The following is a 68,550-nucleotide window of genomic DNA, read 5'->3' on the forward strand; positions in this document are numbered from 1 at the left end:
TCCCGCAAGATCCCATTCCTATAGTATTCAAAAAGTACATTTACTCAAATACTGGACTTAAAATCCAGGCTTACTTGCACTTAAAGTGAGTATTTCCATTTTCTGCATACTTTATACTACTTTATACTACACTACATTTCTTGGCTCCGTTTTGCTGACAGCTTTGGTTACTTTTCCAACCGTTTTTTTCATCCCACACCTGTCCAATGAAAACAAAGTATCTCCAATAAATTACTAATAAACTAAAATGTTACTTTATTAGTTTTGACAGGACAAAATTCCTGAAAATATGCAACAAAGGTTCAATTTAATCTGGACAGGAAGTAGTTAAAAACACTGGTGTTTGGGATAAAAGTGTAACTTTATGTATTGAGAAAAATCTGTAACCTTTAAATAAAATAAACTACTTTAAACGCCCTTGGATTAGCAGGAAAATGCATCGTCACAAAGCTAGATTTTTCTAGTCTCACTCGACAGCGATGAATATGAAAGACGCTACCGAATGGATTCATAATTAGCACAATCACATCAGCAGTCAAATGCTTCACCGGTGTAGGAAAAATGCAAATCACAACGCTATAAACTCAGTGATGAGCTGATGCTGTAAAGGAGCCGTTGGATTTCAACGTGTTGCTTTGGTGCAGAACTGATTGACATTGATTTTCATTTCATGGATGTTTTCGAGCCATTTAAATACCTCCTGAGATCCATTCAATAGCTCAGCCGGAAATCCTTAAACCATCAGATTTTCTTTTAAAGCCGACACATAGCGGTGTCACCAAGGAAGTAAACAAGATTCCACAGAGAACTCACAGCCTTTTGAAGGAATATCAGAAGACTATTACGTGATCTATCTCTTCTGACACCTTAATGTCAAGGCAATTTTATCTGTTCAGGTTAAATGTCAATTTGAGGTCGAAAAAGTATATATTTTTTTCATTTTCTTCAGACATTCAACAGCTGAATAGAGGTGCCTTGGGAGTATTCACTATTAAAAGTCTGTGATTATTCTTCCAAAGGGTCAGATCTAATGAAACTAAGCCTAGCAGCCTCGTCCAAGTCCTGTCGTCCCCCCCCCCCAAACGCCCACGCGTCCATCCTCCTTAGTGGCTCCTCAAAGTGTGAATGAAAAGCATGTACTAAGAGCACAACATGGCCACAGCGAGCTGCGGTCAGCCTCGTTTCATTTCACACAACGGATCTTTGGAAATTGAAAACCTGTGTACTGTGCACACTCTGAAATAAAAAGTCAACGAGGGTTCAAGAGTGTGAGCCTTGGCGTTTGAGCACACACACACACACACACACACACAGTTTCGGATGCAGCTGTGTGTCTCATCCATTAATTGTCGGCGGCAGCGGCTTTCAAGGTCCTGCCAAAGGAGCCACAGAAGAACCGGTGTGCACACTGGAACCCGTGTAAACAATCAATAGTATGCTGTGTCTCCTTTTGGAAATCCATTACACTAATAATTAATGCCAGTTGACCCCAGACGCGTTCCTAACTGAGCCTTCGGAACAGCCGAACACCATCCAGCCATCAAAATCGCAGCCGTCAATGAGAAATCAATATTTTTTTTGCTCTGAATATACGATTATGCTGTTATTCTGGATGAATTCAGAGCCAGCCATTCCAACCGGACATCAGGAGTGTGTGTGTGGAATAACAAGGAGTCAAAGGATTGTTGCGTGTTATTGTGGGCATGTGTTTCCGCCCAGATCCCTTACGGCAATCCACCTCTCTGACCTTAAAACACAATGTTGTGATTGAATGGTTGTAATTAAAATGTTCTCCTGGTTTCAGGCCCACAGCTCCCCTCGGCTTTCGGAGGAACATAAACACACTAAATCGTGTTGATAGCCTGACAAATCTACGTCCAGGGAGTTACCAAATCTCATTATGAATATAAAACAGATCATGTCAGAAGCGCACGAAAAAACACTCGAGTGGCCAATATAACAATAAACTGCACACATGAGCGTCCAGGCAAGTCATTCAGACAACAGTGATAACAAACAATAGTCCTCATGCAGGATAGCATGACGGCCCCTGCTGTGTCAGATGAAAAGGTTTCAGTTTTTATAATCCTGCCGGGCTCCTAAGAGACAACCGTGGACTCAAGGACCTGTCCTTGAAGAGCCAGCACTCCATCCGGCCCGTCCTCGGGTCAGGAAACACATTACAGATCCACGGCTACTATCATAGGAAGGATGTGGAGCGTGCATGCGGCCCAGCTCGCCCTCTCCCTGATTTCGTGCCCATGGGCCCGGGCACGACGCCGCACTCTGCTGCCATGCTGCTTTGAAGTAGCCGTCACCGACCGAGAGGGTTTTATTTTTTGTTTTGATTGAGGCGGACAAAACTTCCCACCAGTTGTAGGTCATGATCACGATCAGGCGGCGTTTATTGAAGCTTCCTGAGAAGAAGGAGCAGTGCTTGAACTTTAATTATGTACCAACGAATTAGCCACGAAGCTAATGAGTGGAATTCACCTGGTCGACATAAATTCCTCTACGATGCTGAATTCTAATCATCTATTATCTAATCTTAATTTGAAGCTGTTTTGTTTTTTAGCCACTTGAGGGCAGCAAAATACACAACACTGACATATTATCTCCTTATAAAGACGACATAGCTAATGTCCATCAGATGGACGTAACTATTCACTCTCCTTTTTGTTCTGTTTTTGGTCTCCACCAACTTCAGATGGTTCTCTTTATGTTCACCAGATTTCTCTTCCTGCGTCAGCTGTTTGGGTCAAGGCCGGAACCATACGATGGCTTTATAAAGAGAATACTTCAACCATGAAAATATAATTTGTATTTCAACTACTCACCCCACGTTACCTTGAAAAATGAATCCTAATGAAAAAATGTTTTCTCGCATGCCTCCACAGGAAATGGGAGAAATGCTCACTACTTCCCAAACATCTTCCCTAAAACCTTATGATTTAAAACAATTCAAACTGCGGAAGTGTATTATCAAATATTACGGTTTTAACAAAGATGCAGTTGGTGAACTATAGTTTTGCACTTGTTACTTTGTTGCCCTGATTTACTTTACAACGTTTCCCTGTTTTGTATTCTTCATTCGTCTTGGAGGCATTTGAGAAAATCAAGGTTTTCTTCCAAGAGTTCAAGGTAAAGTGGGGGAGAGTAATTGATATACTTATGGGTAAAGTATTCCTTTAAGAGCCCTGTTGCTGTTGGAAACAATGTTGACGAGAGCAGTGATACTGAACCTGAACCATAAAAGACCGTAATGTACTCTGTAGAGCCGAGGGGAATTGATAAATCCCTTTGTGACCCATTTCACATGATACTTTTTCCTTTTCCCCACTTTTAATATAAAACTATTGAGTGCAGCTTTAATTTCCGATGACTGATAAGTAAATTGCCAGAATGTAATGTAACATTATAATATATAGTTGCATATCACATAGTGTCCGAAAAAAGTCTCCTCATAATCTCTTTAGATTTCAGAATAAAAGATCTATTTAATTCAGGAGATTTGAGTTGACTTCAATCTGCATTTAGAGGTTAAAGAGTGTGACTAGTGTGTTGCAAGCGTGTCGTAAACGCACCCACTCCATGGAGCCGCCGAGCAGGAAGAGCAAGGGTCCCCCTCTGGTGCATTTCATTGTGCCACTTTTCCAGCGTGAAGAGGAGGCAGCAGCATCCTGCTTCAGCTCGCCCCGAGGCCCAGCGAGCGGCCGGGAGGCATCCCCACTGTCACTCTGTTTACGCGACCTTTCACCTGGCGGGAGGAAACAGGACGTCAGTGCTCGCATGCGTGTTTGTGAAGATAACCCCCGAGTGCCCGCCTATTCCTGCCGTTTAAGTGTCGGAGACGGCTCATGTATTCATAAGCTGCGCGTCGTGCTTTGATGATGCTTAATAGCATCCTTGATTATTTCAAGTGAGGTCATGGATGAGTGCAGCTGCATAAAAAGAATCAAAGACGATGTTTATTTAGGAAAGAAAAAGTGATTTGGTTTATTACTTGCATCAGCAGGTTTTACAGTAATTGTCTGCCAGGAAATGAAGATGTAAATGACATGCAATAACATCCTAAATATACTGCATAGACTGAACCCTGCAAAAAAATCAACTCCATAAGGAATATGTATATATTATATCACATGTACAAGATCAGGCACATACAGTATAATGTATATTTATGAATGTACAAATAATGATAAATCAAGGAGCTACTTGAAGTGACCTGAATAACTCATAAAATGCTGTGAATTTACATTTAGGTGTTAACTTTACCAGAAAACACATCTCAAGTAAAAATGCATAAAAATTCATTTCAGACCATTGAATAAAACATTACAAACCATTCAGTTGAATCTAAAATCTCACAGTAAAGTGAACAAGTCCTTCATGCTCATTGAACACAACGGTGATTAAAAAAAACCCTTTTGATTTGATTAGAGATAATTATTCAGATTACCATTTGGATGTCGGACATTTTCATCTATTTAAGATATTTGATTGTGAATAACCATCGTCGTAAAATGTAATTTAATACAAGCTTCATTCAACCCCAGATGGTTGAATATAGAGTTTTAATGTGTTCTGCTGATTGACAAATCAACAAAGCATATTCATATGAGAGCACAGGAAATTTGACATTTCAAGGTTTTTAGGGTGAAAGAAAGAAAATGTATGCATCTGGTGATACAGACCAAAGTGCTTACAAGGGCAGGACTACATTTTAAAAGCTGAGTGAGAGGAGTTATTGGTCAATAAGTGACTGGAGCAGGACAGCGCTTGCATACTGAAAAGCCTTTATTGATTGTTCCCATGTTAGCCAGACAGAGTGACAGGAGGGTAGTGGAGGAGTTTGATAGGCGGAGATTTCTGAGTGCTGTCACTAATGCACGGGCTGAAAAAGGGGAACGCCTTGCCCCTTGGCCCGTTGGTGAACGTGTAGAGCAGACTCATGTCATCTGCGTTATAGAAGGACACCCTCCTCTCCTCACAGTCTAAGAAAACCCCGAGCCTCTGAGGCGAGGAGCCGAGCTGCAGCCTCGTCCAGGGCTGCGTGCCGGCCGAGTACTCGCCCCCGTTACGCAGCCGCAACGTCCAGTAGCCGCTTTCGGGGCTCAGCTTGATCCGGGTGTGCCTGTTTACGGCCTCGGAGGCCACGCCCAGGTCCCACTTGGGTTTTGAGCCCACTTCTACCTCCCAGTAGTGTCTGCCCGACTGGAAGCCCTGGGCAGCCAGAATGTTCACGCACTGGAGGAAGCGCTTGTTGTGGTCCGTGTGCGGGATCATGACGTCACATTCGACCGCCGCGGTTCTGTCCCTGGACACGTGAATGTTCGGGTGTGCCGTGTCGACGTCAAACGTTAATGGAGAAGGACCTTTGGGGTAAACAATTAATTACATTTTAATAAAATTCAGCAGTGTGTCACAATTTTAATTGAAAAAACATCCAACGGGAAAATGGTGTCATTACTGTGATTCTTCTGCCACTTTTATATAATACAGTACTTTTTTGTAATTACTGCCATTGTTGAGGCAGAACGAGGTTTGTTTCTAATAAAAGGCACATCGCAGAGAAAATTACCTGTCTTCAAAGACTTAAACATCCGTCTCCATGTGATGTACTGTAATGGGGCCATGTATTTGTTGCTGAAAGCATTTGTATCGAATTCTGGGGCAATATCCATCTGCACACATGGCCTGTCGGGGGGGAAAAAAGCAAACATGTATTCCGTGAGGGTCTTTCACTCTCAGCACAAAAGACGCCAAATTGAAGTTGAAATCAAATAAGCGGATGACAGGTGCAAAAATGGCACAAGCAATCAGACAGTCATAAACCCTGAAATGCACTTACGTTAGCGGTGGAAGCTAGAGACGGGGAAATGAAAGAAAAAATCACATTAGCGACTGTCAAACTGATGCAAATGTCAAATTACTTTCATAAAAGTTGAGATATTCCAACGTGACTGCTGTTTACATTTCAGAAACACTCACCTCAGTCAGTATGACGTTCTCATTGGCAGCACTAGCCTGCTGTAGCACCCTTATGTTGTTCTCCAGCTCCCTCACCGCCAGCTCCGTGGCCTCCAGGTGGCGCTGGACTTTCTCCAGCTCCTCCTCCTGCTCTCTCCTGAGCTGCTCCAGCGCGCAGGTCTCCTCATCATGCAGAATCTGATAGAGAGCTCTAAATTCCCCTTTGACACGAGCCTGCAGATCTGCGCCGACTCTCTGCGACGGGGAAAACGAATGATTTTACAGGAAAAGTAGTAATGTAGCATCTCACTCTCTTTGTCAAGTGGCTTGTTCCAGTACAGCTCTGAATAACTTCCGTCAAAGTGCACATCTCGAGAGGGGGTAATGAAGCTACACTCCGCATCACAGATCTAGGTGTCAAACACATACAGACTATTTAAGCAGGGAAGGATTTCCTGTCCATCATCTCAGCACAGCATGCAAAAGCAAGCACTTATCTCCCATCTGTCTCATACAAATTAGATGCGTTTTCAGTCGCCTATGCCTGTGCAGTTAGTCACATGGCGTTAAGTGTCTTGTCTATTGCTTTAACGCTTTATTCAAACTGCTTGCTTTGATGCAGAGGCGGGCTTTCTGCTGAAGCAAACAATTGTCACGTAAGAATAACGCTATATAATGCGGGTTAGACACAATTAAGTCAGGGGTTATTTGTGTACCTAAGCACAAGACCATTATGCTTTACATATCAAAGCACAGACCGTCACTTACCACCATCTGCAAACACGACTAAATATACACAGTGACATATTGCAAACAGCCATTAGAGAGGTTCATGTGCATTCTTATCTGTTAAGTGCTGCCACCCCTCGAGTTCTCCAGAGGAGTGTACCTTTATGGTGTCCATCTTGTCTTTGTCTCTGCGAATACTGTTGAAGAAGTCCTCCTTCCTCAGGCAATGCAGCTCCAAGGTCTCCTTCAGTTGTTTCTGTACAGCCGTATGCAAATCAAATTGGTGTAGAGACAGAAACAACAGCACATAGGGAGAGCCTGAGCAGAGCATCGAGGAACTCATAAACAACTGTTAACGTGCTGAATAATGAGCGACCACAGAAATAGCCCTGCAATAAATACTGCTACCTTCAAATGTTCGGTTTCTGTTGAGACGGATTATTTTGAGTCAACTCTATGGTATGTTCCGAGGATGGTATGTTCCGAGGATGGTATGTTCCGAGGATGTACTTTGTGTTGTTGTTGCATTAAACTGCCATTTTTTTTTTTAAATGTTCATCTCATATTTCGTCCACCTCATAGGGAGGAGCAAAACATGCCTATAGGGTCTATGAGAAATTGTTTAACATTGCAGTTATGACGCCTCTACGCTTTCCTCAAATATGAGTTGTCCAACGGAGATTACGGGAAGTGACTTTATTCAGCCAAGAAATAGTCTGACACGAAAGGTCTTTATTCTGCCACTCGTTGTTTTTCTATGGATAAAACAAACAGGATTCAACATGGTCATTAGTTAGCTTTTGAAAGTTATGGTAGGTGGATTTTATTACCTTCCAGGCGAATAGATGCCCCCTGTTTCTGGTCTTCATGCGAAGTTAAACTATGCTACCCAGCTTAGCTGCTGGCTTTAGCTTCATATTTACCGGAGAACTTTCAGCAAGATAGTGACTAAACATCCCCACCTCTTCTATAAAAACAGCCATAAATGTGAATAAATGCTTTTGAGTGTTTAGAAAAACACTAAAATTGAGTCAGGATTTATTACAGGAATTTTTGTGCGTGTGGTTTTATCATTCTGGCAGTGCATGTTGGTTTCCCCCGATGGTGTTAAGTCATATATCCTGTCATACAAAGTAATATAAAACAGGGAGTGGAGGGCGAACTTTGCCCTGCGAAACCCAAGCGAAATGTGTTCAGGGTGGAGCTACAATGACATAAACACGGATGTGGACTGGAACATGGAATACAATTGTATTTAACTTACAAAACACCCACTTTCTATCGATCGGTTTACTTTGGAGCATAAGCTTATTTGTATATGATTACCGAGCACTTAACGACACTTTCCAGATGACTGGGACTCGGGAGTGAAGCAATACTGGAAGGCAGCCAGGCAGGATCAGGGTTAAAACAGACAGCGGAGACCTGAACTCACCTCTAGGTTCTTGATGTAAGTGTCCGAGGTGGTGGCCCGGACCTTCTCCACCATGGCCGTCACAAGGTAGTTGGTTTGAAACTGCTTGGAGCTGAACTCCTTGCGGCACTGCGGGCAGGTGACCGGCCCCTGAGTTCCCCTCCAGTACCTGGAGATGCAGGGCTTGCAGAAGTGGTGCATGCAGGCCAACATGACGGGCTCCCGGAACAGGTCACAGCATATGGCACAGGTCAGGTCCTCTCTCAGGCTCCATTTGGGGGATTTGGCAACAGCGGCAGTGGCCATGGCGAAGATGTGCTTTCTGTTCTCCAACGTCTGTCCACACTATGGGGAAGTGAAAGCAAATGGACGGGATAAACACTCCCTTCCTGAGGACAGATTAAGGGTGACGCTTCTTTTTGTCAGCTGAAATTAAAAAAAACTTCCTGTTTTCGCCATTGTCTAATTATGGATCCAACACCTTCCCTGATAACAAAGCGAACGCAGATAACTCCCCACTTGCTCCTAAGGAAGTGCTAAACACACACTGTGACGTGTAAACAATGTTGTACACAACAGACAGTTCAAGTGTAATTGTTAGTGACGGTGACCAGGAGTAGGAATCGTGTGATTTATATCACGGGACTCTTTAAGCTAGCTTGCGACTGGTTTTTAGTCGGAACAACGTTCGCACGGATGTTTTGGTTTGGTTTTACAATGCCTGAAGTTTAGCTAGCGTTTAGCTTCGTGTAGCAGCCAGTTAACACCCTCTTTAAGCGACACACACGTAACACTTTGACACGGCGACTATAATCATCTTTCATTTAACACTTTTCACGAACTTACGTTGTGTATCGTTCGGAGAAATGTGTGGCCAAACACTTCAAAGTCCCTCCATTGCTCTTTGAGCCCTCGGTTTCGACTTGGCTGCTGTTTGGGAACAAAGCGTACGAGCGCACTGCGCATGTGCAAGATAGAGCGCGCCTGTGATTGGTCCATTTGTTCCACAGGCATAAGGCGCTTCAGACAGACCCACAAGGAAATGTCAAAAAGTCCACGACATTTTCAGGGTATTTTGTGATTTTGTCAGTTATTGTAACACTCTACATAAACCTTTTCCACAAATATATGATTAAAGGCTATGATTCTGGTGGAGAAATGCTAAATCAATTTATTATAATGTGATTTAAAGGAGCACGCCAGTGATTTATTACTGCATTTCCATAAAGTTCAAACAGGTTTTTTTTTTTTTTTTTTAAGAAAAAGAAAATGAAATCAAAGCAGCCCAGGCTGAAATATCATGACTTTTAGTTTAAAGAACTGGATCCTACATTTTGCATAATGCAAGAGTGTTTGACATCATAAAGGTCACATTATACAGCTGTTTTCATATGCAGAATAATACTCCATGTATGAAATCAGTGAAGTGCACCTGTTACTGAAAAACTACTATCTATAATTTGTACTCACAGAAAATGTGGAAAATAAACTCCCCCTGACGTTGTTAAAACCTTCATTTTGCTGTTGTTAAAAACTCCATAGAGGTTACAAATATATAGGATCAGGATCAGTTTTGTTTACCGAGACACACTGGCCGTGTCTGAGAATATCAGTTGGAGCTATAACTGGAGCATCCCACACAAATGTTTACCCCAGGAATCCAATTTGCAGACTTCACAGACAGTCCATCCTTATAAATCAATATTGAATCACTGAAGAATTAAAAAAAGACTGTTATCTGCATTAGGGCTACAGTCTCCACCTGTATGAGGCACACCAAGAGCCAAAGGGAAAAAAGGAGGAGGCTGGAATGGGATTTCTCATTTTGGCTGTCCTCCACTCCCACATCGATTAATTCCCCCAGCCTACACACAGATGGGCAGACGGACAGATAGAGACAACCCTAGCAGTGTGTGCACGGTGAGTTTTCTGGCTGTATAGGACTTATATAGGACTCCACAGTCTCTGATTTGAACAGAAACAGGGATGAGATGGAGAGAAGAAGGCCACATGAAGGGAATCCTACAGATTAAGTATGTAGATTTATACGAGCACAGATGACTGAAAATGTAAACTGACACAATATATCATCGTTTTCTAAGACTTACTTTCCAGAACTTGTTGGGAGATACAAGCCCATGGCACAGAGAGAAATACTTTACTAGCGTATTCAAGTCAGGCTGGGGGAACTGTCAACCTTGACTGGGGACTGACCCGGAGCACACGAAGGCTGGGGGGCAGCTCTCATAATTGAACAGATAAATTGAGGTGGAGAGGCATGCCTGCCCCAGTCAATAAGGGTAATCTTTGTTGCTGAGTCAATCAGTGCACCATTACCTCATCAATAAGACATAAATCTGAGCTGGGATGGTGACAGGCAACTCTCAACGGCTCCAGGGAAAAGCAAAAACAAGGCTCAAGGGAAAATTCTGTCGTCAAAATCGTAAACTGTTCATGTCTAACATGTTTAGGGCTCCCTAATCATCTGTTGACATTCCCACTACATGCTGTAGACAAGGGGGAGTCATAGCAGAGTCATCAGGAGCTGCCAATACGTTAATTGTTAATTTACATGTTTTTAACTTGTTCAGATTTTTTTCAGGACTCTAAATCCAATGTATTTCGAGGTTACCGCTAAGTGGCTACAGTTCTATTGTGCCTTCCTTGGAAATGTACTGTACTGTGCACAGTATCAGCCTTGAGAAATGTCCTGACGACTGCCTTTTCACAAACCTCCCCAAGCTTTGCTATGTTGAATGAGGGGGGGATGAAATGACACAGTATAACATCATTCATCAAACCCCACAGGGGTGGGAATCATTCAGGTGACACGACTGGACCAGAATACCAAAATGAGTGATTGAAATTCCCAAACAAACCCCAGATGTGCTGCACCTTAGTGATCTATTTCAGGGCGTCATGTGTCTTCCTATAGGGAACCAGCTAAATCTGACAGTGGTGGTGTCATGCAATTAACACCAAACGCACCAGCGGCAGGCAGGTGTTAATGCGATTGTGGTGCGATTGTTGAAATTCAGCAATTTGCTTTACGATCCTGAATTGCTCCAAAGTTCATTCAAAGTTGCACACGTGAATAAGATGAAGAAATATCAAGCTTTAAAGAGGAAATCCTCAAATCAAAAAGATGAAAATGCAAACGTGCTGCGTTGGCACTTTAAATGACATTCTGTGATATTTAATTCGACGTTTATGTGTAATGCAGTGGCAATGAAACACCATAGATGCCTTAAAATGTCCGGAGACGGTCACCGATTCTGTGGACCTGCCTCGGGAACGCACAGTCGAGGGACAAGATGCGCACTCGGCGCTACAGCTTGGGAGGAGCTTCGGCATTCTCCCCCCCCTTGTTTCACGCCACTCTCCACTGAAGACTCGTTCGCAAAAGGAGATATAGGGGGAAAGGTGAGTCCGTTCATGTGTGGGTAGCGTTCTTTTGGACCTAAAATGATTATTGCGAGGCTACTTTAATAACAAGATGTGTCCTTGGGGAGACACATATGCAATTATGTGTCCTTTTTGTGGTGAAAGTGTATGTGCGTAATTTGGATACGAGAAAAGGAACAAGTTTCCAAATTGCGATGTGAGTGTTTGTGTTGAAGGCAGACGGTTTGCACCTGTCTGGCTGGTTGAAGACGCTTTGTGTTGAGGAGCTCACTTGGAGGGATTTGATTGCGCGCTATTCAGTAAGTTAAACAAGTGGCGACAAATTACGCACGACCGAAGCATCAATGCATATTTGATTGGGAATTTGATTTCTCCTCATAATTTGATGGGAGTGCGTGCAGCTCACTAGAATCCGGTTACATTGTGTTTTGTTTGTTTGTTTTGGTGTTTTTCTTTGGGTTTTTTTGCTTTTTCCAGCAGGTGTAGTCGAACAGTTTCCCCGATGGATTACAGTCGATGATCAGAAAACGGTGCTTTGACATATTCCTGATGTAGTGGACGTGTCGCCTGCGGTCTGCCTGGTAAAGCTACTGTGTCACTGTCTGCTCCTGATGACAGAGGCAGGCTTGTGCATGCAGTTTATTGGCACTGCAACACTGTGGATGTCACAATATGTTCCATATGGATTCAGAGATATCCTGCGAGGGATTTCATCATGACTCACACTGTCAATTCATAACCTTTAGGCCGAATGTCTGACATTTTGTACTTAAAATCTTCAGGAGCCTGGAGGCTGTGTGATTGATTTGAATGTACAGCATCTTAGACACACACACACACACACACACACACACACACACACACACACACACACACACACACACACACACACACACACACACACACATTCACATTTGTTGTCTGGAGAGGACAATAACACGCATTTAGCATGATCAACCTAAAAAACACCAACATTTACTCAATATTTTCCACAATAAAATATTTATATGTTAATAAAATATAATAAATGTCAGTAAATTATAGTGTCTTTTATAGTCTTGCAAAAAAAAAAAAGGGAAAACAAGCTACAGGATCCTCAGAGCAACCAAAGAGTGTCTGTCACCATTGAGATAATCTCTCATTAAAGGGCGTCTTGCTTCTCTCAGTAGTTTCAGGATGAAAACTTGAGGGCAGATGTGAAAAGTTAATTCAGGCCTGCAGCACACACACACACACACACACACACACACACACACACACACACACACACAAACACCAAAAAATACAGTTTTAACACTCAAAACACACTATTGTGGATTTGCTGAAAGCCTCCAGCTGAGTTAAATGCCACTTAATGTAATTAGCGCTCATCCCCTTAACGAAGAAGCAGAGATTTTGCCGTTATTTACCATTCAATCGGTGAATGTAGTTCTATATGTGTCGTGACCAAAGTCTTCTCTCTGTCACAGGTGCATTGACAGAAATTGTCAAGGTAACCAACTCTAGAAAATACTGAAAAGAGAGACACCGACATGTGTATCATGGGCCAGCACTGATCTTTCTGTCGTCAATTAAGCACACAATATTCCCTTAATGAGAGTCTGCAGACTGTGAATGGGAGCAGACGGCGGCTCTGTAGCTTTGAACTGCCTGACACCTCCTGATCATATTGCTTCCTTCATCATGTTCCTTTTGCCTTTATAATGACACAGGTGTTTGTGTCCCCTGGAAAAATAAATAACCTGCATGCTGCAACCAAACAAATACTTGTACGTGGGCCGTGGGGGAAAACATTTTCAATATAAATAGATCTAGGTTGGAATAATGGTCTGTGTGAGATATGATTTTTTTCTTTTTGCTTATCATCTGCTACTGAGATGCATATTTCCTTTTCTTCGCTTTTCATATCATCCACTTCCTCAATGCATTGTCGGGCAATTGTTCTAATAATAAGGCTGTGTGCATAATAGAATTCTGTTATCTTCTAAATTGTTTTATTACTCCCGAGATAAAAAAAAAAAAAACCCAATGTGGCTTTAATAATTATGGCACCCCCAACTACCCCTTCCAGGATTATGAAGAAAGTAATTACATGTGTGTTTCCTTTCTGTTCAGCCAGATTTCATCCGAGGATGGATTCTGTCAACGCTCTTCTAGTTCTTTCTATGTTGTGAAGGAGACTCCAACAATAAATGGTGGACTTTATTTTAAGCAAGAAGAGAGGGAGATAATGGGAGTCAGGAGGTTTTCCGGGGGTCAAAATGAAAGTTCCCAGCAGGCTTTCTGTCTTTGTCAAGCATTCAAGTGAAAAGCAATGGGAAGCCAGTGAGGGACCATGTGGGGATCCATTAGGGGCCACATGGAACCCCCAAAGCCTTTGCACAATGACAACTTTTTGTCGTTTTTATTTTCATCGTTTTGCCCGTCTGTCAGAAAAATGATCTCTCTTTCTCTCCTCAGGTGTCGGCACAGCCGCGATCTGGCATCTACCGGTAAAAAAGATCATTTAAAAATGAGTCCACCGCACGCCTCCAACACCACGAGCGAAGGAGAGGCTGGTGAAAGCGGGCCCTGGTCTCTACTCAACGGCAGCACCGGTTTACACCCACCCGGTTTCCACACGGACATCACCAAGCACCTGGGAGTCCAGATCACCCTGATCTCGGCGTATTCCCTCATCATCCTGCTGGGGCTGCTGGGAAACACGCTCGTCATCTACATGATCATCCGCTACCGCAACATGCGAACGGTGACCAACTTCTTCATAGCTAACCTGGCCCTCGCCGACCTCCTGGTTAACACTCTCTGCCTGCCCTTCACCCTGGTGTACACTCTGCTGGACGAGTGGAAGTTCGGGGCCGTGCTGTGCCACATGGTGCCGTTCGCCCAGGCCCTGAGCGTGCACGTGTCCATCCTGACCTTGACCGTCATCGCTCTGGAGCGCTACCGCTGCATCGTCTTCCACCTCGGCCGGCGCCTCACGTGGCACTCCAGCTTCCTCATCATGGCGTTCACCTGGACCGTGTCCGCCGTCCTGGCGGCGCCCCTGGCCATCTTCAGGGAGTACCGCCACGAGGAGATCCTCTCCATCAACCTGCGCATCGCCGTCTGCTCCGAGAAGTGGCCCCACGGGACCAGCAGGGACGGGGTCATCTACAGCCTCTCCATGCTGCTCCTCCAGTACATCCTCCCTTTAGCCATCATCAGCTACACGTACATCTGCATCTGGGTCAAGCTGAAGAACCACATCAGCCCGTCCAGCCGCAACGACAGCATCAGCCGCCGCAAAAAGACCACCAAGATGTTGGCCCTGGTGGTGGTGGTGTTCGCCATCTGCTGGCTGCCGTTCCACATCTTCCAGCTGGCCAGTGACCTGGACCTGGTGCTCAGGTTCAAGGAGTACAAACTCATATACACAGTGTTCCACATCATAGCTATGGGTTCGACTTTTACCAACCCGGTCCTGTACGGGTGGATGAATAAAAACTACAGGAATGGCTTCCTCATGGTCTTCCGCTGCGAGGATAAGCCGGACTCCATCCGGCCCGAGGGCTCGTTCAGGACTCGCTCCACGAGAAGGCTGACTCTGAGCGGTCGTAATGGCGAACGCCGCCCTACCGCCGTGTGAGACGAACAACGTTATAAAATAAGCCCGTAGGATGTGACTGACTTTTTGGTGCAAAAGTAGCCTTTTGACTTGAACGGCCTGATCTTGAGTATCTACGGAAATGGAGAGGGCTCAAAGCTTTGCATGCAAATCGCTTTATGTAAGGCTCTTCTTTCCTTTGTGAATGGTACTAGTGAAAAATACATTCGATGGATCTATTTAAATATGTGTTTGAGATGTTAACTTGCCTGTTATTTAACTCAGTACAGTGTGGAATGTGTCTCCTTGTAATGTGCAATTAATGCACTCCATTGCATAAATCACCTGAGGCTATTAATGTCTTACCGACTTACTTCACACTTGCTTTTTCTGTTTGTCAGCTGTTGAAAGCATTTGGATGATCTTCTCTTAATTACTCCAAATGCCGTGTTTTGGATTAATCCCAATGATCTCGCAGAGAAACGTTCGGTCTTCATCCAAGGAATCCAGGGGAGGCAATTATCTGTCCAACCAGGACGGTCGTTTTGCTCACCAGGCAACCAGCTGTTCCTGATTAGACGGCCCAGCAGAGCTCTGCGTCCAAAGGAACGGGATCGAAACCCACTGGACTGTTTGAACTGAGATGTGGGCAGCTGCTTTGATAGAAAAAAAAAGGGATTTGGCAGAGACAAAAATCATAAGTCCACACTCAAACGTGTCCTTTGTTGGTGGTCTTTTAATAACGAACGCGTGAACATTAATCGACCACGTGGCATCTCGGCACACGTGTTTCCATGCAGTTGAATTGGGAGAAAGTATGTTTTGTGTGTGAAAATAAACAGATGTTTGCTTGGATAAGGTTTGGTTGAGTGGATTGTAATCAGGGAACGTGTGATGAAAATAATACAACACACAAACACTGATACCATACAGTCCATGCCATGGGGCGTGTACCCTCCATACTTAGGGTAATACAGGAAGATACATTTGAACTCCATGAACTTGACAGCTGTAAATGGGAAGTCTACATAGAGAGCAAATATCACCAATAAACATTCAGACTTCATTTTGAACAATAAAAAATGAACGAGTGGGTCAGAATGACATTCAATAAAGCATTTAATGAGCAACCAGACAAATGTGGCATATCCTATGTATGACCATTCATTTTTTTAGAGATCATTTGCATTGGCTTTGTATTGCTAGATCTTGACACCCACATTGCTGATTTCCTGGCTCAGCCTATGTTCCTTTATGTACTCTAGATTATTATAGAAACTCTAAGCCTTTATCAGGACTGCCAGCAGACAAACATTGAGCTCAGACCCATGATATTAAACCCTTTGGGCATTAGGAGCTAATGTCTGAACATTTTGCAGCAGACTGGAGATGTTTTAAGGGATGATTTTATGCATACAAGATTATCCATCTGTCCTCAGAGTGCGGTGCGCTGAAGGGGATATATCTCCAAAAATAGCAAGACACGGTCAGATTAACCTAAATAATTTAAGGGTTTTTTGGTTTTGTTTTATCTTTGAGTTAAATATGGATTGAAGGAGCATTGCAGATGCCACTTGCTGTAGTTCTGACAACATTACATGACATTTGACCCAAAACGCTTCATCAAAATCCATAAAAAACACACTTTGAAACTCCGAGGTGTATTTTTGCACGGCCCCCTGCCGCCCTCTAGTGTCCAAAGTAGGAATCGCATCTGCACCACCTACCGGATGTGTCGTCAATGTTTGACCTTCCTCTGTAGTCCGTCACATTTGACATGATTTATCGGTGGCTACGCGGCGAAGTTCACCCCGGCAGGAGTATAACATGCTAATACTTCTCTTTTGAATGTCGTCGCAAAACAGGTACACCGCCTTCGCCATGGAAATTTACCATTTTATTGAGCGTCAGTAAAAGTAACGTCTGAGCCGAACCGTGCCATTCATTCATACGGTTTTGGCTTCATGCTAGCTAGGCTAGCTCACGATGCTAACGAGGAAGCTAGGGAGTGCGGACGTGACAAATGTGATATCTGGTGTTGAAATGTTCGTCAGCCCGGGCTCGTAATGTTAGCCACATTGCTGGTTGTCAGCCACAGCGGTAGACTTTGCGTGGTATTTGTGAGATATTATTACATTTAAGTATTTGACTGACAGCTGTCAGCTAACGTTAGCTTCCAACTGGAAAGTTTGGTAAAAAATGTGCACTTGTTGACGACTATGATGTATTTAAAATGTACAACATAGTTAAACGAATGTAAATCATGTAGTTAATCCAATGTCTATATTTTTATGAATAAATGCTCTCGCAAATTTCGAGAAACTGACCCTCGACCCCTCCTCCGTGTGCTTTCATTGGCCTCGGGGTGGACCTGCACTGTTTGTTCAACAGTGAAGCAAACTAACACATTTGTTTGTTTTGCATTTCCACAGGGTTTTGCCTCAGTAAACCAAAGGGACAATGGTGAAGTATTTCTGCTGCGCAGGTTTGCTGAAAAGCACCTGGGACCAAGTTTGTGTTGCCTTCTGGCAACGATATCCCAACCCTTACAGGTGAGGCCCCGAGAGATAAATAAGCTTATTTATCCACATTTAATACATAGTGATGTCTCAATATTTATATACTGATGAGGGTAAAGTATTGAACACAACTAAGTATTTACTTTAGCTGTTTATATTTAGTTATAACGTACGTTTTGAGCTACATTACTTTTTATTTAATTGTGCTTTATAATTTATCTTCACTCACTGATGTGATATAACATAATTCAGCTACCTCACGAGGCATTTCATTTGAATACTTTTACTAAATTTTGATGCTATTGTACTTCTACTGAGGTATAATTATGAATTACAGGAGTTTAGCTGTAGTGAAGCACTTTTATGGTAAGATGTTGGTACATTTACTTAGGTTCAAATATCTCAATACTAGGGATGGGATGAAATAAGATTTCATTTAGATTTAAAAGAAAAAACACTCACAAGTTCATTGTGTTGAATTTTCATAACAGTTAATATTGTCACCTTTAAAAAGCGGTCTAGTTCCCTATAATGGTAGAGAAGTAAAAGCTACCGCCCTGTTTTTAAAAAATAGAGGAAGTATCATGAAATTAAAATAACAAACTCACTCCTGTTGCCATTTTTTAAATCCTTTATTTATGCAGGGAGATTTATTATTACCTTATTTAAAGTTGTTTGAAAATGTGTTTCTTATGAAGATCGATGTTAGAAATTAAGAGTTTTTGCTGGATATACTTCTTCCTGAAATGATTAAATTTAGCACTTTATGGATCAATAGAAAAAACATCTCTTAAGCCTCATCTTTTCCCCCACAGTAACCATGTTTTGACTGAGGACATCATTTTCCGAGAGGTTACTCCAACCAACTGCCTCAGATCCCGACGACTGTTGACCAAAACGAGCCGATCGCCTCGCTGGATGGAGCGCTACCTTCCAAAGCACATGGCCAGCTCAGCATACATCATAGAGGACTCTATTGTGGACCCTCAGAAAAGGACCATGACCACGCTCACGTGGAACATCAGCCACGCTCGCCTCATGGTACCACAATGTTCGCTTCCATCGGACACTCGGCGTTGCACGTAGTAGTGACATGGCCTCACGTCGCTTTTGTTTGTGCTTTTTTCCTCTTTGTCACAGTCTGTGGAGGAGCGGTGCGAGTACCAAATGAACTCTGACAATGGCAGCTGGACAGAGATAAAAAGAGAAGCCTGGATCTCTTCCAATGTCTACGGGCTCTCTAGAGCTATTCAGGTCGGTAGAGTGAAGTGTGCCACGCTACGTAACAGCTGAGGGAAAGGGGTGTGGTGTCTGAAAGGGAGACTGACACCCACCCACCCATCTTTCATTCTGTAATTGTAACATAATACACAGTGTTAAGACGTAACAGCTGAGCTGATGAAACTGTCTGCCAAGACTGAGGTCATCGAATGATTTATGACAGAATCAAGTTTATTTGTGTAGCACCATTCATACACAAGGCAATTCAAAGTGCTTTACAGATGATATGAGTTATAGGTTGCTAACTGGGAAGGCTTGTTTGTACATATGAAATTATATGAGGGTTGTTAACACGTTATTCTTATTCTATTCTCTGTCTAAGTGTTTGTTTTTGTCTTTGTTGACTTTGTGTCTTCTCTTTCCAGGAATTCGGTCTTGCAAGGTTCAAAACCAGTGTCACAAAGACAATGAAAGGCTTTGAATATGTGCTGGCCAAAATGCAAGGTAAATTGTAGATAAAAATAGGATCATTAATGAGTGCACCGCGTGAACTGCTAGAACGAAGGCATCGTTCATTTTAGTAGCAACACCTGTGCTATTCCTGCTATGACGGATAAACCTATCTAGGAACAATTGAGAAGCTGCTCTGAAGCTTGATAGGCTGTTAATATTCAGTTTAGCAGACTTAAAGTACAAGATGGACAAATATATGACAGGGTAAAAAGAAAAAGTGTGGGATTTGGATGAAGCTGAGCTTGCTGAACAGCTTTTTAATGGGCGTTTAACAGGAAACGGTTGGGAATCACTAAAGCCTTAAAATATGCAAGTCGACTTTTTTGTAAATTCAGTGGGATCCCGGTTGTTTCTTTCCACTGCCATGAAGAGTTGCAACAAATCTTACAATCTTTTTATTTATTATAGATATTTAGTTTGGCTGTAATGAGGCAGTAAGAAAGTCAAGCTTTTCACTTGTCGGCTTGACTGTATGGTTTTAGCTTAATATCTGCTAAAATCAAAAAAAAATATGTGGCAATTTTTCAGTCAAAACAAAGCACTTGTGATATGTCACTGAGAGACACACACAGAAGCAAGTATCTGCTGTTTATTACACAATTCAGAACTATGAAGTGATAGAACATAAATATTTCTATAACCATTGTCTTTTCTGCCTTTTTGTAGGTGAAACTCCATCCAGATCCTTAGCAGAAACTGCTACGGAGCGAGCAAGAGAGACGGCGCTGGCAGCTAAAGAGAAAGCCAAAGACCTCGCCTCGCAGGCCCAGAAGAAACAATATGTGTGACGAGCTGCTTTTTTTGATACTGGGACGGATTCGTCTTTACCCCGCAACCCTCGTGGTCCAAACTGATCCCGCCATGGGTCGACACCTCTATGAGGACGCCTCCGACTGGAATGGTGGGTGGACCATAAAAAGGCCTGAGCTGGGTTCAAGAGCCTGTACCAGCCTCCTGGAATAAACTGAACCTTTAGAATCGGGTTGTAACGGTATAGAAATATCACGGTATAAGGTTTAGAGGTTATCACATCGCGTACATTTTCTAATTTAATGTATTGTAATAAAAAATGTCATGAGTGAGAGTGAGACTTTAAGTTGCAGACGTGTACCTCTAGTATATGTTAATTGTTAATAATCGTATGACATTATTTAAAAAGCTCACACCTGATGTTATTTTTCATTTAGTAGTTATTAAACCTGCAACAGTGGTGCTAACAGGATAACTAACATGCCTCGGTTATATAACATATTATAGTTTATGCATTTTTTATTTGTTTTCTAATTATGTTAATTATCATGCTTCTGTTCTAATTCATTTTTGGGTCATTTTAACTAATAATAATACAAATGAGTGTAATAATTTCTCCTCTTACCGTTAGAGTTTCATACTGTTACAACCCAACCTTTGATGTGAGGTCATCTCAGTACTAACCATACAAAGGGATCTGAGAGGAATGACTGAATATGGTTCTGTGTGCCATGAACTCATATTAATAGCACTTCACCAGGCTTGATAATATTCCTCAGACCTTTGCTTAACCTTTGTGCCCATCGACGTTTACCATTTACCTGTTCATTTCAATATGTCATGTTAGTTTATAATATTTGTATCAACAGCTTTTTTTCTTCTCAGATCAGCATCAGCACCACCAAATATCTGATTCATGCAAATTCATGTGTGTGGTTTACTTCTTCCGTTTGTTTCGTCACTTTCACGTTGTCTTTTAATTCACCCGATCACACCTTAATCATCCCATTGCTTTGAGTTCAAGTGCATCGATTGAAGAAAGGTCTGTGTTGTTGGGAGTCGCAGCTTGATAACAAATAACGCACTTTATATTCTTGATATAAAGATCTGCTTGCAGTGGACATCAGAGACTTCAACTTAACTATAATGTGTGTACAAAGGCAGAAATTATACCTTGTATCGTACATTCAGCTTCGGTCTAAAGATGCAACCCATGCAACAATGTGCTTATTGTATCGATATATATCAGCTTGTCAATAAATGGACAGTTCCTTCGTAACCATCGTGATGTTTTAGAACCATAAAGGTCTAAATATGTACATGTTTCCCAACATTTTTGGGCTGTCGCAAGTATTGTAAGCATTGTTAATAAGTCCAGTAAAACAATCAGAAACGGCACATAAATATACAAAATATTTATTCAATAAAAAAAGCTTACACCAGTACAAAAATGCTACATTATATTACTGGGCGGAGAGACAGATGAATGCATATGTACTATTAAAAGATAAGGCATATTGCATACAAAAGTGAAGGGGAAAAGCACCTTCAGTCATTAAATATATAGCAATGATTATGACACTTGTAATGCAGCATAAATTGCATAATTACTACATGTTGACGTAACCTGGCTGACTGTGGTGCGTGCATAACAGACCTTTATATTGGGAAATGCACTGTAGTGAACAGTTGTGATGATGAACACTTCTTAGCAGTGAGGGAAACTGTCATCGTACCCCCCCTCCCCCTCCCTCTCCATACGCTCTCACAGTATTCGTTTAACACGGGTATGAAAAACCTTGCACTCGATCAGACTCAACTGTGTACAAACACGTCAAATTCATATTTGCCACAGTAACTTAATTCCCGGATATAAATGTGCAAATATGACCAGTTGGTTTCTGTTCACCGTTCTCGTTTCGGATACACCCACAATCTGTTCGAAAACAAAACAAGTGCAATGCGTGGACGTTTTGTGCAACAGAAAAAAAAAGAAAAGGAGAAAAAAAAAAAAAGTACTGAACTTAACTTCCACAATAGCACAATAATAGGAAACACAGCACAGATGGATGTTTAAGTGCATTCTGAATTTAGTGCTAAAGAAAAGCTGTATGGAATAATAAACCAAATCTTATTTAAGGCAGAATTCAGTATAGACATACATACTGTAGTAAAGAATAAGTTAAGAGGTTTGAATAAAAGCCCTTATTTGGGCATTAAAAAGCCCTTCAAGATGAATGAGTGGAACTGTTTCAATCATTGTAAGTTGAGAGAAATGCCAGATAATGCATATATACTGTGTGTGTGTGTGTGTGTGATGTTACATCCATCCCAGCCCAGTGATTTTAACTGCTATTCAGTGCAAACGGACACAGCTCATTCATTTCATTTAGCTTGTAGTCTGACATATTTTGAGAGAAGGAGAATGTCAAAAGTTACCCCCTGTTTAGTTGTACGGTAACATCTTTTTCCATTCTCCCTCCATCTGTTTGTTTTTGGAATGTGTTTCTCCTCGCTCCCCCCCACCCCCCCTCGACTGTGGGTTTTTACTGCCGTCATAGCCAGGCGTTGTCCATGCTGGAGTAACAGTGGTCTGCACCCGCGTGCGTGATGCTCAGTCCGTCAGAGTCCAGACAGTCGAACACGATGCCTTCCACGTCGACCTCCACGTCCTCTGTAAGGGGGACGAAGCAGAGATCACACCCATTCAGTGGAAGGACGTTTCACTCGTCACACTTACAAACTAGGGCAGAGTCATGTGATCGCAGTCAATATCATGATGTGACGAAGTGGAAAATGTGTGGAGGGGGGAAAAAAAATATTCAAGTAATCAAAGTGGAAAATAAAACACTTTGAATCTTTCATTCAGGCAACAGAATTTTGGAAGCCAGATATGGATGTCATGTTATTCCCCTGAAGGCCGATAACAACTAATTTTGAATTACTGCCACGCTCCGGTTCAAAGGACGGTTCTCAGGAAATAACACACCTTCCAATGAATAGACTACGCTCATGTACGACTAACAAAAAGGTGTCGACCACAAATCAGGAGAGACAGAGAGAATAACACGATGAGGTTTCTATTTTTGCAGCCTCTTCTGTACCCTCCATTAAGATCACAACCACCACAGGAGATGAGATGACACTTCTTGAAACCAACTTTACAATCACACTTTCATCTTAAATATTAAAAAAAACTACCTCTGTCGGAGTCCGACCTCTCCGACGACATGGTGGACCCCTGGCTGTCGTTCCTCATCCTCTCTGTGCCTCTCTGCAGCTGCTCCAGCCGAATCCGCAGCTCCCTCTGCTCCCAGCGCAGGCGGCCCTTCGTCTGCTCCGCACTCTCGTCCTGCTCCTGCAGCTTCTGAGAACGCAGACAGACGGGCAGACAGACAGGCGGAGTCAGCGGGTGGACCACAACGTCGCTGCCACACCTCAGACAACAAGCCCTCGGGAACCCGGGGACTCCCACCGGTTTTGGATGCGGTGTGGTCTACCTTTATGTGAAGCTGGGCCCGTCGCAGCAGGTTGAGCGTGGTGTTCCTCATGGAGTCAGATGACAGAGGGACTTGCTTCTTGAGCTGCTCCAGGCAGTGTCTCAGCTGAGCTCGTCTACGAAGCACAACAAACAACCACAGATGCTGTTAATATCCATGCAAGTGTTTGAGAGTGCTGCTCACTCCTCCAGCAGAAAATAAATGCTACGTTATATTACTGGGCGGAGAGACAGATGAATGCATAATATTATACACAAAATCCACTCTTTTCTATTTAATCAAACATCTTAAAGAGACTTAAAGCAGCCAGAACTGTTGCCATGTAACCATAATGCTTAATTTGTCTATAGTTTATTGTATGCTTGCTTGTTTCTCATATTATTTTGTATTCTTATTGTTGTTCCTATGTGCTCAACACCAACCTGCCAATGGGACTAGAGATTGAAATTAGCCACCTGGCTATAATCTCATGCATTTACATGTAAATGTACATGAATATTTTTTTAAATAAATAAAAATACAATTTACAAGATAACAAAGTTTAAAGCACGCAAAAGTGACGGAAAAGCACTTTCAGTTATTAAATGTATATGCATCATCATAAAAAAAAGACAGTGCTAAGATAGACTTTGAGGATCTGTTATTAATTAATGGTTAATTAGGATAAAAAATATGAATTACCTGTTTTTTTCCAGCTCGTTGTGAACTGACCTGCGTGTGCAGAAAGAGAGACATGTTTGTGAGTTATTACAGCGGTGCTTTGTCAGAGCTAAAAGTCGAACATGACAGCCACACCCTCCCGTCCGTTGTGTCTTATGCAATGTTTTCACCTATTTCCACCGGCCGGTATCTTTTTGCCCTTCTGTCTGCTCCTCTTGTCGGCGTGATCCGGACTGAGAGGCTGGAGCGACGCGTATCCGTGTTCTGCTTCTGTGCGTAGGGAAAGAAAAAGGGAAAATGCAAAACAGCGGTTTAAAGAAAAATAGTCCGAAATTCAAATTATTTTTAAATATAAAGTTTCCCACGCGATAAAAGTGGGTGAACCCCCATAATCCAAACAATTACGCGTTTATTACCTCATCTATTCATCCCGGGTTGTACACCGAGGTGGAACAAAAGCCACAGACTGCTGTCATCAGCATCATCAGCTGGACGATTTTGTTTTTGGCGCCATTACGCACCACCCCATTCACTATTATGCAACTTATTCTCCGCAGCATCGCGATCATAAATACGCAACGTAACGTGTAAATAATGAATGAAACGCATTAATATTTGGCGTTTTCTCCCTCCTCCTGTCCGGCTTTCATTCAACCGCGATGAAGCCGGACCGGGTTCACATTCAAACCGGACCCGGATTGGCGCCTTTGAGTACAATGATGGGACCGATATGTAGGTCACTGAATCAAACGGGAAAGGTCGCCTAGAATAACATTTTGAATCTCGTGCGTTCTCGTCCGGTTTGCGTCGCATTCTGCGCCCACGTCGCGCTTTCTTTCTTGGGTTTTGCGCGCTCAGTTCATAGTCGCTTCATTGTGTATTTTGTTGCTGTGACAATAACCAACTTCCTCCTCTCCCCGGCTAGACTTGACAGTTACGGTAAAAACGCTCACCTCGATCTCTCCTCTCCAGAAACTCGGCGGCGCGCAGCAGCACCTGAATGTTGCACATGTTCCCGTCCATTTCTTGTGTTTGTCAAAAAAAATATAACACAACCGAGGGGTAATCAGCCTACAGCGGTCGGTGTGAGCGTCGGTAGCTTGAAGTGGATGAAGCTGTGTGTGTGTGTGTGTGTGTGTATCTGCGGCGCTACGTCCTCATATCCATAGAGCAGCCCACTCTGACGCTGCATTCACGTGTTCCACGTAAACTCGGACATTTGAGACCCGGCGGATATAATAATAAAAGAGGGTGAAGTAAAGGATTTACTTACCAGATGGCATACACACTATTAACGTAAACTATATTTAAAATATATTTTTTAAAGTTCCCTCTCGTATTATAATGAGGCCATGGGCATGTCATTATGGTGCGTTTAGGTTCACCATTCAATATTTCTGAAAACAGTGAAGGCATCGCCAGACAACGTAAAAGGTCATTAGCGAAGCCTCCACCCCGTCCCATTTCACGGCAACTCTATTTTTTTTTCAAACATTTTATTGGTTAACAACAAAAATGACATGCACGTAGGCATTGTCGCCCTATATGCAAATCCCAATGGGAGCTAATCTCGTTTTACAACGTTGCAGTGTTACGTACTGTATGCCACTGTTATACTTATGTTTTATCTTACTATCCCCTCTTTTTAAGAAGTCTGAAAAAAACTCATATTTACTTCAAGTCCAGTCGCATCTACTTTTCTTTCCATACTGTGTACATTAGGAAGCTATTTCCATATTATATATGCATACATATTTGGCTATCATACAATTATATACTCTGTCAATATGTTTCAAACACTAAAACGTTCGTTTGAATAGCTCCTCCAAGCGCGGACGATGTGTTTATTTGTGTTTTCATACACATAAGCAGAAGAGGAAAGGCTTGCCCTTACTAAATATGGCGGCATCTGGCTTCACCGCCTGTGTTGCGTTTCAGTTGAGTTCTCCGTACGGCAGTGAAGCCTCTTTGCCAGTAGTATCTTTAACCTATGAACTCCTGAGTGTGCCAGTCCTCCGCCATATTGACTGTTGTCTTGACTAGAGGAGATAGAGAACATTTTGAGGTCCGAGAAGAAACGAAAGTGTGCTCTCCAAATCATCTAAACTGGTGCAAACTTGGCTAAAGCGTATTATAAATACCACCGTCATGGCGAGGAAGAAAAGTAAGCAGCAAGGGGTCGCCCAGAAGGAGCTCGCGCCTGGACAGCAGACCGTATCGAAGAGCCCAGTCTCTCCCGGCGATGCAGCTGACGGTGGCGGTGGAGATGCTGGGCTGGATAGGCTGGCTACTACCAGGGCGAACCAGGTAGGTTAGCTAGCAGCAGGCAGCAATCGCTGGATTTTTTAAAATAGGCTAGCTAGCCTCCGAGCTAGCACCTCTCTAGCATCACCCATTGTGCTTTTTTGTTTTTTTGTAATGTTAGCCATATCCTGCAGAGGTGAAGTTCCTTGCATCCGTTGGCAGACTCGAAAGCTATTTTAATGTGTATGCAGTTCTCGTGGATGTTGAGCTCTTAACGTTGTTTGATGGGGGAATTAAATAAATAATACGCTCAACTTAGCGAGCAGACTCGTACAGGCAGTGTGGCTAGCATTGCAAGCCCATCTCCTCTGCCGGACAGGTGACATTGTGCCTCGGACAGGTCGTCCCATTTCTTAGCGTTTACAGCTCTCCATCCGCCCAGCTAACCTTAGCATAGTAGGCTAGCCGGGCTATCATCCCCAGCTAGCGTGCTGCAAACGTGCTTTCTGCCCACACTTGAGCCCATCCACGGGAGCCCACTCAGCCAACAGTAGCTAAACAGCTGCTAGCTAGCTAGCTAATTAGCTAGTTAGCCGAGAGAGAGGTAACGGGTTCATAATAAGGCTAGCTAACTCTCATTCATGGCTCGGCTTGTTTTATTGGACTCTTTTACACGGTGCAACTTTTTTGTTGTTGTTGTTGCTGTATTCTGTCGCGAGGTTGACAGCAGCGTATACCCCCCCAAAGTTTAAATTCATGCAGTTATCAGCCAGTGATGCCTAGCTGAAACGGGAGTTGGCAACATTAGCTCTCTTAAGTTGAGGGTAAACACTAGCCGAAAAAAGAAAAAGATGGTCCGCTGCAGACTTGACCACTGTCACATCAGCCAACCCAACTAACCTTACGACTGACCTCTGAGCCTTACAACTTGCCTGAAAGTCATTGAGTAATTACATTGTATACCACGTGTGTAAGATGTCCGTTTAAAAAACGTCTCATTAATTATTTTTGGGCAATGTGTAATGCTTTTTTTTGGTATTTTTTAAATAAGCTGGTTATCTCTAAAAGCTTATATGTATCATATACTGATGCCATATGAGTAAATACTGGTAACATCTGTGTGTAACTACAGTGCTATGTGTTGAATCAACCTTTTATCTGGAGGACGCTTTGTATCGCTTTTTGATTTCCTTCTACTTTAGGTTGGCATTGTCTGATATTGTAGAACTTATTCTGACCTAGCAGACCTTATTTTTTCATGTTTCTAACTGGTAATGGCTGTTCTTTGACCGCTTTATCCTCGCTTCCACTACCCAGCCCATGCACACCTGCTGCCTCCTGTGCCACCGAGAATTTAAGGACTGGGGAGCAAGCTCCATGAATGGACTCCCCGGGGGCCACGGGACCAAGCTGGCTGATGGTGTGCCTGCGCTCTCCCAGGCCTTATTGCGGGAGGCGCCGGGGCGTAAGCTTGCTGATGCGGTGCCCTCGCTGTCTCAGTCCCTGCTGGGAGAGGTGCCTCTGTGGATATGTCAGAGCTGCTGCAAGAGCGTGGAAGAGGAGGAGAGGCGGAGCACCCAAGAGCAACCGACGCCGGTAAATAAAAGCGGACTGATTTGGGTCATATGTCTGGATCCTTTTCACAACATCTTTTTGCTACCTTTTTAGTTAAAAGTGTGTGGGTCTCTGGCGACTGAAGTCATTTAATCTTTATTCATCATATACACGGCATTGCGTTTGCACGTGCTTACTCACTAAATAAATCTGTCTAAATGTGCTGTTGGATTTAAACATTTTTTGCTACTTTTTGCCCCTTCACAAGTACCTTATTTTGTGTCTGTGTCTCTGTCACACATGCAAGGCAGCAGCAGCCATTACCTTTGCTTTCTTAGTTGTTTTAACATAAATAATTAACATGAAAGCACTGCTTTATCATCACACTTAAGCTTGACTGCAGATTAACAAGATTTTCAAGATGTTTTGTTGATAATTGAGTTAAACTAGCAGATGTTCAAATTGGGGGGAAAAAAGGACCAGAATGGATTGCATTGATTTTTTTTCGTATACTCAAGATTGATTAATGCGTATATAAAATGTTTTTGCTTGTCACACCCTTCAATGTATTACAAGCTTGTATTGGTATACTGGTGCAAAATGTAAGCTCGTGTACACTGCCCTATCATTAACACGTTTTCTTTTTCTCTCCCTTCAGGTACCATTGTCACACTCTTCCTCCTGTAAGTCCCAGAGCTGTGGGAACGGTTACCCAGAGCAAAGTACTGTGGATTGGGACCCGAGTTCCTTCCTGTCAGCCCATAAACTGTCAGGTCTTTGGAACTCTGCCCACACCAACGGAGGGGAACACTGCAACCACAACACTTCTTCACACTCACAACAAGGTCTGTCATCACAGGGTAATACACAGCTCCAGAGAACATTTAATGACATTGACAGTAATTGCTGAAAACGGCACAGACCTAAATTTCCGGCGGTGTTGCAAGTTTCAGTTTTGTGAAATTGACAGAAATTCTCTACGGATGGCTTGTTCGCTTGCTTGCAGTATATGTGTGGTACATTTTTAGCTGTCTGTTCAGGTGCTAGTCTATTACATCTTGGAAGAACAAAAGCTTACGATGCTCCAGTTCCGGAGGTCGTTAGAGCTAATTTTGAAAGCTGGAATAATGATTTAAGATAAGCTGTCAAAGCTACCAAATGCACTTAGACGATGGAGGTACATTTAAAAATAACTGAATTTACAACAAAACTGATTTAACTAAATCAGACAATATGACTTAAAATAGCAAGAAAAACATGAACTGTTTTGCGTAGAAATAAAGTGTTGCTGGAATGAATCCTAAAAGGCAGAAATTAGATAGCATTTACACTTTAAATAAAAGCTGCTGGCTAAATGAGGCCTTTATAGCCTCGTTGTGTGTGTACTCACCCTCATGTACCCGTGGTTTGATTGAGTTATAGCCTAATGTTAGCTTTTTACTTCTTGCAATTGCATTCACGCTTCAAGAATCATAAAACTGGTGTTCATTCATGAAGATTATCTTGCTGAACAAAACATGCAAGTAACACAGGCTGGTGTTTGGCACAGAGCTTATTTTCTGCAATAATCCAAAATCCATTGGAAAAATCCTATTGGTTTTTTGTCGAGGGAACCATGTGAAAGTCCGGTGTTGTTTCAAAAAAAAAGTCATTGCTGCAGCGATATACTGTATATATTATTATTATTATTATTATTATTATTATTATTATTATTATTACATTCCTTAAATTATGCCTAAACATGAATACATTTTTCAACCTGTAGTAAGACATTAAGGTTAACACTGACATTGACAACTGTTATTTGACTGTTCAGTAGTTTAGTAGGTGTGTATTACAAAGTAACTCGCATGCAGAAGCTATCTATACTTCCTCATTTTGTATTTTGGTTAACATAATGAGGTTTTATCCTTCAGGCAGGGCTAAAAATGCTTTCAATGCTTGTTTTGTTCCTCAAGCAGTAACCCTTTTATAACTTTCATACAATTGAACATGTCCAAACTTGCCCCCAAAGAGCAGGCAATTATACACATAAACCACAGTCCAAACAGTAACTCAAGAGTCAAGAGCATTGATCAAAGCTCTCAAACTCACTGATTCATTATGGTGATGTGGTCAAATAATTACTGACCATAATATGCCAACAAATGAAATGGTGAACAGCTAAGTCATTGTTTCCTATGTTTGTGGAAAGCTTGGCAGTAATCAAAAGTATTTTTGCTTTATTGTAACCGTCATATTGTTTTAAATCTAACATCTATTCCCTTTTCAAACATTTTTTTCATCTCCAGGTATAACAGCAGGATCAGCCTGTCACGAGAAAAGAGGACTTCACGAAGCACCTGGGAAATCTGCTAAAACGTCGGGGACTAAAGTCTGTCCCTACAGTCACCCGTCATCCCAGAATTCCAGTGGATCTTCTGCTGGGAACCCTCTGTCTACCTCAGCAGACCTTTGTAAGACCACTCCCAAGCACTTCAAGACCATGTGCCGTCGACCAACACCACCAGGTAATATGTCCTGTGCCTGTCGGGGCTCAGTAGCATTCTGTGACATCACAACCCAGTATAGAATCCTTTCATCGAACTGTGTTTAAGATTGAATTGAATCTGTAGTGTTAAGGGGAAGGAATATATAAGGAGATAAAATAAAAAAAGTTTAATTTGAAAACGTATCTAAGAAGTTTGAAGAAATGTATTCTTCTTGTGTTATTTTTCAGCTTCAATTTTATGATTTTTAGACCAAAATACTGTCATGGATGCCATCATTTGAACAAGATTATTTATATTCCACAGATCTTGTATTTAGATAGAAAAAACTTTTCTTGTACTTAACCAAATTGGCAAGGCAGTGCTTGTAATTTAATTCGAACTCAATTTCAAAGTAAACATAGAAAAGTGGACCAACTTATTTTACATTTAAGTAGGGATGCACCAATCCGACTTCTCAGTCCTGAAACTGATTTCAGCCAATACGATATCATGAGAAATAAACTGCGGACCAGAACACACAATATGCATTATTTGAAAAGAAAATGTAGTGTTTGCGATCTTAAAATCATTTGTATTCATGATTTTCCGTTACCCAGGTGAAGCCTTCCACCCCAGTGACCACCATCAACACACAGACTTGTCGGTACCCCCCAACAGTCCCACAGGCCTATCTTCCCAGCATTCCTCCCTCCTGCCCCCGAAGCCAAACTCTGGGCAGCATGCCCACTTAACGTCCTCATCTGGCACTGGTGTGCCAGCCCACGCTCCCTTCTCCCCACTGGTACCAAACCTCCACGGCCCTCCGGCCAAACTCACTTCTCCCAGTCCAGACAGTCCAACATCTGTCCATAAGCCCAGCCCGTGCAAAAACTCCCACATTCCTGCCGTGAACACACAACACAGCAAACTGGGCACGTCTGTCATGGGCTGTAACCATCCATGTAATGGACACAGTGCGGGAACAGTGGCCACATCAAATGTGGGCCATCTGACAGCTGGAGCCTGCAGGTCAGTATTACTACCTCAACATTGATTTTCTTGCACCACTTCTGTAGCTGTATTGATTTGAAATACAAATGCCTCTGGGGGTCATTGTCGATTATTTTCTTTTTTGTTGTCATTGTTGTTGTTGTAGGGACCAGGCATGTAAGGGGCACAAAATGACTAATGGGACGTTGTGCCACCCTTCGTCTGAGCTGGAGGAGGGGGAGGATGAAGACAGCAGCTCTGAGAGGAGCTCCTGTGCCTCCTCTTCCACCAACCAGAAGGACGGGAAGTACTGCGACTGCTGCTACTGCGAGTTCTTTGGACACAATGCGGTACGTCAAGTGTTTTTTCTGTCGTAAATTAAGAGTTCCCTTTGCAATTACACACTCGTTAAACATTCACAAAAAGCTAACATGAAAAATATTTTCTGATACATTATTATTTGGTCACAGCCTCCAGCGGCACCAACCAGCCGTAACTACGCTGAAATCCGAGAGAAGCTCCGCTCACGTCTGACCCGGCGTAAAGAGGAGCTGCCTCAGCGTCAGGATTCAGAACTGACGGTGGCCGGTGCCATCGACAACCGGGACGTAGATGAGCTGCTAGACTTCATCAACAGTTCAGAACCCAAACCGGTCAACAGTGCCAAGGCTGCCAAAAGGGCTCGACACAAACAGAAGAAGAAGGTACGATGACTTTAGAATCGATGTGTTGGAATGTTTTGTTGTTGTTGAACTAGCAAACTAAATACTGGCTTTTGCGTCTTTGAGTCTTTCATGTCTTTACATTACCTGAAGCCAACCGTAGTTCTCCGACACACTAAACTGCCGTTACGTGAGGTGCAGAGTGCACCTTGCAGAGTTAACCTTGGTACTGCATGGTGCCCTCTGACTAATGTAATAATACCATAATGTTATTATGGTAAGAGTGGCCTCTGACCACTGCAAACGGTGTTGCCATGGCTTTGCACTTGGAAAAGGTAGATCCTAAACACTGTCCCTTTTAAAATACAGCTCTGATATAGCATTAAGAGGACTAACAGTAAACAGTGAGGGTGATATCGCTGAGATAAATCTGTAACATTGGATAATTTCCTGTTAGGCCCTTATGCATAGTTAGGCACCTCCACTAACGAAAACTACTATATAGAGAGATAATTACAGAATATTAAGTTGGTGAATGCCTATTTATAAAATATGGAGAATATAACTGTCAAAACTGGTTTTGATTTATAGATTAGAATTTAAAATGAGGAACTAACTAAGAACAAGTAAACAACATTACAAATCTGACATTTGAAGCCATATTTTGGCAGTTTTGATACGAAAATAGTATGTAATGTATAATCTCACTGACCTTTTGTGTGTGTACCTGTCCACACTCTCAAACCTGTTCCATTTCTGCTTCAGGAAAAGGCTCAGCAGGGCATGGGTGCTGCAGGCAGCGACCCCCACTCCAATCCATCTGAGCCGGTCGACGACGACGAGCCCCTCCCTGATGGTTCAGAAGCCAGTCGGTTGCTTGATTGGCCTCAGCTGGAGCTTGAGCGCGTCAACAGTTTCCTCACCAGTCGGCTCGAGGAAATTAAGAACACCATCAAAGACTCAATCCGGGCCTCGTTTAGCATGTATGACCTCAATCTGGATGTTAATGACTTCCCAAAGAAGGCAGCCACGTTGGAGGGCAACCATTTACTGTCCCATCTCAATGGTTCCTCTGACCTGCAGCAGATAGACCTTGACTTGGCCCCTCTTTCACTGGGAACCTTTAAGAGCCACCTGGACCTGGTTAATGGATGGGAGGACACAACCACGGTCTCATCCCCTAATCCCACCACGGCATCAGGGGTCACTGCTGGATCCAAGGACATCCAGCGGTTGCACACTACCCCCAGTCTCTCAAAGCTCATAAGGGTTCGTTCCCCAGAAAGATGCACTTCCGCCGGATCTGACAGTTTGCCTCAGGTGCCAGCCCAAGCTACGGCTAAATCGAATGAGGATGCCCCCGATCCCAAAAACACAACGGTTGGGAACGCTGGCGCAAAGTCAAAGAAGAATAAAAAGCAGCAGCAAAGACAGGAGCAATCTGTGGCCGAGCAAAATTCCAACAAACAAACCAAAGCTGCCTCTGGGAATGACGCACAGAAAAGCAACGAGTGTAAAGAAAATGCCTCTAATGGCTCAAGAGCTGGCAACAAACAGCCCCAGCACTCTGCAGACAACCAGAGAAATGGGCCCAAGAAAGCTGAGGAAGGCAGATTGTCAAAACATGCTGCGAATGGTGGCCTCTCGAACGCCCAGAGAGGGAAAGGTGAAGCAGAAATACGTCGATCTGAGCAGGATTCCGAGAGCAAAGCTCACTCCGCCGTTTCGACAAATGGCCAGCAAGCCAAGGGGAAAAATAAGAAGAACAAGAACAAGGGTGAAAAATCTGGCAGTGGTATCGGTACAATAAACTATCTTTAACACTTGGTGCCTAATTTGAATTTTGTAATTTGTAATGTGCTAATGTTTCATCTTTGTCGTTATTCCCTAGATGATGTATTTCTCCCTAAAGATGTGGATCCAACAGAAATGGATGAGATTGACCGGGAAGTGGAATACTTCAAAAGGTAGGCTTAACATAGCAGTGTATCAGCACTAAACCGTTGCATTGATTAACAGTAAGCGCATCACTAAACCTGGACATTCCTCCTCCTCTTGTTTGTCTGTCTTCGTCCCCTCTAGGTTTTGCCTTGATTCTGCGAAACAAACTCGCCAGAAGGTAGCAGTGAATTGGTCCAACTTCAGCCTCAAAAAGGTTCCTTCCAATGCAGCTCAATAACTTGGATGAGTGCCAGGGGGGAAAAAAAACTTCACACCACAAACTCTTTCAGTAGAGTCCCATTTGGCCTGAGGCCTTCTCTCATTCCCTGTTTTTCTTCTCTTCCTTACTAAGCCAAGGGACCCTGGTTCAAAATCATACTCTCCATTCAGAGGACTGAAACATAACTTGTGGCTGACAAGCCAGGGATCATTCTCAAGGCCAACTCCTCCCTTTGCTATTATTGCAATGTTCACTAAATGAGAGATGCAAAAATGGAAAAAAGTCTGTTGAAATCCACTGCATCCATGTGCTTACGTATGTAGTATGTAAACAATTACCTTACATGAAATAAATGTTTTTATCACAAATCTGAGACATTTTAACGTTGTTAAACTTCTGAATTCAGCATTACTAGTTTCCAGCTCACTACACCAGTAGACTCTAGAGACCATTTGTCTTATACTGTCAAAAAAAAGAGCACAAGACAACATTTTGACCTAATCGCAACAGTTGCATTGATTTTAACTCAAAAACAGACAGCGGCGCATTGCGTGGTTGTTGATATTTATCGATTGGAATACTTTTCTCAACATTTTTATTATGATCATTGAAATGATTTAGTGATTGGTGAAACGAACACTTGATTGCCCTTTTGTATTAAATTATATTAAATAAAATGAGAACGTTTAGTACAACGCCAACACAACCCAGTGGGAAAACATACATTTACACTTGGCTCGCATCTTAAAAAGATCTCAATCCGATGAAGGACTCCTGAAAATACGTCCCCATGCATGACATGTAGAACTGAAACTTCTAAATACTGTCCCCCAGTCTTGTATTGGGAAACGTTAAATGTCTATTGCTTCAATGGCAATCCCCTGTTCTTTCTTGAGCAATTATATAGCGAGAGCCAATATAGACTTTGCCATCTATCATCCTTACCCCGGTTTTCTCCCTCTCAAACTGTTATAATAACCCCAGCTGTGACAGGTACACCAGTGTGCAATGTTCATTTTAATATTGGAACCATCACACATTGTTTGGCACAGTTCATTTCAATGCTTGTACTTATTGAGTGATTATTTTGGGCCCTTTTGAGCCTTTGTCATGCATTTCTGGGGGTTGTGTGTGTGTGTGAGAGAGAGATATTTTCAACCATACTACTCTTTTCCTTGTACTGTGACCTTGGTGGCACCCTGTACCCCAGCTAGCCTATCTTAAGTCCAAGTGTTGATCATCTTTTAAAGGAATATCACTGAAGAGTTCATACATTTGGGCCTTGAGAGCTACACCAGTAACCATGTTTTTAGCTGATGGCTTTCATTGAGGTGGATCATTTCTTTCCTGAAATCTGTGCTGAGATTTTGTTTTCATATAACATCTCTGATGCTTTCCAGGTTATATTCAATTAGAGAAGATTATCTTAATGTTTCGAATGTAGATTTATACTATATCAATAATAGCCAAGTGTATGTTGGCTTTGTTTCTTTTTTTAAAAATTCACTTTTGATACTGTGAAAAAAATCTTTCGTTCAGAAAGATTAAAAATAATACAGTTTTGACAAAAAAATAAAGTGTGGTGTTTTGCTTTTTTAGTTTATCTATTTGGTTTGCTCTTCTAATGATTTGCACGCGCTGCGTCTCCAACTCCAGACGGATTTGCGGTTGAAAAGTGGACGCACGGCGGCTCCCTTAGGTTTGACCCTCCCGGCGTTCCGTACATTAGCAGAGCTTCCTGTGTTTGTGTAAACATGTGGATTTAGGTCTATTTATTGAATTGTTTGCCGGCTATTTGATCAACAGCTCCGTAGTTCGCGTATATAGAGAACGTCACTGTATTCATAAATAAAATGGAGGTCGAAAACCGACTCAAAAAGGTAAGTTACGCGTATTCTGTCGTTGACGGTGTGATGAGGTTACATTAACGTTAGCTAGCTACCATTAGCTTGCTAACGTTAGCAAGCTAGTCAAACTAACTCGGGAAACGGGCATAAATGTCAACAGTGACGCCGTTGAAATAACTGGAACTGGTCACCGAATAACGTTAAAACTAAAGTGTTGGAATATTATGGGGTTTTCATTCATATGTCGTGAAATCGTGTTTTTAACGATCAAATGACGTAATTCACAACGTAATGTGGACGTTTATATTAACCTGAAAGTCGACTCTGAATATACCTACCAAGAGTTAATAATTTTACGAGAACTTGAATGCATTTTACGGTATTAATAAGCAGCTGAAAAATAATAGTGTGGACCTAATTATTATGTTTTCGGTATCAATGTAAAGTTGGGAAACTCCTGAGTCCTGTAACGCTTCGTCACTTCACGTTTTAATTATGATTTAGCAACACAATATACTTGCAATATACCTTATTTCCACGAGAAACAGTCGGCAGTTAAATAAACTAAGTGAAATTTAAAAGGGTCAAATAAGCGTGTCCAGTAGAACATATGTCCATATGTGACTAAATTTGTACAGATCTATAAATAAAATGTCATTTTGGCTTGAGTGTGAACTTAAATACATTTAATAATGTAATTAATCCATTAATCGGCAGCTACAATCAGTGCCTAGGATACCGATTTATGCATCTCCCACCTTAACACTCTGCAAAGACACTATTGGCACAAATTGAAGTTGATTGACTTTGAAAGAGTGGGTTTTCATTCAAACCTACAATTTAAAACTAAATTTTAGAATACTGTAGCCATTTAACGTAACTGTAAATGTTTAACAAAACCCAAAGAGAAATATTGAGAGATGTATCACGCAAACCTTGCATATTTCCGACCAATAATAGGTAGATCAAGGGAATTCTCCAACTGAGCTTCTTCTACTCAATATAATAAAACACCAATGTCTGTTGGCTTTCATTGTGCGTTGCATGCAATTCTCAGCAGGCAGGCAGAACTCTGCACAACACTAGTCAGATGTGTTGTGTCCATTGCTACAGCTTTGACAAAAGCTAACCAAAGCACGATGTCAAAAAGTGTAACATATTAATATATACAAGTCAAAATCCTATTGCAATACTGTGCAGATCCATTTGGTGCATGCTGGCATATGACTCTGTTGTATACAGATCAGTCACATTCAATAAATAGACCTGTGTGAAAATGTATTGTGGTAATATTCTATATAATCTTCTGAAAATAATCACTGCATCAGATCCTGTTTTTGTACCAGCTGCTTTGCATACGACGGAAGGACCTCCGCTGGATGTGTATGAAGGCCGTTCTGGATGAACGCTGAGCTCTAACCCAAGAGTGACTCATGATAATGTGTTTGTACAGAGATCCCATGGGGAGGAAGAGAGGTCTGGCTCAGAAGGATCAGAAGATGACGATTATGTTCCGTATGTCCCCGTCAAAATTAGAAAACAACAGATGGTAAGTGTTTGTGCACTGTATTGTTTTGACACAAGTAGAAAGGATACACCAATCCGATCCACCGCACCTCATTATGCATGAGCTTGATTAACCACGCTAACCACGCGAAACCAGCTACCGAACAATACAATAGCAATACAAATGCCCATATTGTTACACTCCTACACGGTAGCCACATGTCAAATGTGATGTTTATGTTTTTAACCTGTACCTCACAGCTACAGAAGATGTTACGTCTGCGAGGAAAGGCAGTGGACGACGACCTGAAGGACTTTGGTGAGGAGCAGAGGGATGAGGACGAGGGTCTCGGTCCACGCTCCAATGTCAGTCTCCTTGACCAGCATCAGCACCTCAAGGAAAAAGCCGAAGGTATCCTATTCAAATGTGACCCACTCTGTATTATGATTGTTGGTATTCTCATCATGCTGCTAATTAAATATTACCATATTGAGTCTGTGATCTTACAGTTGTTTTTTGTATCTACAGCCCGTAAGGAGTCAGCCAAGGAGAAACAGCTGAAAGAGGAAGAGAAGATTCTTGAGAGCGTTGCAGAGGGCAGAGGTAAAGTTATAATGCTTCAAGTTCAGCTGTTGAAATATTAATCAGATTTAAAGTTTGTGCAACTTTTGTTTGTGCAAAATGTTCTAAACTTGAAAACTAATGCTTTACTAAACTCTCCTATCAGCTCTGATGTCTGTGAAGGAAATGGCCAAAGGTATCATCTATGATGATCCCATAAAAACAAGGTACGCTCTTGACCAGTTCATTCTATAAAGTCACATTGTTTGTCGTGTTTTTTTCAACATTTCATTTAATGTGGTTGTTGTTTATAGCTGGTTGGCACCACGCTACATCCTGAACATGCCAACCACCCGACACGAGCGCGTCAGGAAGAAGTTTCACATCCTTTCTGATGGAGACGGCATCCCTCCTCCAATCAAAAGCTTCAGGGAGATGAAGCTTCCACCAGGTTAAAACACCCTCCTTCTCCCACACATTGTTCTTTTGTCCAAAGCCTTTAATGGTCCCACATGATAAACAACTGACAACAAAATTTTGTTTGCAGCAATTCTAAAAGGTTTGAAAAAGAAGGGGATTGTACATCCGACGCCGATTCAAATTCAAGGAATCCCTACAGTGTAAGTACAGCAAATGCACATATATTATGCAAATATGGAGCACACGTAAACTGTTCATGAACTGACAATGTTTGTCTGTAGTCTGTCAGGTCGAGACATGATTGGCATAGCCTTCACTGGTTCTGGAAAGACTTTGGTCTTCACGCTGCCCATCATCATGTTTTCCCTGGAGCAGGAGAAAAGGCTGCCTTTCTTTAAGAGAGAGGGACCGTATGGACTCATCATCTGTCCCTCAGTAAGAGACACAGGACAAACAGCTTGCAATGCAGTTTGGTGGATTGGAAAAAAAAGATTTTCCTAGTGTTTGCACTTAAGACAGATGGCATTTACTGTGAGCAACATTTCTTTCCTTTTTTTATGCAACTAAGCATATCCGATTTTAATAAGTTTTCCTTCACTCCAGCGAGAATTGGCGAGACAGACTCATGGCATCATCGAGTACTACTGCAAGCTGCTGGAGGAGGAAGGAGCTCCTCAGCTGCGCACTGCCCTCTGCATTGGAGGAATGTCTGTGAAGGAGCAGATGGAGGTAGTAAAACAGTAAGTAAGAGTGAAAGAATTTCTGTCTTTTATCCAGAAATTCAAGAGGAAAAAATGCATGATTTGGCTGCAACACATCATCCTGAGAGGAGAAAATAGGCCAATGTTCTGGACATAATGCCTTACAGAAAGCATGCATAGTGCAGTAATTTAACATGGCCATCTCAGGACGTATGCACTAATACTGCATTTAAAAAAATACAAGCAGGAAGCTCATTTTGTTGTGACTGTTGCAGTGGTGTCCACATGATGGTCGCTACCCCTGGCAGACTGATGGACTTGCTGCAGAAGAAGATGGTGAGTCTGGACATCTGCCGCTACTTGGCTCTGGATGAGGCTGATAGGATGATTGACATGGGCTTTGAGGAAGACATCAGAACCATCTTCTCCTATTTCAAGGTGAGGTCCTCCTCGGCAGCAGCCACCACACAAAAGCAACCAAATCATAAATATAGTAGATTCCTTTCCCCCTCCATTATGTATGACGTGGTTGTGAAAGTACTAGTTGGACAAATTCACCACTCGATGAAATACCATCGATCTTTTAATTTATTTTTCACACTGAAAGGCGTTTTTGGCATTTCTGTTAAAAGTTGTCTGTGAAATCTCAATAAATTTAGAGTAAAAAATAGCCCATGTTATTAAAGTTACAGAATAGTGTGTCATTTCTTTCTGTAGCAGTAGCTGAAATAGTTTTTGCTAATGCTTTAAGAGGCAACAGCTTGTGTCATCAACTAAACACTCCCTATGATTGGCTGATTAGTCCATATTCCAGCTACTGGGCTCAATCAATAGTGGGTTTCTTATTTTATTTTTTTAGGCTAAAATCTTGTCATGAAAATTGAGCCTTAAGTTCACCCTACATGAAGAGTCCTATAATGTGTTCTTTCTTATTCTAGGGACAAAGGCAAACCCTGCTTTTCAGTGCCACTATGCCCAAAAAGATCCAGAACTTTGCCAAGAGTGCACTAGTCAAACCAATCACCATCAACGTGGGCCGGGCCGGAGCTGCCAGCTTAGATGTCATCCAGGTACGTTTATTTGTCACTGAAATAAGTTTACCCTCTTAGTAGGTGGAATTGATCAAAAATGTGTGAACCAAATAATATGCTTGGTGTGCAGGAAGTGGAATATGTCAAAGAGGAGGCCAAGATGGTGTACCTGCTGGAGTGTCTCCAGAAAACACCACCTCCGGTCAGTACTTCACATTCCTTATCACATTGACATATCGAGAATATGCAACCAAACATGTCAAATGTTACCAAAAAAATCCCTATTTATGCCAACAGGTGCTGATATTTGCTGAGAAGAAGGCCGATGTCGATGCCATCCATGAGTATCTGCTGCTCAAAGGAGTCGAGGCGGTGGCCATCCATGGAGGAAAAGGTACGCAGAGATATGTTCTCATATTTAAAGCACACAGCAATCAGTACAAAGTGATGATGATGATTACTGCATGTGGAGGAATAAGAACACTTATTACAGACAACCTTACACTTACAACCTTCTTGTAGTTGCTCATTATGACCACCAGATGCCACCCTCCTTGCAAATGCCACCGTTTCTTCATAGTTTCTTCAACATTTCACTTCTGTCACATTTTCCATTTGTCATTGTCTTGCAAAATATGATTGATGCAATATTTGTTCATTTATTTTATTTCATTTTCTAGATCAGGAGGAAAGAACAAAAGCCATAGAGGCGTTTAAAGAAGGGAAAAAAGATGTCTTAGTTGCCACAGACGTTGCTTCCAAGGGTCTGGATTTCCCAGCTATACAGCATGTAGTGAATTATGACATGCCTGAGGAGATAGAAAACTATGGTAAGAGGATATATATGTATATATAGGTACATTATGAAACCATCAGTTCTCCTTGCTCAAGCTGTTTGTTTGAAATTGTCTCGTTTCAGTCCACAGAATTGGAAGAACTGGACGATCAGGCAAGACTGGTATAGCCACTACGTTCATCAATAAAGGCTGTGGTAAGGAAAATACCAATAAAGACAAAAAGCCAATACATTTCTGAAAAGGAGCATTGATTTTCCCAATATTTGCAATGTATTATAGTGAATTCAGCCAGCTCAGATCAGTGTTGAATGACAATAAGTTAACAGGAAGTGTATGTCTTTCACTACACAGATGAGTCAGTGTTGATGGACCTTAAAGCTCTGCTGGTTGAAGCCAAGCAGAAGGTTCCTCCGGTCCTCCAGGTGCTCCAGACAGGAGACGAGACCATGCTGGACATCGGAGGTGAGTCGCTCACACTAAATCTAGTTCACATCTCTCTTTCTCTAAGCCTACATGCTCTTCGCCGTTGCTTTCCCCTACAATTACTCTTTTTAAATGTTCCTCTAACATGATCCGACAGCTTCCTAACATACCTGACTCTCATGTTTTCACAGGAGAGAGGGGCTGTACGTTCTGTGGCGGTCTGGGTCATCGTATTACAGACTGTCCCAAGTTGGAGGCCATGCAGACCAAGCAGGTCACCAACATCGGGCGCAAAGACTACCTGGCTCATAGCTCCATGGACTTCTAACAGTTTTTCATTCGAGGCAATATTCTCCAGTGGAAAACAGAACCGAGAAACATTTCTGAGGAAATGGTGCAGCTGTGTGTCCTATCACTCTCGAAAGAAGTGTATTTTTAGGTTTTTCACCTAATCGTTTGCAGGTATACCAGTTTAGAAATCTGTCATACGTGTTTTTGGATGTGGTAGCCTTTTGTAATATACAGTTTTGATACTCCAGTTGTAAATAAAACCACTTTAATCTGTTGATAATCTTGTATGTTCTTATCTGTAAATATGGAGAGGTGTGGTATAAATCATGCATTGTGAGGAAGTTGCTAAAACTAGCAGAATAATGCAAAGGGAAGTTTGACTCAAGAAAACACCGATGCACAAGCTGTGAGCCGTTTCTTTTGCAACACCTAAGTTGCAGATCAGAGATAACTTCACCCGGCTGGACTTACACAAGTAGACGACAGAATGAAAGCTGCCGTGACGTAATGGAAACAAGTGTTCTAGGTGGCGTAGGAACGCTAATTTTAAGTCTTGGTTGGTCACATCTCGACTACAGAGCATCGAGAACTGGAGTGAGAGATTATCGGAGACGGCTTACAAGCATGGATGTCATCTACAAGGAAGGCAAGCTGTTTCTTTACGTGGTCAGGTTTGGAAAAGTAAGTTTTACAGATATTCAGATATACTTGTGAAACTGAACATTGTGGTTAATTCTGGTTTGGATGTCTGTGTGGCAACAACTGCTCCGTGAACCTTTTTATGTGACAATACTTTGCTTTAATGAACTGCTTAGTTAAAGTGAATAACGGCTCAGTTTGTTATGCAGATGTTAATCCAGAGGTTTTATCTGTTGACATAGAGTATATCAAGACATAAATTACTTTTCAATACACATCAAGCTTTAGTTAACAACACGGTTGAGTAGTCTAAGTCCAAGAGAGCACTACTACTCAATTTGTTTTTTAAATGTCCCTGCTGTTTGGATTGCATGGATCAAATTAAGTAATACATGGATTAATAAATGCAGCATCACTGAGGTCTTTAGTGAGGTCAAAACAACTGTTGCTTTTACAGGCAGTATTATTACAAAACACTATTACAGTAAAACGTAAAAGGCAGTAAGATATGAAAAAAGAAAGAGTTTCTCTATTTGGCTTTCATTAACATTTAGGGCATTAAGAAGATGCTTCATACCAATGATATCTGTGATGCCTGTCAACTGTAGGGAACTTTTCTAACTACTCAATCATAGATTTTTGTTGATTCAATGTCAGCTGGACTCAGATAATCATTTTTCTGAAGCTGTTAACGATGATAAAAACATCTTAAATCATTCCCCCTCTGTGATCTGCTACAGAGAACATGGCGGAAAGTATGGATGATGCTTTTTAAGCCCAGCACCACGGGGGTCGGCCGGTTGGAGCTCTCAATTCTAAATAACAAGGACGCTGTTGCCGACCTGAAGAAGATCCGTCGGCTGAAATCATCTGACAGGAAAGTGGTGCGCCTGAGTGACTGCCTCAGTGTCATCCCGGCCCCAAAGGAGTCGTGCCCCCCCGGGTGCACCGCCTTCTTCTTACACACCACTCAGTGCACCTACACCCTGGCCTCCACGGCGAGCCAGGACTGGCTAAGTGCCCTCTGTCTTCTGGCCTTCCAGGTAACGCACATCTCTCCACACCGGTTTATTTTTCTGTATTCGCAGCGGTGTTCGATTTTTGGGAGAGGCCGGGAGGAAGCGTACCCACGATCAGAGAAAGAGGAAGTTAATACAGTATCTGTAACTTCTGTCTCTTCACTTCTCTAATTCGTGTGCTTGCACAAGCTATGTACTTTCTTGCATCTTAGAAGTCATAAAATGGTGATAAGGGGAGGGAATGCACTCCATGTAATGTTTACCATGCCACTGTGTTTACAGAAGGATCCTAGGGAATCAGACAAAGGGACTTTCGAGAGAGGAAATGGCTTGACCATGGAGGACAATGACCTTTACTCATCTTGGAAAAAAGGTAATGTCAGACGAGAGCCAATCAACTACCAATTTTTTTTACAATTTCTAACAATAGTGTTCCCTTCCCCTTCAAACTAGACTACAGTGATGCTGCAGTGCTCCCGTATGAACAATCAAAAATGTGACCCAGAGTCTTAAAAGTAAATTTACAGATGTATTATGATAAAGGACAAAGACCAGGAAAAAACTAGCAGTGAGCGTTTGGTGTTATTACATCGTAAATCAGCAGAAACACAGAAAATGTGAGCAGTAAGTAAGTCGTTAATTTATTCAACATGAGCGGCAGAATGTATTAACGTCAGCAAGCTCTGGCTTATGCACATTTATTTCTTTTTATTTCCTAATGGATTACACTTATCCTGAAAAATCCAGGCAGCCCAGTCACACGGAGAGAGATTAGTAGAATGCAAGTCATTTCAAATCCGCCTTTTTTCTGCGTGAGAGTATATTTGCTGTGCGTTTATTCCCTTTTGCTGATGTTCTGCTGCTCAGACCTTAAATGAAAAATGTTTTTAAGAGGCACACATTTTCCTTCTCCTGTTTTAGAGGTGACACTTCCTCCAAACCATTACCATGTGACGGTCCAGAGCACAGAGGCATCCAGGCGGTGCGAGCTGGCTGGGGAGTATCTGCTCTCCTGGGAAAAAGAGGCCATGGAGCTGCTGGACAGCAATACTGCTCACATATTGTACCGCTGGCCGTACAGGCTCGTACGCAAATTTGGACAGGTTGAGGTAAAATAATGATACACCGAACATTCAGCTCAAAATCAGTTGCATAACTTTGTTGTTCAGCGTTTTGGGGAATATACTTATTTGGCTTTCTTGCAGAGAAATCGATCCTCAGCAAGAAAGCAAAATGAGCATGTTTCTCAACACTTTAACTCTTCCTTTAAAGTGTGTGTTGATGGATGTGATTGCAGGGTGGATTCAGCATAGAAGCAGGCCGCCGCTGCGAGTCGGGGGAAGGCGTGTTCGTCTTCCTGTCCAGCCACGCTCCCCAGATCTTCCAAGCCATATCAAAGCAGTGCTCCGTGGAGAGCACGTCCTCCGTCCCGCCGCCCGCCGTCCACAGACGATCCACCGCTGACCTCTCTCCTGTTATCCTAGACACAGACGACTGGCCCCCTCTTCCTCCAGGCCTGGACGACCCTCCAGATGCTCTTGCTGCCACAGAGGACGACCACTACGCTACTATTAACGACACCCTTGCACGAAATGTAAAGCGGGCGTCTCTCTTCGAGCCCCGTGTCTCTTTGGTAGAGGGATTTGAGTACGAGGAGGAACGCTGCCATTCCCTGGATGCTTTAAACATGGATAATGACATGGCAGGCAGCATTTATTACAACGTCAGGAGAGGCACGTCCCCCATGATCGGATTCGATGAGTTCATACCCCCGGTAGAGTCGGAGTGCCTCTATTCTGATGTGAAAGTCCATCCGCCCTTGAATCCCCAAGCGCAGCCCTCCTTGCCACCCCTCCCTCAGCCGGCCCCCCAGCCCCCTTGCTTCACCCCACCCAGGCCCCGACACCAGCGCCAGCAACCTGCGAGTCACTACCCCCAGCCGGGGTACAACGCACAGCCACAGGCGGTGGATGACATAAAGGAGATGGAAGAGGCCATCAGCCCTTCTTCCAGCGTTACCCCCACAGAGCTCCCTGGCAGTTTTAAACACAGGCTGGCAAATATCATTTGTAAGGACCTGGCAAAGTTCCAGCCACCTCTTCCCTCCGGAGCAGGCAGCCCCCCATTTTCTCATTAGGATATTAGTTAACAGACAAGACCAGGAGGGGCAGTTTTAACCATGATAGACTGCCATAAAGCCGAATTAGTTGCTGCACTCCTCTGAAATCGGCTCTGCTGGGAACATTTGGCATCAGATTTTGGCTCGCAGACGTCTGTGGGTTTATCTGTTGTGTAAAAAAAATGTATCTGGAATACATTTTAATCTGTGGATTGTTTTGTTATTGTTGCAAGAATAGGATTCAAGTATTGTTCTTCACTCCTGGAATGTTAAGAGACATTTTTTTTTTTTCAGCTGCAGTATCTTTAATGTGATTTATAAGCCGATGATTGGAATGAACAGTTGTCTGTTGGACTGTTTCGTTATGAAGCTTTGAAAAGAATGTTTCCCTCTTGCATTCATTGAGTTAAATAGCATATTTTGCATTGGCTTCTTCTACTTTTTCTTCAAAAGAATATGTGGCTTCTCTCACATTTAAAAAATCAGCAGTTTTTGCAAAAAAACACTGTATTTCAGACATGGACGCTTCATGCTTCATGTGGTAAAAGATACAAAAACAACTTAAAATGCACAGATATGTTTCAAGTATATATTTATTGTAGCAAAACAATCCTCATAAAATACCCCATAGCTATACATAAATATGAAAATAATTGTTTTTAATTTAGAAAATGTCACTAATGACACTGTGAATGTCTTTAGTGATGGTTCGGGACATAAAGTGCATTAAAAAAGGCCTCTTCGGTGGCCTTAGGGAGTAAAAAAAATCAGCTGGTGTATTTTCTTTTCTTCATTGGCAGTGCAACATCTAGGTTATTACAAATGTCAGGAGAATACACAAGACTGTCTCAATATGATCAACATTTCTACAAGCTGTAGTTTTTGGTTCTCACATGTCTCCTTCCATTAAAGACACTGCAGAATAAGTCACTGTCTCAGATTTTCCTCCATGTCACTGAGGTGCGAAGATTCCCCGTCGCTGTTGCTGCTGGAGCAAGTCATTGACTGATTTGACCCCAGGTCAGACGCGGGTCCGAATATGATGAGGTGGTCCCCGCTCCGCGGGTTCGAGGGCTGCGCGGCGTGAGAGTGGCTCCTCCTGCAGGTCTTGTCCGGACCCGGACGGGGACTCCTGCACTCCGGGTGAACCACGCCGGTCAGCAGCTCCGACAGCTCGGTGATGTAGATCTGCGCCATTTGCAAGGTGTCGTACTTGGACAGCTTCCTCTCGTTCTCCAGGGAGGGGATGACGCTGCGCAGCTCGTCGAAAGCCTTGTTCAGGCCGTGCATCCGCCTCCTCTCCCGGGCGTTGGCGGCGACGCGCCTGTGCTTCTGCGGGCCGCAGTGGCTCACCTTCCCCCCCTCCTCGGAGTCTGTCTCCGCGCGCTCTGGAAGTTTACCCATCGGGAGCGAGTCAGACGAAATCCACGCCTTGGAGCTGATGTGATGGAAGTCCTCCGGGTACTCCGACCAGCCCGGGAGCTCTCCTGTTGCAGTCATCGCTGCGAACGGCCTTGTGGTGGTGCAACGGAGAGGTCAAAAACCCGAAGACTGTGGCTGATGATCTGTGGAGGGGTTCGCACCGCGCCAACCATTTATACAGCCTCCCCTCAGTCACCTTGGTGTCACTCCCATCCCTCCGACAGACAGCCTCGGGAGGCAGCAGCCAATCGCGCCATCCCCTCTGACCCTGTCAACGAACAATTAAACAAAGCTCCACTTTTTTCCTTTTTTTTTACTCCTATTGTGCATTGTAACTCAATCACAATCACACAGAGGGGAGCCGCGAGTATTAATCATTTAAGAGCGTGGCTTAGAAGAAGATGATCTGAGGAGTTTGTGCAGTAAAGTTTATTGGTAAAGTTTCCCAGAAAGAAAGGAAGTAACAAGTGTGCATGTAGGGAACTATTTCTGCTGGATTTATACTTTTAAATGCATCATCTTTTTTCACACATTTTAGGTTAATATCTATATTAACACGTTAATCAGATATTGAGTAAATTCGGTGCGTTTCTTCCAGGAGCAAATGAAGCGACTCCTGCTCTGGAGGGTTTGTTCCCAAACAAGCACAAGCAGTAAAAGTGGACAATCTTTGGCGGATTATTTGCGGAAGAATAATAAAACGAACAGGTGGGAGGCTTGAGCCTGTGAGACACACCTGTCTGCAGTGATAACCGATAAGTTGTCTCAAGGCGAGTTATGAATCATTTAGCAAGAGGCGATGGTGAAAAACGTATTATTATTATTATTTAGATTTCATGTTCCCCAAGTGTGACTAAATCAAGTCAGGTAATTTCATTTCGATTAGTCACGTGGCCCCCTTGTGCATATATCAGCTGGTGTCCCCTGGCACCTCGCGCGCATCCGTCACCCACGTCTCCCATATGGCGCGCGCGCTGCGACAAACTCGCGCGTTCACACTTGACGCTCCGACACAAGAGCTAATCACTCATTAGGGTCGTCGATGACACGAGAGGAACCGGCTCAGCATCAGTGTTGATGGCGACTTGGACCAACTTAACATGCAGCGACCCTCTTCCTCCTCCTCCTCCTCCTCCTCCTCCTCTTCTGTTTGTGCAGGCTGAAGGTGTGTGACAGTCGGGGTCGAGCACTGGTAAAGAAAATCACCGTGACCTGCCTCGCCGCCAGCAGTGTAATGAGGCCTGCGCTTAGTTGAATAAATCGGCACGCTCTCCGTCCCGGGGTGTCCATTCATTCTGGGAGGTTTTTTTTTTGGGTGGGGGGGGGGGGGACAACATGAATATTTCATTCCTTCAGCCCCGCTGCCAGCGCAACAGCCTGCTAGCCTGCGTTCGGGGTTTAAACATGCAGCCACGTTCCCCATCTGGTGCGGTGTGTGAGCGGGGGGCGTGGCCGCGGAGGCCGAGGAGGTGTGAGGAACATTTCAGAGGTCAGCTTGCATTGACCTCCTGCGGGAGAGAGACTGGTGTGTCCCACCGGGGGGGACGACATGACTCTCAACCGGCGAGTTATGGAGACTTTTTACTGGCATATATGCAAAATCTCACTCCCCCCTCGCTTACAAGTGGAAAAGATAATGGTGAGTGATTGCCAACATGAAGTTGTACACCACATGCATAAACTCTACACAAAACCTCATCAGCAAAATGTTCTTAAAGTAGCCTTTTTGGGGGGGTTTTAATGGTGCGTTCATGTGTCAACAGCATTTTATGTTGCGTTTGAGTTGGAGCTCATAGGTCCTCTAACTTGTAGCATCAATTTCATAAACTGTGAAGTGAATCTGCAATGCATTTTGAAACTATTGGCTGTAACATAAATTATTGGACTAAAAGTACACAAGTTATCTGGACAATACTGCTGAGGTTAAAACCCTGAAATCACTCAAAAGGGAACATTTGTGCCTCCTGGACTCTGACAGCGATGAAACAGGAAGCGGTAGACTGCTGACTGTAACAGAATGTAAACAAGCTGGATCAATCGTGTCTTCGTCGCCTTCAAGTGCTCCTTGTAAACCCCTCGAAGACGCGTTCAGGTATTGGCCGTCTACTCTCACAACATCACACAATGTGGAAAAAACAACAAACTCTCTCGCTCGGCCTTGGCAACCTCACAACTGCGTTTATAGCCAATAATCGTTTCACAATATGTCACCGACTTGGCAACCGGAGACGCCGCAGACAACTGCAGCTGCCACATGACGTCGGTGATGGAACCTGGCAGCCGCCCCAACAGATTATTCCTCCTGACCCTCAGCTATTCAGACCCTAAACCCAACCAGCCAACAGCAGCACCCTCTTGTGTCAACACATGCTCCATCCATGGCTGCTGCTTGACTCTTATTTACCTTCTACAGTTATTACGGCACACAGGCGGTGTCGTAACTGGCGAGCACATAAACGCGTCCAATCAGCTGAAATACCTGCTCTGTAATATTGGGGCTGATATCGGAGAGAGTGAGTTACAATCAGAGCACCTTGTCTCATCGTGCTAATTTCTAGTAAATGAAGCAGGCCTAATAGTGAGGTCAAAGTGCTTCTCATTTCAATTGGTGACTCTTTAAAAGCTCCTAAAGCAGAACCACTGTTGGGGGGAGGGGGGGTACAATGGCCCCAAGCGACTCCTAATGAATTCAACTCTAATTTTGGAGGCTTTCGTTTGAAGTGTCTCTGTTTCCTTGTCCACCTGTTCAAGGCATCACAACACCTTATAAGAACCACAATGCATCCATACAAACCACATAGGCCTCAGAAATTATGATAATTTACATTGGCTCCATTTAAATCCAAGTAATTATTCATTTTTTATTTATTTATTCTTAATGTGTTGAGTTATATCGTCTGTTTAAAAAAAAAAAAAGTTCACCCCACCTGCTGAAACTTTTGAGGACTCTTAGGAGTTAATTTGAATTAATTATCTGGAATTATAGCCTACCAATTGACCATTATGGACCAAACCAAAATGACCAGTTTTCATTGCACTCTCCAGACGCATAAATGAACGAATGTAAACATTATAATTTCACGATACATTTTATTTTATACATTTGTATTGTTATTGTACCATTAAAATATATTTACTTTGATCACGTATAAATATATAATAACATACAAACAGCGTTTATAGACGAGGTCTAGGCAGTGAGTGTCTCTTTGGTGTGTTTTAATTAAAGACTCCGTGATTTTAGCAACAATGGAGCGTGTTTCCAGTCGTGCACCAGGAACAGTGAAGCTCTTGATGTCGGCGGCGTTCTGCTCTGTAATTATCGGCGCACACCCGCAGCTACGGAGGTGCTTCTCCCGAGCAAAGAGGGGAAATCTCAATGCCCGGGTTTCAGCCGCAAATTACGACAATTAGCAGCCTCATTAATTTGGGGGGAAAGAAAAAAAAAAAGGGGGAAGTAATATTCTTGTTACGGTAACGGCTCGTTAAGTCATCCCTATAAGCGGTGCAAGGCTAATTGATGAAGGACAGTGAGCGGACTGTGCTGAGTCAGCAGGACGACTTCACTTCTTTGGGGCATGTTTTTGTGTGTGCTGTATGCGTAGCGCACCTGTTATCGCGAGACTAGCTGCGAGAACACGTTACGACGCTTGTGTGGTTTGGACGGGTCAGCGGGGTCAGACCTGCGCCATTGATCCCAGGTGTTAACCGGTACCCTTTTGTGTGACACGTGTCTCACAACAATGACACTTTTTGAAGTGACGTTAGGTAAGCATGCTGAAAAAATTAATTACACACTTCTCAGTTTGCTCACTACATTTATCAAACAAACTTTTATTCATGCAGAAATGTAAATAGTTTGTTGTCAGTATGTATAATTCTACAATTTCCTCACATGGGAGAAGTCTACTACATCTTACTTACTGTATTAAGTACAATTTCTCAGGTAATTTACTCTCTTACGTCTTTACATTTTCTTTAATTTTCTGTTTTTAATTTAATGACCAGCCTCTAAAATGTGATAATTTGGTACACAAAACTCAAAACGCTGCTCCCACATGAATGAATCTGTCATGAATCAAATAACGTGTCGATCAACATTAAAGCAAAACGACACAATTAGCCACAGTCGGGATGAAATGAGTTCACTGCTCATCAGCGGTCTAGTAAAATCTTCACAGTGCTTAATATGTCTCAAAAAGAGAAGAGGGTTGTTTTTTTGAGGCTTTTCCTGCCATGTGTGGCGGGCTAGAAATGCAATATCAAGTGAGCTCTTTTCTTGTACCAGCACACCATATGGCAGATAGGCAAACTCTGGAGTAGGCTGTAAAGACCCAGTCCATCAAAAGGAGAAGAAAGGCTTCCAGACACTTGAGCACCGGGGACTCTGAGAGCTGTCAGCGGTCGATAAACACTTACAATGTGTAATGGATGCCCGGGCTATTGTGCTCCTAATAACAGTTTTTACATGATGTTTTGATGCATGGACGAGGATATAAGGACACGAAAAATACAGCTTCAATCCCAATCTGTTTTTATCATAGTAGTCTCCAGCTCTATACATTCCTTAATGGCAAGGTTTACATTGCAACATTTAACCTCTCCTAACCTGTGATGAAATGCTGTGAAACTTATAGTTTCTAATTGATGATTATTGGAGATGATGCCATCTGCTGATTGAAGCTGTGGTGAGGAGGAGATTATATACAAACCAGGTGCACAAATTATTCTAAACAAGTACAAACATCTCTTTCAGTAGATCTAGAGTGATTGCAGGCCTCTTGTATAACATTACATCACATAGATGTTTTTATTTTTACGGTCAGTTTTCATCTTATAGATTCTTTTCTGAATTTGACTCACTGATCTCTGGTTGCAAACATGAGCAAAAGGTTATTTGGCAGCTAAAAACGATCAGCTTCTTAAGCTTCGAAGCTTTAAGTGAACGGTGTGGGAAGTAATTGCGAATAGTATCTGTAAATATAATATGTCGAGTTTATGAGCCTGGCTGATTTTACATAAAAAACCCACATAAATAAAATAAAACAATGTAATTTCACTAGCTACCAGCAGATGGAGACAATACAACATACTTGCCAACAGACAGTCATGATGTTAAAGTAAATATTAAGAGCTTCTTTATTTTTTAAATGGAAAAGAAAATCCAACACATAATGATAAAATACAATGAAACACTCCAACCGGCTAAACACCCCTTTAAGAGCCGACGGGGTTATTTATTTGAGTAGCAGACAGAAATCCTGCAGGAATTAGACAGTTGTCCGACAAGGAGGATACCTCTGGAGGCTTCAGCCACGGTCAACAATCAGAAAGCTATTTACTGTGAGGATTAAGATGTGTATCTTATCATAATAAGGCCTTGCTCACTTCGCTGGGGATTACATCCCACGTAATACAGGGCCATGACAAGGATGGGAAAAAAGAAGGAAAAAAAGAAGATCCTCAAAAAAAAAAACCCCTTCTCTGGTGTGAAACACTGGTCTCTCCGGTCATTTTCATTATCATGGATAAAGTAAACCCTGATAAGAGAGCAGCCGGTTCAGCCCGGTTTGCCCAGCTGTCAGTAGAGAGCAGTAGCGCTCCGTGTTTGGAGCCCGGCTTCACATCCAGCAGCATCACCGCTGTTGAGATGAGCAACACTTTGTCCACTGACCTCTGTGACCTTGCGGACTGAATTAAGTTGAGTGAGGGGGGGCCTGGTATGGTGAAACCACGTGGACGTCGCCTCCCCCAAATCAGGCAAGGCTGTTTTTCAACAAGTGATCCTTTTGAAAGAGCGTGACCTTTGATGTCATTTAGTTCCTGTGATGACGGCGAACTACTCACATCCTCCTTTTGTCATCCTCTTTGACTTCATCCTCCCCAAACACACACGTTTATTATGTTTAAATTTGACTAAGTTTCAGGATGCAGGGAGTAAAAAACATAAGGTTTAAGGGAAGAAAAAAAAAAAAGATGATTATGTCTGTCATGATGGTTAGCTCAACAGTTCTCTAATTTCATTAGACAGATAGTGACAGCCTCAACCAACTTCAATTATAATGGTGCCATCCCCGTAATTTGGCAGTAAAGATTGTTCATCAACCTTCAGTATGGATTTTCTACGCTCGATTAATGTAATTGGATTGAGAATCACTGATGTCACAGTTTGATCTGACATCTGAGCTGATGTCATATTTTGCAGCAACAGGCTTTATCTCTGTGTTTGTTGGCTTTGAATTCGGGTCGCAAGAGCTGTTTCTGAGCATCTGGGTTGTGTGTGTGTGTGTGTGTGTGTGTGTGTGTGTGTGTGTGTGTGTGTGTGTGTGTGTGTGTGCGCGTGTGTGTGTGTGTGTGTTTGTGAGAGGAAGCCAGGAAGTGAGAGAGTGAAAGAACCTTGAGTGTTTACTCGGCGACAATGAGACAGCAAGTCCGACTCTACAAGGGGGTATAAATAACCTTCATTACGAAAAGAGTATTTTCTGCACCTGGCTGCTAATTGTTCTCATGCTGACACATTGCATTGGTGTGATCTCTCCTTTTAAATGCACTAGCTCCAGGTGGAGGTGTGTGTGTGTGTGTGTGTGATACTGGGGTGGTAAGGAGGGAGAAATGAAGGGGGAGGTAGAGTAAGGGTGAGACTGCTGCTGGTGGTGAACGGCATCTTAAAGTGAGCGGAGCAGATTGGCTGTCATAATCCTTCAGCGATTTCCATCTGTAATGTGGCGCTGGTAGGGGCGCCGGAGGATTAGGGGGAGGTAGTCGCCGTTCCTCCGTGTCCATCCCTGGCTGCCCTCACTTCTCGGTCGTTTCCCCGGCTCTCAGAAAGAAAAAGATAAAAATGTTGATGTCATAAATCTTAAGATTTATCCGGGACGTTATAGTCGCGGAAGCCGGAGGCTAAAAACCGAATGGAAAGCATAAGCACCTTGTCCTTCATTGTGATCCTCCCGTCTGCAAAGTGCAAGTGAGGGTGCCAGGGGAGAGGGCCATAGGTGAGCTTCTTGGCTGTGGGAAGCAGTGAACAGAGATGAATTAGGCTGGCCGAGGAAACGGCTGAGGGGTGAGACAGGAAGTGAGAGAGACTGGTAGGAGCTGGAGCTCAGTCAAAGGGAGGAGGAAGCGGTTGTAACCGTGTTATTACTGTGATGGCTCAATCATTTCCAAACATGGAAGTCTCTCCACGCATCATAGCGACTGAGAATCAGATCATTTTCCTGTGGTTTTTGACTCCGGCCAACAACAAATGTATCTTTCTATTCATCCTCAAAAGAAAATTCCTGTGTCGGAGTCCTGCCGGCGTCACATTTGTGGAAGATAACAAGCCAGACTGTGTTTCTTTCTCCTCCGGGTCACTGAACACAACATATAGTGCAAGTAGCTTTGCTTTAAAACAGTAGTTTGGCATTTTTAGCAGAGAATTAGATGAGAGGGGTTATGCCACTCTCGTTTGTATGCTAACTAGCCTAGCAGCTGGTTAGCTTAACCCGGCACCATCACAGGGAAACAGTTAGCCTTGAGTTTGTATGCTAACTAGCCTAGCAGCTGGTTAGCTTAACCCGGCACCATCACGGGGAAACAGTTAGCCTTGTGTTTGTATGCTAACTAGCCTAGCAGCTGGTTAGCTTAACCCGGCACCATCACAGGGAAACAGTTAGCCTTGAGTTTGTATGCTAACTAGCCTAGCAGCTGGTTAGCTTAACCCGGCACCATCACAGGGAAACAGTTAGCCTTGAGTTTGTATGCTAACTAGCCTAGCAGCTGGTTAGCTTAACCCGGCACCATCACAGGGAAACAGTTAGCCTTGAGTTTGTTTGATGGTAAAACTACAATAAGGATAAACACCTAAGGTGAGATATATGTGTGTTAATTATTGAGCATTGTTATTTTTAGGCTAGCTGTTCCCCCTTAGCCTACAGTCTTTATGCTAAGCTTCATATAGCCTCACATTTAGCATAATAGAAAGGCCTGTGATAGCGGTATTATTGATCTTCTCATCGAACTCTTGGCAAGAACATGAATAAGTGTATTTTCCCAAATGTCAAACTATTTCTTTATTTTTTGTTCCTCACAGAATTGGTCCTGGTTGACAACTAAGCAGAGGAAATGCCAACACAAAGGCTTTTACAGCCTCTTATCTTTAGTTTCTTCTTGAGGTTCCCATGATGCTTCTTTACCAGCTAAACACATCACATTATATTTTTTTTTACTGTCCCACCAGTAGAACATTGATTTTGCATCCTGTTGATAAATGTACATCGCAAAGAAATGACTGGGCCGAGCCTGTCACCCGCATGAGGGATTTATACAATAAACAGCAGCGAAGAACATGACAAAAAAAATCAAACAAGATACAATACTTGAGATAAAAAACGTGGCCGAGCAGATCTGCGGGGCATCGGTAAACCAGGAGGGTGGAAACAGAGTAGAACCATGAATCTCTTTGTTTTCTGGCTTTGGGCAACACTTGTTTTCCCCTCACATTCTCACACACACACACTTTCACACAAGTCTGCAATCATGTATCCACAGCCAAAAACACAGGTGAATACTGCTCGTGCTTGAGAGGGAATTCTCAGCCATTTTCGGGCTACCAGCTCGACAGTGGGCTGACTGGCATCCCTGCAAAGAATAAAGGGCGGTTATTAAAGAAAAAGACCAGGGAGGTGATGCTGAGAGGAGGCGGGGGTTGCCCAACATGCCTGGCAACCCAAGGTCAGGAGCAATGCCCTCTGGCAGGAAGCGCTGTGAGGAATGGCAGTCAGAATCCTCCCTCACCTCCTTGGACCTGTCAATTTGCCGACGATAATTAATCTCTCTCTGGTTAAATATAAAGATTGTAAATCACAGCATGATCCTGTACCATTAGGGGGCCTTCATCTGTCAGCTACAGACCTTGGCTAATGGCCCTTTGTAAGCCGAGTATTGGCTCACGCACCACATCAGCCACCTACTGGTCCTCCTCATCATTTGTTTCTCGTGGAGATGTCCCGCCTCCAGCAGCAGAGCGGGGGCTCATCCAGCTGCAGGCGTGAAGTTTGAGACCACCGAAGGTCTTTACTTTACACTCGGTGAGGCGTACATGTCGCACGCTGGCTTTAATTAATGGCTAATCAATCTTTGGAGAGTGATTTACACCGTAGCGCAATAATAAGACACTAATAAGAAGAACATTTGGGTTGCCAGGTTGGTCTCTTTGGGAGGTGCACATCCTCCTCCTGCATAAACGGTGATGTTTTTTTAATTTTTGAACCTAGTTCAACCTAAATTTTCCTTAAAGGCAAATACTTTGTATTAATAACTTAATTAGTTCTACGTTTATATTTGTGTAAATGTGCAGCTCTCTACTATTGTGATAACAGACGGCTTCTCTGTGATGATTCTGAGATTGAAAGCCGGATATATTTACATAACTTTATGTAAATTTGTTCAAGAAATGCAGTCAGAGCAGTTTAAATGTACCATATGAAGTGTCATTAAAACATTAGAATTGTGTAATGGGTTGAAGCGTACCTTTACTAATAAAAAATACGCCTTTATAAATTAGCTATATGTGTGTGTCACTTAGGGATTATCATGTGTTAAATCATGAAGCTCTAGAAGGAACTTTGTAGAATATTTAGTGTCTGAGAAAACTGGGTTCTTCAGGGTTAAACCCAACAAGGATTATTTTGTGCAACAGCTCATCTGCAGTAGTGTCACAGACTGATCATTGGCCTCACTCTTGACTTTTGAAAATAAAGCAGACACTCCACACCGTTTGGAACATATCACGCACTGAGCTTTGCAGCATGAACTGAATGGCTAATATCTAACCTGCCACTGCTATTAGAACATTTCAAGCCCCTACGTGGGCTATTCATGGTCAGCGTTGATGGATAATGCATGTACTTATTCAAAGAGCACAGAAATGCATGTGTGTCCTTCACACTTTCCCTTCTCTCAGAGCGCAGACTACTTCCTGAACGTCGCTAAGTTCCTTTAATTACTCGTACACAGCCTTCTGACCCACTTCACGCTGATCGCTACTACTGCTCGCACCTTGAACAAAAAAAATAATAAAGTTCCCTCACCCTCCCCTTTGACTCAGCATTACATCAACCATGATAAAGTTGTTTGTTTGTGTGCTTGTAGGGGGTAAACTCTGCGATCGTCTTTGAACGAGCTGTTAGCACTGTGCACTGTTGAGCTTGTTAAATGCTTTGTTGGAAGTTTGACACTCAGCTTCTCAGACTGCACTCAACGCTGCCGACGGTATCCTTAAGTCATGAGTCTGTTTCATGCTGGGCCCCCATGGGTGAGGGAGGGATGACAGGATAGCAGAAGAGGCAAACAACAAATGTGAGAGCAGGCGCGCGCACACACACACACACACACTCACACACACACTCGTGCACAAACACAGAGTCACCTTTAAAGTGTATGAGAGCTCCCTGATGCCAGTGCTGCCATACTGCATGACTAATGCGGCCCCCAAGTCACTGTTTCTCCTCGCTGAGTCCCCAAGAGCTGAATTAATTGGCTGTCATCACGGTGGCTCTCACGCACACACACACACGCACGCACACACACACACACACACACACACACACACACACACACACACACACACACACACACAGGGAATGATCAAGATATAAATAAACAGAGTCAAGATGGCATTTAAGTGACAGGCAACCATAAACACTTTGTGCGACTTTCAATGTGGGGCTCTTACTTTGGGGTTCCCATCAAACATACGGACCGCCTCCCCGAAATGCACATTATCACAACTATCAAGTGTTAGTGTAGCAGCAATAGTTTGACATTTTGGGAAATACGCTTTCTTAAGCGCGAGTTAGATGAGACAATCAATAGCTCGCATGCCTCTCCTACGTTTTTATTACATTTGTATACTACTAATGGGTTTTGCCCAAAGGTGTTCCCAAATTGGAAGGAAACCTAATTGCTGTGTTTTGTTTGAGTGTCGGGAAGGCTGCAACAGATTGGTTAACGTTCGGGAAAGATCTCGGTTTTGGTTGCATTTTTAATAAAGTAAACATGTCTTGTATATGTAAACCTAACAAATACATAACTCTGAGCTGCATGCTTTTATTTTTTATTCTATTTTTTTATGTTTTAATTTTATTAGAAGAGCATATATTATAGATAAAAATGAAATACAGACAGTGAAGTTTGTCCTGTGAACATTATGATTGTTTTTTCTCATTATGTCGATAAGAACATTGCGTTTCTCGCATTTGCTGTTGCCAATCAGTCGTGTAAAACATAATTTCTAAGGGACCGGATTGCTGCTCATTTAGGAGCCGGAGCTGGAAGGCAACTAGTTTAACGTAGCAAATTGACTGGAAAAACTTTTAAAGCTCGCTAAACACATTATCGCAGTTGTTTAATTTGCACAAACACAGTGTACATGTCTTTACCTGCACCGCCGGCCTTGTAGTCCCAGCGTGAACTCGCTCAAATGGTCCCCTTATGTTGTGCTTGTAACACCTGTAGTTTGTGAACAGACACATAGCTCAAGATATAAGGGCTTTCAATCAGCCATAATACAATTTATTAGTGTCAAAATTGCATTTTATATGAGATATGATGGTCACAATAACATAATGATATTATTCAATATATTTGTTTACTAATTTCAATTATATTCAATAAGCTTTATTAGCATAAATGTAACAACTCAGTGTCAAGTGATGATCTCTCACAGAGGGAATGCAGTCCAGAGGGATACAGAGGTCGAGATAAAGATTTTCTGTTTTCTTTGTATGCAGCACAATGAACAGAAAACCTCTTTAAAGAAGCGTCTCATTTGAACGGCTTTACATTTCGATTGTAATGCACTTTAAAGACAAAGAGTCCTGTCACCCCGTCCTATTTGCCTGTGCTTTGAACCACAAACAACATTTGTGTTTCTCGACAGTTTTGCTCCGACTGAAAGAATAATGGAGTGTCATTCTGACCCTCAGCCTTTTTCATAATACTCTCTGAGTAATGCAGCATAATATCCTCTCTGTCTGAAAGGGATTCTCTTCTTTTTAAGGATTTCACTGCCGTGCACCGATCATCAGTTTCATAACAGCAGAGGGAATCCTCATCAGACAGAGACGGGATCTGTGCATTTGTTTTTCTTTTTGGAGATGAAGGAGGCTTTACCTTTTAATCACCTCACACATGTTTGACTCGTGTACGTGAGCGTACATGCATGCGTAGGAGGGTTTGTTCTGCCTTTTTTCTCTCCGTCCTCAGAGCTTTCCCTTTCCGTAAGACGACCAGATGTTGTCGTCTGCTCATCTGGGATGAGCCTGAGCAGTCAGGTGTGAGAGAGAGACCCCTCAACAACACACTCGGAAGGAAAAATAAAGCCCCGCCATGTGTTGTTGTGTGCCTGTGAGTTTATAGCTTTTTAGCGAGAGGCAGCAATTATCTGCAAAGTTGCGACATGGCGCTGCTCCTTCAGTGACTGCTTGACAGCGGAAGCTCAGGGCTTATGTTGGTTATAGGGTGAATACAGGTTGGAAATCTGTTGACTGGATCCCATTAAAACAAACCGAAACACTGAAATAAACTGAGTTTTTCATGCAATTATCAGCAGCTGTAAATGAGTTGGGAAGGAGTGTGCCGTCAATAAATCATTGAATCTAAATAAATAATTGGCTTGAATGACCTTTTGATTTACAGTTGAAGTTGTAAATCAATGGCTGGCCAACATACAAGATGAGAATTAAGGTTCTCTAGAAGTAGTAGCGTGTGTGTGTGTGTGTGTGTGTGTGTGTGTGTCATCACCCTGATAACATGAGGTGAAACTAGAGCTGAAATGAAAAAATAATGCATCTTTTTAACAATTTATGAAAAAAAAGTAATACATTTCTTTGTATTTTGGTTTCAAAATCCGAAAATCTTGTTCTTCCTGGAAAACAAAATATGACGTGCTTACATCATACCTTTGTACATGACACATAATCAATAACCTCACGACATCCATCACCCAAATCTACACCTTCGGCTCTGCAGAGAAGGTCGTGAGCTAATCTTTAGAAGGATCATATTCCTCCCAACGTGGTGTCCCGCCTGTCGGTCCTCTTTAACACGCTGATTATAAGCAACGTCTACCAGGATCAGCATCATAGTTCAGCGTACGTTAGCATTTGCTAATTAGCATTTAAGTCACACAAATCCAGATTAGGCAATATGTCCATACTTTATCTGCGTTAGCACGTTAGCTCAGACTGAGAGCCTTTGTTACATTTGCATTTTGTCCAAAGCGACTTACAATAAGTACATTTGTCGAAAGAAAGAAAACACAATATATTATTGCCGATAAAGTAAGAGCGAAAAAATAGATATAGTGTTATATATAAAGTGTTGGGTCCTCATCTGAGTAAAGTAGTAGCTGTTCAAGGACAACAGTCCTCAATCAAAGTGCTATAGGTAAGGACATAGAAGTGTATTTTTTGGGGGGTGGAAGTGAGTCATGCAGAGTCAAGGTGAAGTCTGAACAGGTGAGTCTTGAGTCTTTGTGGTCGTTTAAACCCTTCAAAGCATCCATTTCAGTTTCAGAAGACATCAAGGAGTCCGGCCTCTTGTTCAGCCCATCATGACGAGGCCAGTGTACCGTAGCAACAGTCGGCATCCGGTAACCTGCAGTAACCTCCGGTGACCTCCGGTAACCCCCGGTAACTGGCAGCTGCAGCGCACCCAGCTCCAAGTGGCAGGGATCAAACTGACGACGCTGGTAATTGGGTGACCTCTTTACCTCTCGACCAACTCGCCCAACCTCTCCCGCGTCCGGACGCACTAATCCGTTTATTCCTCATCAAGATCATGGAAGCCGTCGACGCCACTCGAGGAAAATCTAATCACGAAATCATAAGACATAATCTTGTTATCCTGGTTGGTGACAAATGTAAATCCTCCTAACGTGCTTCGCAAACAGAGAAAAATCATCAGCCTCTTCTCTTTTTTTCTGACCTAACAGAAGATTCAAGGTGCCGTGTGCAGGAGGATGATGTATCGTAATGTCTTTTAGTTGTGAGAGGCAGAGAAATATTATCACATTAACACTTGATTTCCATTTTCCATGAATAATTTCTTTTCTGTTCCATTTTCAGGAATATATTTTATCCTTCAGCACAGTTGAAGCAAACTATATAACACCAGTGATGCTGCTTACCGCTAAATGATGATTTACTGCCGGAAGGAAACATGAAACATGTCTGAAATATGCCCTATGGAAAATGTTCTTGCCGACAGTCCACTGTTATCGCAAAGACTGACAAGCAGCTATTTCTGTTTTATTATCAGCGAGGACAAACAAACAATAACAACTGTCCAAGGTGTCTGGTGAATGTCCTTTAATATTTGTTACATTTTCGTCCATATGTGCCGCGACAGCCCCGTGATGTGAAAATCATTGTAGTTGTTATTCACAGGGTATTATGATATTTGACAGCAGATAGCAGGAAATTAATTCCGGGGGAAAACAGGCTATGGGTGGGTGATAATAGCTCCTTGCTATTGACATGGCGTTCATACGGATCAAAACTTAATGGGCTTCATAATTAAAAGTGATGATTCCTCTCCCCTCTGCTTAGCCTTTGGTGAGGCAAAACAAAGTGGAAGGTTGACATTTCTCAGATTACTTCTGATTGATCTTGCCCATCCTACTGTGAGCGGCAAATGAGAAAGACTAACTGGCTTTGCCTTTGAACCTGTGTGGACGTCTGCAGGCGAGGCCGAACTGACAAGAAAACGTCTCATTAAATGTGTGTGTGTGTGTGTGTGTCGCTCCAAATAAGTGCTGTTAATGCTTGTTATTATCTTAAAAAAGTTACAGAACACTTACTTCTTGTGTCACTTCAGTGCATGCAATGACTTCTCTTCTGTTATTCTTGCAAAAATTGTCAACTTGACGAATTTAAAGTGACAATTTAATGCAGCGGAGGCCAAATGATCCTGACTTCAAAGTTATAATCCTTTGCATTTACATGAAATCAAACCCCATTGTTTGATAATTATTTCTCTACTTTCTATAAACTATCTCTCTACATTGTAGTGGGCCCAATGATGCATTCAGAGAGGCTCTTCTGCATACCTCGGCTGTGGCGGGTGGATATCTGAGTACATTTTCCCTTTCAATCGGCTCCAACCAGTCTGCTCTGACCTCTGGCATCAACGGGGCCTTTTTGCAGCCAGAGAACGGCCGCTCGCTGGATATTTGCTCTTTTTCTGACCATTCTCTGCAAACCGTAGAGATGCTGGAATACTCTGACCAGCCCTCTGGTCCCTACAACCTTGAATATAAACATAGAGTATAAAATATATATAAGGCACATTCAATACGCGTATAAACAATCCTAATAAACATATGAAATACATTAGGTACCTAATAATCTTAATAAAGCAAATATTATTTCAGCAGCTGGCAGCAATAATAAACATTTCAGGTCAGGTCAACACGTCACGAGACGAGATGAATCTGTTTCCTGATTGGCTGCTGGGTTTTCTCCCAAAGTGAAACTCTACTCACTTTTAGTTTGACTGCACGTCACTGAGCTGGGGGGGGGGGGGGGGGCTGAGCTGACCCCCCCTCGCGGCTTTGTTGTTTTTTCCCCGCCGTCATCCATCGACACGGGAAACAAGGTGTTCGCCGTCTACCTTAATTGATGAATTCACCTGCAGCAGCAGCAGCAGCAGCAGCAGCAGGCGGCGTCGAGCTAACAGGCTAAATGCTAAAAGGATCACGGGGCGACTTCTGCGTTCACGGAGGACTGACGGTCATTGGAGAGACGGCATCAGCCCCAACGGACGGAGAGGCTACTGGTTACAGTGGGAGAGAGGCCCAGTGGACTGGTTACAGTGGGAGAGAGGTCAAGTGGACTGGTTGCAGTGGGACAGAGGCTGAATGGACTGGTTACAGTGGGAGAGAGGTCAAGTGGACTGGTTACAGTGGGAGAGAGGCCCAGTGGACTGGTTACAGTGGGACACAGAGGCTGAATGGACTGGTTACAGTGGACTGGACTTGCATTGGGAACCAGAAGAGACCCCTACAGCAGACTGAGGAGGACCTCAGACTCAAGTTTCCACAGGTGAGTCCAACAACAACACTCATGATAATGTTTGCATGCAGCTCTCCAGAGGAGCACCTCAGTGATGGCTGGTGTGTAAACACTGCCAGCAGCTGTGAGTTGTGTATTGTTTATGATGTGGAGATGCTTTATTGTGCAGTTGACTCTATGAGACGCGGCAGGTTTGATGTGATTTATTTTTTTTGTTTATTGTTGATTGTCTTGAGATTTGTCCCTTTTTTCTGGGTATTTCTGGCGAGGCTGCACAGAGGATGGTTGGTTGTGTATTGAATTGCATTGTGGGTAATGTAGCCACAAGGTTTTTTGACAAGTAGGAAAAGTGTGTATCCTGATGTGGATCTGTATTTTAAAAACGTCTCATCCTTTCCCTGTCATGAACTGAAAAAGTGAAATAGAGATTTTTTAAATAATTAAAGCATATGTTGCCAGCACGGGGCGTGTAATAAGGGAAGTGCTTTTTGGTGAGCCAAGGAAAGTGTCTTGCCAAGACAGTGACAAGATTAAAAAGCCTCTATTAAATGGCTCCTTCACAGAACAATATAACACCTAACAAACATGCTCCAGCTGCTGGCCGTCATCCAGCCAAAGAAGTAGGCCATACGACTGGCCAGTTTTGGTTAATTGAAGTTCACTCCGTCTTTTTTTTTTAATTGGTCGCCGTGCTTTTATTGCATCAACATATTATTTATTACAGCTTGTTGCTAGATACAGACACAGGCCCCCTTCATTTGCTTTCTTCTGCTCGCTTGTGTGAAAACATCCTCCTCCTGCGCATCTGTCCAACTTTTAACAACACGTATTTGCCCACCAGCCTTCTAAACAGTGGCGGACCATCCTGTTATTTACCCCCACAGTCTATTAAAATGCCAAGCAAGGAAATCATAATGAGTTTTTGAATCACGGTTGCTGACCAAAAGTGGGAGTCTGCAACCGGCAATTTCCATTTTCATTTTCACAGACGCCGAGGAATGCCTTCTCTTCACTGCTGTCACTAATGTGCACCGTGCCACCATTTTTTTTTCTCCCCGCGTGCACGTCTAAGATATTGTCTTAAGAGTTATTAGACTTAACGCTTGAGCAATTCCTTGTTTTAATTAAATGAATCTCAGACAGGAACATGTGTGCCAAAAGTGTATTTTCAAGGGAGTGCTTCTGGGGAAATATATAACGGCTATTGATCGGTCTGCAAGTGTAGGAGACTCTCCTGACGATCCATCTGGCTTTTGACCCAAACAATGACAGGGTGAGAACCTGCACTGCAGACAACAAGCACCAAGCTGCGAATAGCAGCGAGTAATGAGCTGCATGTTGGCAAAGTCTTTGTATTCCTGAAGAATTTCGTTTTTTTACCATCTCACACACACACACACACACACACACACACACACACACACACACACACACACACACACACACAGCAGTTTCCCTCTTGTCCCTTCAGATGCTCCTCTCCTTAAGAAAATTGCTCTCATATGAAAATTGCACGCCATTCTTTTGTTCTTCCAATAAAAGATGTAACAGCTGCTTCTCAGGGAGTGAATTCTAAATGAGGCTTGGCATTGCCCTCCGCTGTCAGATCCCTCAATGACCTCTGGTTCGCCTGCTTCCGAGCTCCCCTCTCGCCGCCGCCTCCTCCCTTCTGTCACTCTCCACCTCTCCTCCTCGGCCTCCCTCTCCTCCTGAAGACGAGCCCCTTGTGTTGGCCGTGTTGACAGGGCTTTCTCACTCGGATGCAACCGGAGGGAGGCTGATGTGTCCCGGGTCGCGCAGGAGCATCACGGCATGTGATGGCGCCTCAGCCTCTGCCCTTAATAGAATCCACAGGAGTGCCTGATGGTGGAAGGAAAATAAAACAGAGAGAGAGAGCTAGGAGGCTCCTCCAAAGAATTCCTGAACAATTATTGCCGTGTTGATGAGCTGCGATGCGTTTGCGTCACAGCGCCGGGGTTACAGTAAGACTAAGTTTACTCAGCGTGCAGCCGGTCCTCACTTCTGATTGGAGCTGTCAGTCCTGCCACAGATCAGCACCAGATGACCCCCGGGGGGGTCAAAGGCAATTCTCATGCTGGATGAATGATTCATCCTCTGTAAAAACTTGTGATTGTCTGGGGAAGATGGGAAATTGTGTTCTCTGAGGTTTTATCCGCACGTGGGTAACAGGAGGATATGATTATTGAATAATACGGAGCGAAGGGGAGGGGGGGTAGAACGGTGAAGATGTGACAGAATCAGGGGAAACCAGATATTTAGGCCACTGTGTGTTGTTGTTTTTTTTTTTAATCTCTTGCACAATATGCAGCATGTCTGCTACTTTGGATGTCCAGCTGCTGCTGTTCTCCTGGGTAACGCAACTACAATGAAATTATGCTGCGCCTCCTAATGTAGAACATGCTATTATTCTCCCAAAGCAACAATCTGATCATTCGGCATCCCTAATGAGCGGCTCGCTAATCCTCAAGTCTGTGTGTAGTATTTTCCCCGGATGTTGTAGTCATATTGGACTGAGGGATTAAATCAGCCTAACCTTTCACCAGTAATCATAGGTGATTATAAGCATCTGGACATCCTGCTATTCGGAATAATGGAGAGGGGTGGCCAGGTAGGAAGGCAGGCAGGCAGTAATTATCCTGACTTATATGGTAGTTGTTTTTTTTTTCCCACACAATTTTCAGTTCAAAAGGTAAAAAGCTTCAGCTGGACTGCTATAAAAAGAAATCACTGGGCTTATTTACAACAACCAGGCTCCATTTTTATATTAATAACACAGTAGCAAAATCAATAAAAGCCCCCTTTCCCTTTGGAAGATATATTTTATTTGAAGCACTCATCCAGGCTAGGCTCCAGCGCTACTTTTTCCTTGTTCCAACCAAGCAGATGGATTTTCTAAAAATTTCAGCGAACAGCTTTTTTCCCCATCTTTGTTTCCTTGACAACACTTCTAAACAAGGAATGGTCTCCCAGACAACAGGTCTGAAAATACCGCAAATATCTCAGTGTGTGTGTGTGTGTGTGTGTGTGAGAGAAGAGGTGAGAGAAAACGGAGCAAGAGATTGCTTCGTGCTTTCTATTTCCTTCCCGGTGATAGAGATGTTCTGGAATAGAGGGGTTGTTTGTTTAGTTAAGGCCTTGCCCTAAACTGTTAACCGTGATCCTTTCCAAGAAGAGGAACACGCACCTTTACATCACCAACACGATGCTCTCTGTGTGAAACAAATTCCATTTTTTTTTTTTTTTTTATGAAATATGGACTGAGATCCGATGCCCTCGCTGAGAATGCTCATCCTCATCTCACATCCACTCACGGCTAACAGGGCCAACAATTCATCCCTCCATCTGTTATTGACCCATCCTCGCTCCTCTAGATGACTGCATCATCCGACAGGGTCTCTTTGTTTTGCCGGAAAAATAATCTTCATTCCCGTCCCCCCCCCCCCCCCTTTGCCCACCGTACTGTATCAGTAGTTATTACAAAGGATTGTTACTCCGGCCGACTCGCTGGAAGAAAAGCTATTAAAGGGATGATTGTGAGAGTTGTTTGCATTGAGGCAGTAATCACCAGACTCCAGCACGGGGCAATGAAGCCATCTGCCAGAGGGGTCAATACAGAGGGTGAATGCCTTTGCACTTTCATTAAGAAGATAGGAGACACGGATAGATCAAGTTCTTAGTGGTCTCTGAGAGTTAACACTACAGTACATTTCACATATCCTAAAAAAAAATATATATAACAGAACGGGGGATAATTAAATGAGGGCACAAGGACCTTCGTAGCATTAGGGGAAGTGATTTCTTTGCCGTTTTTATTGATTTATTCATTCACAATGACATAACTGAATTCTTTATTGAGGCATAATAAATACATTCCACGTACAAAGGAGGAACCTTGCTCTCCCAGCAGAGTACAGGCTGGAAGCCGAGCCTCTGTTGTACCGCCTCTCTGTCGAGCTTCCTCTGTCAGTGTGGATTAGAGAATACAGCTGGAAAAACTTCTCCCAACGCCGCTCCTAACTCCTGACTTCTCTGAAGGCATGCGCACAGACGATAAGAGGGTTGTTTCTCAATATTAGTTAAACATTTAAAGGCACATTGTGAAGGATTTGTCCACAACAAAAAACAGGCAGAGGGCAGGTTGACACCGGCACACATCTAGTAGGTCATGAGGAGGTCAAGGAGGATTTGTTTTGTATGAGTCTACATAGTTGTTTTATTTTGGGACCATTCCATTGTGCCTTTTAAAGACAGCCACGGTGTGCATTGATATGCAGAACCGTGTTGTGCACGGTTGTGACTGAATTTAAGAATTTGTCTCACAAATACAAAGCAGTGTACGTGGAGTGAAGCTGTTAATGTGTTATTAGCGATTATCTTCAACTGGTATTTTAATGTGTTTCCTCTTGTCCGGTTGTAAATGGGTGTTTAATGCATGCCAAGTATTTCGGAGCACAGAAGGCCAATTTGTCTCCCATGTTGCCATATGAGCGGTCGCTGATAAGAAATGTAGCATTTAGAAGATTTTTTTTTGTAAATAGTGGCCGCAGTGCTCACTCACGTCGCTTCTAGGCAAACTTCAGAGAACAAACAGCATCGCCAATCTGTCTTAACTGGATATTTTCTGGTCTAACTCGGCTATAAAGACAAAAACACACTCAAGTTACGGTAACCGGTACCGACAATGTTATCTTCACTGTTCAGTTGACTTTAGCAGTTTAGATAACCGAACATGCTTGACCAAAATGAATTATCTAGGCGTAAAAAAAAATAATAAAAGCAACTGGGATTTGGAAAATTGGACAAAATAAGTTACGAAATGATGTAAATCACAATTTAAATGATAAGGGAAGATGTTATTGTATTTGTATTTAAATATTTGCTTTGAAATTTGAAATTTTAGGGCATTTGGTGTTAAATATGAATGCCTAGAGCTAATGTTAGGATCTTGAACAGGTCACAATCCAACATCTTTTCATTTCTTTATTGCTGTGAAAACATGTCTATCAAACAACTATTAAGTCAAGTTTTTTGCCAAAAACTCCATTTGATTGCTTTTGAACACATCATGAAGATAATAATAATAATAATGTACTTAATTTTTACTGAATAAAGGCCACTAACAGAGATCACCATTATATATTACTACCCCTGATTGGACAGATTGCTCTTGCCCAAACACAGAATTAATTTACCCCGGGTAAGCGTTAATGACGAGCCCTGCACTCGACTGGATATTTGGCATTAAAAAAAAATGTTGGCCGGGCCTGACCTTGATTACAGGGCAACACGCTGATAATGATGACGATAGCAAGTAAGTCTTTTTGTAGTTAGTGCTGTAAAACATG

The 68,550-nt window shown here is 42.9% G+C and overlaps 8 protein-coding genes across 13 annotated transcripts; 5 read left to right on the forward strand and 3 right to left on the reverse strand.

Annotated features, from left to right (window-relative positions):
• Positions 1-4,390: 4,390 nt before the first annotated feature.
• On the reverse strand, positions 4,391-9,062 carry trim105 (tripartite motif containing 105). 3 transcript variants are annotated; one of them, XM_084010482.1, is made up of 7 exons: positions 8,960-9,051; positions 8,135-8,449; positions 6,860-6,955; positions 5,992-6,225; positions 5,852-5,865; positions 5,582-5,697; positions 4,391-5,375 (listed from the first exon to the last, which is right to left on the reverse strand). In XM_084010482.1, exons 2-7 carry the CDS (start codon positions 8,417-8,419, stop codon positions 4,816-4,818), a joined length of 1,305 nt encoding a protein of 434 aa, XP_083866608.1. In that variant the 5' UTR covers positions 8,420-8,449; positions 8,960-9,051; the 3' UTR covers positions 4,391-4,815. The 3 variants fall into 3 exon arrangements, with proteins under 3 accessions (XP_083866608.1, XP_083866607.1, XP_083866606.1); XM_084010481.1 differs by having other exon boundaries at positions 8,135-8,502; positions 8,960-9,044; XM_084010480.1 differs by having other exon boundaries at positions 4,392-5,375; positions 8,135-8,458; positions 8,960-9,062.
• A 934-nt stretch (positions 9,063-9,996) lies between these two features.
• On the forward strand, positions 9,997-15,876 carry npy7r (neuropeptide Y receptor Y7). 2 transcript variants are annotated; one of them, XM_084009424.1, is made up of 2 exons: positions 9,997-10,033; positions 13,979-15,876. In XM_084009424.1, the coding sequence occupies exon 2, from the start codon at positions 14,031-14,033 to the stop codon at positions 15,144-15,146; it is 1,116 nt and encodes a 371-aa protein (XP_083865550.1). In that variant the 5' UTR covers positions 9,997-10,033; positions 13,979-14,030; the 3' UTR covers positions 15,147-15,876. The 2 variants fall into 2 exon arrangements, with proteins under 2 accessions (XP_083865550.1, XP_083865549.1); XM_084009423.1 differs by lacking the exon at positions 9,997-10,033 and adding an exon at positions 11,367-11,536.
• A 983-nt stretch (positions 15,877-16,859) lies between these two features.
• Positions 16,860-21,451, forward strand: prelid1a (PRELI domain containing 1a). 2 transcript variants are annotated; one of them, XM_084008998.1, is made up of 6 exons: positions 16,860-16,969; positions 17,537-17,656; positions 18,439-18,664; positions 18,764-18,877; positions 19,270-19,348; positions 20,024-21,447. In XM_084008998.1, exons 2-6 carry the CDS (start codon positions 17,565-17,567, stop codon positions 20,143-20,145), a joined length of 633 nt encoding a protein of 210 aa, XP_083865124.1. In that variant the 5' UTR covers positions 16,860-16,969; positions 17,537-17,564; the 3' UTR covers positions 20,146-21,447. The 2 variants fall into 2 exon arrangements, with proteins under 2 accessions (XP_083865124.1, XP_083865125.1); XM_084008999.1 differs by lacking the exon at positions 16,860-16,969 and having other exon boundaries at positions 17,538-17,656; positions 20,024-21,451.
• Positions 21,452-21,507: 56 nt separating this feature from the next.
• Positions 21,508-25,381, reverse strand: mxd3 (MAX dimerization protein 3). The gene is made up of 6 exons (XM_084009000.1): positions 25,221-25,381; positions 24,438-24,537; positions 24,289-24,318; positions 23,608-23,722; positions 23,309-23,474; positions 21,508-22,781 (listed from the first exon to the last, which is right to left on the reverse strand). Exons 1-6 carry the CDS (start codon positions 25,288-25,290, stop codon positions 22,663-22,665), a joined length of 600 nt encoding a protein of 199 aa, XP_083865126.1. The 5' UTR covers positions 25,291-25,381; the 3' UTR covers positions 21,508-22,662.
• An 892-nt stretch (positions 25,382-26,273) lies between these two features.
• fam193b (family with sequence similarity 193 member B) lies at positions 26,274-34,383 on the forward strand. Of its 2 annotated transcripts, none has more exons than XM_084010489.1 (10): positions 26,274-26,574; positions 27,829-28,107; positions 28,724-28,925; positions 30,357-30,575; positions 31,154-31,565; positions 31,693-31,876; positions 31,997-32,230; positions 32,954-33,989; positions 34,080-34,155; positions 34,271-34,383. In XM_084010489.1, the coding sequence occupies exons 1-10, from the start codon at positions 26,416-26,418 to the stop codon at positions 34,365-34,367; spliced, it is 2,898 nt and encodes a 965-aa protein (XP_083866615.1). In that variant the 5' UTR covers positions 26,274-26,415; the 3' UTR covers positions 34,368-34,383. The 2 variants fall into 2 exon arrangements, with proteins under 2 accessions (XP_083866615.1, XP_083866616.1); XM_084010490.1 differs by having other exon boundaries at positions 28,724-28,910.
• A 1,691-nt stretch (positions 34,384-36,074) lies between these two features.
• Positions 36,075-42,191, forward strand: ddx41 (DEAD (Asp-Glu-Ala-Asp) box polypeptide 41). Its single transcript, XM_084009680.1, has 17 exons — positions 36,075-36,229; positions 37,650-37,745; positions 37,964-38,114; positions 38,232-38,306; positions 38,431-38,491; positions 38,579-38,715; positions 38,812-38,884; positions 38,966-39,119; positions 39,288-39,424; positions 39,661-39,823; positions 40,324-40,455; positions 40,547-40,618; positions 40,714-40,810; positions 41,097-41,246; positions 41,336-41,407; positions 41,565-41,675; positions 41,828-42,191. The coding sequence occupies exons 1-17, from the start codon at positions 36,203-36,205 to the stop codon at positions 41,962-41,964; spliced, it is 1,845 nt and encodes a 614-aa protein (XP_083865806.1). The 5' UTR covers positions 36,075-36,202; the 3' UTR covers positions 41,965-42,191.
• A 160-nt stretch (positions 42,192-42,351) lies between these two features.
• On the forward strand, positions 42,352-46,272 carry dok3 (docking protein 3). Its single transcript, XM_084010571.1, has 5 exons — positions 42,352-42,608; positions 43,307-43,609; positions 43,868-43,958; positions 44,507-44,694; positions 44,883-46,272. Exons 1-5 carry the CDS (start codon positions 42,435-42,437, stop codon positions 45,720-45,722), a joined length of 1,596 nt encoding a protein of 531 aa, XP_083866697.1. The 5' UTR covers positions 42,352-42,434; the 3' UTR covers positions 45,723-46,272.
• A 344-nt stretch (positions 46,273-46,616) lies between these two features.
• atoh1b (atonal bHLH transcription factor 1b) lies at positions 46,617-47,647 on the reverse strand. Its single transcript, XM_084010572.1, has one exon. The coding sequence runs from the start codon at positions 47,202-47,204 to the stop codon at positions 46,632-46,634; it is 573 nt and encodes a 190-aa protein (XP_083866698.1). The 5' UTR covers positions 47,205-47,647; the 3' UTR covers positions 46,617-46,631.
• Positions 47,648-68,550: the final 20,903 nt, after the last annotated feature.

This window comes from Eutrigla gurnardus (assembly GCF_963514095.1).
Source record: "Eutrigla gurnardus genome assembly, chromosome: 5".
Lineage (NCBI taxonomy): Eukaryota > Metazoa > Chordata > Actinopteri > Perciformes > Triglidae > Eutrigla > Eutrigla gurnardus.

What these genes read in the sequence shown, in the direction of transcription:
- ddx41 (XM_084009680.1), top strand. Translation starts at nt 36,203, where the DNA reads ATGGAGGTCGAAAACCGACTCAAAAAG. An exon ending in GGAGATGAAGCTTCCACCAG is followed by an intron (nt 38,716 to 38,811) that starts GTTAAAACACCC and finishes TTTTGTTTGCAG; the next exon opens with CAATTCTAAAAGGTTTGAAA. An exon ending in GTTCATCAATAAAGGCTGTG is followed by an intron (nt 41,408 to 41,564) that starts GTAAGGAAAATA and finishes TTCACTACACAG; the next exon opens with ATGAGTCAGTGTTGATGGAC.
- mxd3 (XM_084009000.1), bottom strand. Translation starts at nt 25,290, where the DNA reads ATGGACGGGAACATGTGCAACATTCAGGTGCTGCTGCGCGCCGCCGAG. An exon ending in TCTGGAGAGGAGAGATCGAG is followed by an intron (nt 24,538 to 25,220) that starts GTGAGCGTTTTT and finishes CCCTACGCACAG; the next exon opens with AAGCAGAACACGGATACGCG. An exon ending in ATACCGGCCGGTGGAAATAG is followed by an intron (nt 24,319 to 24,437) that starts GTGAAAACATTG and finishes CTGCACACGCAG; the next exon opens with GTCAGTTCACAACGAGCTGG.
- atoh1b (XM_084010572.1), bottom strand. Translation starts at nt 47,204, where the DNA reads ATGACTGCAACAGGAGAGCTCCCGGGCTGGTCGGAGTACCCGGAGGAC.
- dok3 (XM_084010571.1), top strand. Translation starts at nt 42,435, where the DNA reads ATGGAAACAAGTGTTCTAGGTGGCGTAGGAACGCTAATTTTAAGTCTT. An exon ending in TCTGTCTTCTGGCCTTCCAG is followed by an intron (nt 43,610 to 43,867) that starts GTAACGCACATC and finishes CTGTGTTTACAG; the next exon opens with AAGGATCCTAGGGAATCAGA. An exon ending in GCAAATTTGGACAGGTTGAG is followed by an intron (nt 44,695 to 44,882) that starts GTAAAATAATGA and finishes ATGTGATTGCAG; the next exon opens with GGTGGATTCAGCATAGAAGC.
- prelid1a (XM_084008998.1), top strand. Translation starts at nt 17,565, where the DNA reads ATGGTGAAGTATTTCTGCTGCGCAGGTTTGCTGAAAAGCACCTGGGAC. An exon ending in CGATATCCCAACCCTTACAG is followed by an intron (nt 17,657 to 18,438) that starts GTGAGGCCCCGA and finishes TTTCCCCCACAG; the next exon opens with TAACCATGTTTTGACTGAGG. An exon ending in TCAGCCACGCTCGCCTCATG is followed by an intron (nt 18,665 to 18,763) that starts GTACCACAATGT and finishes TCTTTGTCACAG; the next exon opens with TCTGTGGAGGAGCGGTGCGA.
- npy7r (XM_084009424.1), top strand. Translation starts at nt 14,031, where the DNA reads ATGAGTCCACCGCACGCCTCCAACACCACGAGCGAAGGAGAGGCTGGT.
- trim105 (XM_084010482.1), bottom strand. Translation starts at nt 8,419, where the DNA reads ATGGCCACTGCCGCTGTTGCCAAATCCCCCAAATGGAGCCTGAGAGAG. An exon ending in CTTACATCAAGAACCTAGAG is followed by an intron (nt 6,956 to 8,134) that starts GTGAGTTCAGGT and finishes ACGGCTGTACAG; the next exon opens with AAACAACTGAAGGAGACCTT. An exon ending in ACAAGATGGACACCATAAAG is followed by an intron (nt 6,226 to 6,859) that starts GTACACTCCTCT and finishes TCCCCGTCGCAG; the next exon opens with AGAGTCGGCGCAGATCTGCA.
- fam193b (XM_084010489.1), top strand. Translation starts at nt 26,416, where the DNA reads ATGGCGAGGAAGAAAAGTAAGCAGCAAGGGGTCGCCCAGAAGGAGCTC. An exon ending in CTGACAGCTGGAGCCTGCAG is followed by an intron (nt 31,566 to 31,692) that starts GTCAGTATTACT and finishes TTGTTGTTGTAG; the next exon opens with GGACCAGGCATGTAAGGGGC. An exon ending in GACACAAACAGAAGAAGAAG is followed by an intron (nt 32,231 to 32,953) that starts GTACGATGACTT and finishes TTTCTGCTTCAG; the next exon opens with GAAAAGGCTCAGCAGGGCAT.